Source organism: Bubalus bubalis, chromosome 9 (assembly GCF_019923935.1).
Source record: "Bubalus bubalis isolate 160015118507 breed Murrah chromosome 9, NDDB_SH_1, whole genome shotgun sequence".
Taxonomy (NCBI): Eukaryota; Metazoa; Chordata; class Mammalia; order Artiodactyla; family Bovidae; genus Bubalus; species Bubalus bubalis.
This window is the reverse complement of record NC_059165.1, coordinates 86,165,726-86,237,814: the sequence shown is the minus strand read 5'-3', so window position 1 is coordinate 86,237,814 and position 72,089 is coordinate 86,165,726. Positions and strand designations below refer to the sequence as shown.

Here is a 72,089-nt window from a genome sequence, read left to right as displayed (position 1 = left end):
AAATAAATACTGCAGTACTATATAATCCACAGTTGGTTGAATTTGAATTTACAGATGCAAAATCATGATAGTGAGGGCTGCCTATAAAGTTATAAGCAGAGGGTTAGCAACTGTAACGTCTACACTGTTCAAGGATCAACTGTACCCTGTGAAGAGAAGTCTGAAGCCTTAGCAATGTATGGTTCAAGGAATAAAAAACTCAACTGTTCATAATGTTATGTTTTGTTCTCTTTCAAGGATATTTCCCCCTCCTCCCTCTCTCAATTCTTACATCTATAAATAATTTCCACTACTAAATACAGAGGAAGATTACAAGTGTTCACACTCCAAGTGGTAACATTTTCCTTTTTAAAATCCTGTCTATAACTGCTATGTAGAAAATGAATTACTGGGTTTCCAGAGTAGATCCTAAGGGACCAGTAAACCAGGCAAGTAATTCTAAGAGCTGGGACAGAGACTGAGGGAGTGAAGTTAGAGACGATGGGTGCATTTGACTGATATTAAAAAACAGTGTTGATTATTTTCCTTCTCCAAAACCAGTAACAAAATCAGTAACAAAACCAGACATTAAACTATAAAACATGCAAATATACACTGTTGAGTGAAAAATGAAGTCTATAAATTGCCAATTATATATCATAAATTCATTTTTCTTATTAGCATGAAATATAAAGGAGCCAATATTATCTCATAAAAATTAAAGAAAATTTAAATATTTATATTAGAATAGTTAAGTATAAATTCAATAAGTATTTTAATATTAAATAACGCAAGTTACCATCATGTTTTAAATATCTATTCCTAAAATGTTTAAAAGAAAAATAACAGTCAAGATGATGATCCTTTTTGAGGAAAAGATATCCCATTATCTTTATTAATCTACTCATTCAACAAATATCTGTGGGTTGAACACCTACAATGTCTCTAGGAGGCACTGTTGACATGCTTAGGATTCAACAATGAAAAAAGAGATAAAGATCTCCACCTGCATGGGGCTTATATGCTGGCATGGAGAGAAAGGTATGAATAACATGATAAATTAGTAAACTATCTGATATAATAGAAATTAATAAGTGCATTGGGGAAAAGGAAAAAAGAAAAAAAGCAAACCAAAGTAAGAGATATCAAGAGTGAAAGAATTGTATGTATGAAATCCTCATACTCATCAACTATTTTCCCTTCACACCAGTATTTTTTTAAGATATTTTCAGCACAAAACAGATGCTAAGAATGCATTATCCATAGGTGACCTCTGACCCAAGACTTGTGACACAATAAACATTCCTTTAAATTGCAAAGTCCCTTGGAATTCCAATTGAATTACCTCCCAACTGAGTTCTTCATCTTATTGTATCAAGTGAAATGGTCATAAGAACAGTGAGTTCAAAAATTACTGAGTATCTATAACTTCTGTTTTTCTGTGAGTCTTTTTCACACAAACAGTTGAGTTAAAATTTCAGTATCATTGGAGAAGGAAATGGCAACCCACTCCAGTATTCTTGCCTAGGAAATCCCATGGACAGAGGAGTTTGGCGGGCTATAGTCCATGGGGTCGCAAACAGTCAGACACAACTTAGTTACTGAACAACAACAAAGTTATCTATTTATACATTTATACTTATATAAATTTCTAAGGCCTATGTGTATATATATGTCCACAATCCCCCCTTTTTTTTCATTTTACAATTTAAAAACTCTGAGGGCAAACATGTTTTCTTATAATCCATTTAGTTACTAAACCTGAGACGACCTGAATTTATTTGCTGGTGAAATAAAGACTGTTTTTTGCCCACCCCCACCCCCCAAAAATTTAGTATCATTTATTTCTCTGCTCAAAAAGTAAGGGAAATCATAAGACACTATCCAGTGCAAGGTTAAAGGGAAAAGATGAACCTTGCATTGGATAATACCTTATGATTATGACTTATAATGACATGAGTATAAGTTTTCTGATTTATGATTATGACTTATGATACATTAGTCAATTCTGGCAAATTTAGAATATCAGTAGATAGCCTCTAAGTCCATCCATGTTGTTGGAAATGGCAAGATTCAGTTCTTTTTTATGGCTTAGTAATATGACACTTCATGGGAAACAGATGGGGAAACAGTGGAAACAGTGTCAGACTTTATTTTTGGGGGCTCCAAAATCACTGCAGATGGTGACTGCAGCCATGAAATTAAAAGACACTTACTCCTTGGAAGAAAAGTTATGACCAACCTAGATAGCATATTGAAAAGCAGAGATATTACTTTGCCAACAAAGGTCCGTCTAGTCAAGGCTATGGTTTTTCCAGTAGTCATGTATGGATGTGAGAGTTGGACTGTGAAGAAAGCTGAGCACTGAAGAATTGATGCTTTTGAACTATGATGTTGGAGAGGGCTCTTGAGAGTCCCTTGGACTGCAAGGAGATCCAACCAGTCCATTCTAAAGGAGATCAGTCCTGGGTGTTCTTTGGAAGGAACAATGCTAAAGCTGAAATTCCTGTACTTTGGCCACCTCATGCAAAGAGTTGACTCATTGGAAAAGACTCTGATGCTGGGAGGGATTGGGGGCAGGAGGAGAAGGGGACGACAGAGGATGAGATGGCTGGATGGCACCACTGACTTGATGGACATGAGTCTGAGTGAACTCCAGGAGCTGGTGACGGACAGGGAGGCCTGGCGTGCTGCGATTCATGGGGTTGCAAAGAGTCGGACACGACTGAGCGACTGAACTAAATATGGCATTGCATATATAAACACCATATTTTATCAATTCATCCACTGATGGATGCTTAGGTTGCTTCCATATCTTAGCAACTGCAAATAATGTTGCTATGAACATTGAGGTGCCTCTATCTTAAATGCTTTCTTTGGATAACTATCCAGGAGTAAAACAACTGGCTCATATGGATCATATTTTTAATATTTTGAGGAAACCCCATACTGTTTTCCATACTAGTTTCACCAATTTACATTTGAATCATCAGTGCAACCCTTTCTCAACATTCTCATAAACCCTTGTCTTTTTGATAATAGCCATTCTAACAAGTATGAGAGGGTATTTCCTTGTGGCTTTGACTGGCATTTCCTCAATATTTAATGATGCCTTTTGGCTTTTTGTATGTCTTCTTTGGAAAAATGTCTATTTGGGTATGATACTCAGGTTTTAAATCAATTTTTTTTATGTTGAGTTTTAAGAGTTCTTTGTATATTTTGGATAATAGCCTCTTAACAAATATATCATTTGGAAGTATCTTCTTGCATTGACTTTTCAAGTCTAAGTTATAAAAACTAAGTAAGCTTAATAAAATTAAATGTTTCTAATTATTTAATAATAGAAACATTTGGGAGAAGAAAAAAATCATGATTTTATTAGATAAGACACAAATAATTTTAAGCTAGAGGTGTGTGTGTGTGTGTGTATGTGTGTGTGTGTGTGTGTGTGTGTGTGTTAGTCTCTCAGTTGTGTCAGTCTCTTCATGACTTCATGGTCTATAACCTTCCAGGTTCCTCCGTCCAGGGAATTCTCCTGACAAGAATGCTGGAGTGGATTTCCATTCCCTTCCTCAGGGGATCTTCCTGATTCAGAGATCAAACTCGGGTCTCCCACACTGCAGGCAGATTCTTTACCACCTGAGTCACCGAGAGGCTTGGCATCTCCTCAGATAAACAGCTGAAAGTGTCACCTCTTCCCCCTTTATGTCCATACCTCCAACTCTATCCACTCCAGATCTTTATATATTTTTGGCTTTAACTTTGCCTTCTTTTCCACTTAGAGATAATAATCAAATAGGACAGTTATGAGGATGAACAGGTGATCAAAGTAGAAGACAATGGAGTGTAACAGGGCAGAAAGTTCTGTGCAGCTACGAAACTTAGGGTCTACCTTTTGGAGTGAGGATCAAATTGTATCATTCTTGAGAACTTAGTCACATGAATACATGTTCACCACACTATGTCACTTTTAACTTCACAGTAAATGCATGTGAGATTAACTTGTCAACTCAAGTTAAAAATACGTATTTTGTTTTTGTTTTTTTTTGCCAAAATCATGAGTTTTAATTATCTTTATATTTATTTCAAGAATTTCTTAAAAAAAAAAATGATACACTCTTGGCCAAACAGCAAAGGCCTTCATTGTCTTGTGCATGAAGTACAGAAGGTTTAAGTCTACTATATCCTCTACATCCTGTGTCCAGATTAGCAAGGAATTCCATACGTACAATATTAGTTCTTTGGAATTGTACAGGGCAGGAAACTGAGGATAGAAACAAGAATTGAATTTGACTGAGTAAAGACAGTAAGATATGTGGTGCTCTCCTTTTGTATCTCCCGAAACTAGAGATGTCTGTTAAGAGAAAGGCACAATCTTGGCTCAGATACAGGTCCTGGGCAGTTTTGGAAGTGAAGTGAGTCACTCAACCATGCCCAACTCTTTGTGACCCCGTGGACTTTACAGTCCATGGAATTCTCCAGGCCAGAATACTGGAATGGGTAGCCTTTCCTTTCTCCAGGGGATCTTCCCAACCCAGGGATTGAATCCAGGTCTCTTGCATTGCAGGCAGATTCTTAACCAGCTGAGCCACAAGGGAAGCCCAAGAATACTGGAGTGAGTAGCCTATCCCTTCTCCAGCAGATTTTCCTGACCCAGGAATCAAACCAGGGGTCTCCTGCATTGCAGGTGTATTTTTTACCAACTGAGCTATTAGGGAAGCCCTTCCCAGCATCAGGATCTTCTCCAGTGAGTTGTCTCTTTGTATCAGGTGGCCAAAGTATTGGAGCTTCAGCTTCAGCATCAGTCCTTCCAGTGAATATTCAGAGTCGATTTCCTTTAGGATTGACCAGTTGGATCTCCTTACAGTCCAAGGGACTCTCAAGAGTCTTCTCCAACATCACCACAGCTCAGAAGCATCAATTTTTTGGCATTCAGTCTTCTTTGTGGTCCAACTCTCACATCTGCACTTGACTACTAGAAAAACCATAGGTAGCTTTGGGTACCACTGCAAATGGAATCAGTTGCACCTCTCTCACTGTTTCCATGGCAACTTGTACCTTTATAGAGTTGTTCTGTTGTGCCTCATGGCTAGTTCTTCTTGACCCTTCTACTAAAGCGTACTCAGCTTGAGCTCAAAGGAGTCAAAATTGAGAGGGAGGTACACACATGTGTAGCCTCCCCACATTACCATCATGGTACTTATCAGAATTGTACTTTTTTCTTAAATCAAGGAAGAATGTACATCCCCACATCATAATTGCCAAAAGTTGTAGTTTACCTTGTGGTTCCCTTTTGGTGGTGTCTATTTTATGAGTTTGCTATGTAAATTTCATGTATCTTAAATTCCATATATCCATCATTATAATACCACATATATGCTGGTTCAGTGGGTAAAGAATCTGCCTGCAATGGAGGAGACATGGGTTCGATCCCTGGATTGGGAAGATCCCCTGGAGGAGGGCATGGAAACCCTCTCCAATATTCTTGCCTGAAAAATCCCATGGACAGAAGAGCCTGGTGGGCTACAGTCTATGGAGACGCACAAAGTTGGACACAAATGAATGATTAAGGACACACATGATACCATACAGAGTATTTTCACAGCTCTGAAAATCCTCTGGTGCCAGAATGAAGACTATTTCTGGGATATCTGCACCCACCCAGTACCACAGCTTTCTCCAGGCAGCTCTTTACAGTTTTAGGAGAGATTAAATGTGTTTTCTGATGGAAAGAAGGAGGTAGTACAATATGTATGTGCCCATCAATATATTTGCTCTATAGGGGCATTTAATGAAAACTATTTTATTTTGTTCACTTCTATGCTCTATGCTTGCACACTGATCTTGGGCCATTCTGGGGTTCTTTGGGGAGCTTGGCTTTCACCTCTATTTTGGTTTCCTTATTGTCTGTCTTTATCACTAGCAGACTTCCACGTATGTACTTTCAGATTTGCAGAAAATTGTTACTAAATCCCCATGATCAGCTATAATTTTCTTCACTTTCAAAACTTCATTCATTGTTGTGTTTCTTTATTATCTCAGGAAGGAGAGAGAAAGGCATCTGAGCATGGGTGAGCACCAAGGAACTCCCTTTTAAATCATAACTTCCTTCTGCTGATCTCAGGCTAGCCTGTGAGCCTCACGTTTCCACAGTTCCTTTTCTGTTGACCCACCCACGGCCAGTGTTTTCACACGCAGTGGTTTCTTGATGGTAGCAGAGACGGGGTCAGATTCTTGGTTTCACACTTGGCCCTGAAACTATCTGATGCACTGCTTCAGGAGAGTTGCTTCCAGCAAGTGCCTGAGCCAGGACACAATCAAGATTATTACCATTGTCTACCTTGCAGAGAGACCTGAGAGTGACTTCATGCATTTTCAGTGCTGAAGCATGTCTAAAATGGTCTTCAGATTTTAAAAGAACCTTCTCTGTTGTAAAACCCATAAGCAGACACAGGAAAATGCCAGCAGGCAGAGGTAACTGAGCACATTCCAATGTTCCATCAACACATCTTGAAAATTCTTCATCCTCACTGGTGAGTGATTCCTGAACAACATCCAGAATGCTAGGCTTAGGGGCCAGCAAGGAAGAAAAACAGCAATATAACTTTCTAAATCCTGCCCCTTGGTAGAACTTATCTTCAGTGTTGATTTCATTATGATTTCTTTTTTCTACCTCTCTGACTAAATGAGAACTTGATGAATCATTGCATAATTAAATAATCATGAAACAGCGGGATGTATACCCTGGGCATTCTCAATGGGTGGGATGTGTTTTCACTTCATTTGCTTCAGAGAGGAAAGGTGACTCGAAAGGGAAATTTTTTCTTCTCCATACATTTTTTTTTTTTAAACACATGCTACAGACAGAGAGAGAAATAAAGGGTTTACTCCACGAACATCAACATATACCTTAATTTTTTTAAGTGTTTAGAAACAATTAACAAAAAAAGTCCAACCTTTAAACACCCCTTTATGTCTTTACAGGATTTGGAATAACTAAATGAATCATTTCCTTCCACGTCTGGTCTCTGTCAGAGAAACCAAAAGACTATTATGGGAGGGCTTGGTTATTGTCTTTGTTATTAGTCTCAGAAAATTAGTCAAAAAGCCAAAATACACTGATTTCTTTAATTCCCTTGAGGATATGGGACACATGTCCTCAAAGACATACACACAGACACACACACACACATGATCTAAAACTTTTTGTATTTTTTCAGTAGTTAATAATTTTAGATAAAAAGCCCAGAATCCTATTATTCTTCATAAAATAGTTTTTAAGCACTGGAAAATGTACAGACAGGGTGCTCAAACCATTCTTGTCCCTTTTCTTTTCATGTGTCTCTCACTTCCACGACCAATGCCTTGTGTGGGGTTCAGGTATTAAGAACCATGAAGGTAAACCCTGAGATGTGTCTGTGATTGGAGTCTCTGCCCTCTATATATGTTACCATCCACACTAATATGACCTTACCCATAATGTCTGTCCTTATAAGCCTTCCGAGTTTAGCTTACTTCAATGTTCAGAGAGGCTTACTATGGTCATCTGCAAACTTAAATAATACACGAGACCATATCTGACGTGAATTCTGAAAAGGCCCTGCTCTTTTCATGCTACTTCATCTGGAGATGTGCCTGCTTGGTTTTAAAAATTATCTTTGTGGCAGTTATTTATAACAAATGTCTTCCCTTTCTCCACTTTGAGTTTTAAGAGCTATTATGGGTAGAAATTTGTTGATTTCTGAAGACAAATTACCAGCACTGCCTCCTCACACTGCCCACATCTCCCTTCTATTAAACAAGTTTATAAAACTGTGTGTTTCCCTGATAGCTTACTTTTACCAAAACCATTTAAATTCTTTACTGATTAATAAGCAGGACCAGAAATTAGCAACATGAGGACAGAAATTACAAAATCATCTGGTTCCAAAATTTTCCCTACAAAATAGAATAAAAGCATATTTTTTTTTATTAAAGGGAGACTTACGAATGGTATTAAGGTGTAAGATTAGCAGGATGAATGAGTCTGATGTACCCTGACTCTATGGATCAAAAAGGCCTGAATTTGTTGTCATATTTTTGCTTTAAAAAATTCCTGATATACATGTAGTCCAACAGGGGAGCAAGTTGCCAAGATAGCTCTTTTCTTTAGAAGAACAGAAACTCCTTTTTACCTTCGGTGGTTTAGAAGTGGTTCTTCTTTCTTGGATAAAAGACCACAGAGACTTTATCCTATATGTAAACCTGGTCTGCAAATTTCTGCTAATTGTTGTAAAAACTAGAAAAGTTATTTTTGCAGGCATTCTGCTAAAATCACTCCAAAATAATCGTATCATTGCTTCATGAATTGGCCCCCCAATATGGAGGACAAGGAGAGACTATCCAGATTGGTAGGTGGCCGTTCTAATAAGCAACTTAGGAAGCTTGCTTGTGCAACCGCTAACCCACCAGGATCTTTAAAGTTTCTATAAAGATCTTACCTGGTTTACCCTGGAGGGTCTCCCCATCTTACTCTCTCATGGTTACCTCCTAGTGACAGGGCCCCCTACAGGAACAGCGGGTGCAAGATTTCCTAGGTTCAGCTCTCTGATCCACTCAACTGGTGGTCACATCCTCCTCAATGGCCTCCTCCAATGCACTTGCTATTTGTGCTAAGCTGACTTGTTAGCAACCTGTATTTCCAAGATTTCTATCAGAGCACATCTCGTTCTGACAAGTGTGAATGGTTTCTGTGATCTGCCTGATTGTACATCCGTGGTCCTTGGCAGAAAGGCAGCTTTGTCCATCATACACATGTCCCATATGAAATTATTTCAGACATGTTTACTGTCTACACATTCAATGAATATAGTTTATTTTAGTAACAGAGGTCCAGAAAGGGAGCAAGGAAGGAGGGTTTTGATCTGGTCCAGCACCTGTATGTGAAAGCTAGGATGACACCTCACCTCCCTAAATTTGTTTCCTCCACAGTAAAATACAAGTATTGACTCAATACCTTCTCTTTCTTAGTTTAAATACCATGGAAGTTTTTCATCACAAAGGGTAAAATGTGTCCTCCTTGGTACATATGACTGAGTGCTAAAATATAATCCCTTTAAGCCCCACTACTGATGTCATACGAATTCTTAAGCGTTATTACCAGAGTATCTGTTCTACCTCATGGTGGCTGGAACTCCCTCTTCCCAAGATGTCTAGTTACTTCTGGATTTCTTTTCCAGTAAGGCCTGTGGTCCAACAGTGTATCTTTTGGAAGGAGAGAAATTACATTAAGTATTTACCTTCACTTCAGAAACCATTGCCTATGAATATTTTGGGCTATCAAATTTGGCCTATAATTTGAAGACTTTCCTTTTCATTCTTTCAAGCAATCTATTTTAAGTTTAAAAAATTACATCAACTGATCAGATTTGTTAAAAAAAAAAAAAAAACCCACACATCACACTGACTGACAATTTGAGACTATATTCCCAACATTAAGATCGCAAAACCAATACACTATTGTAAAGTAATTAGCCTCCAATTAAAATAAAATAAATTAAAAAAAAGAAAAAGAAAATGAATCCTATCTGACAATAAAATAAAAGTGAAACAAAAAATAAAAATAAAAAATAAATAAAATTTAAAAAAAAAGATGTCAGGTGAAAAAAAAAAAGTTCCAGAGTGGTAAATCCTATTAATTTTAAGTACTTGTTAAATAGTGGAAATATTTGTGTTTGTATCTAATTGTTTTCATCTAGATGACTGGCTTTAATTAAACAATTCTCAAATTTCAGGACAAGATGGAAGTTCACTTTATTTTTAAAGGATGAACATTTCCAAAAAAGGCAATCTTTACAGTAGTTCAGGTTAGAGACCCAGGAACGTTGCCATTCAACAAGAGGCAAAACTGTCAAGAGCAAAAAGCAAAGTGTTTCTACTCATACAAAACCTATGTCTTTAGCTGATTCAATTAACTTCTCAAACCCTCAGTTTTCACATCTGTCAAGTGGGGATATTATTAAATTCCATTCATACACAGTTATTGAGGGGATAAAATGTGAGCTGAGAACAATTAGACATGTGTTACACTCTGTAAAAATGCAAGGGCTACAGTTAAAGCATACAGTGAAGATCTGGGATGAGAATCAGTGACATAGTTTTGATCCTATTTAAGGCAAATCATCTACCCATCTGGGCCTCAGATTCATCATCTATAAAAGAGAGAGCTACATTCAACAATGTAATTTTTCTATCAACGATGGAATCCTATGACTGAACAACTGCAAGCTGGGTAAACTTATTTGATAAATGCGTGAGGCTGGGGGAAATGAGTGAAATGAGTCTCACACAGTCTGCCAAAGGCAGAACTTAATCCAGTGGGCCAAGCAACATGCTAAGCTCTGAATTAAAAACATATTTAAAAACTTGTTAAAAGGGGCTTTCTCTTCCATTGCTCTTTCATCAATAAAACTTCATAATAAAGCAAACAAAACTCTTTGAGGAATAAGAAACACAAAGTACATCAATCTGTGATGAGTTTACAAAACCAATCTCTAGTGTTTCATTACCCAGTACAGCTGTTTTCTAGCTTTTTTATCCCAGCACATTTTTTCAACATGATACGTATGTCTCCACTGTCCTGTGTCTCCATGACACAAGACAATAAACATAATTTGGCACAATAATTTAAACAGTCCATGCAAAACCCACTACTTGAAAGTAACCTCTATTTTTATAGCAAATTACAGGAAATATGGGGATGTTTATATGTGTGTGTGTGTATATATATATATGCACACACATATTATTTACTCATGAATTTATATAAATTCATATTCATCTGTTTAATTTGCTTTAAGAAACTCTTAAGGGAAAACAGCACAAACATTTACTCAGAGACACATTTTAGCATCTATGATTAGGATGGTATTTTTATGACTAACAGATTAACAAAATACTAAGTAATATCCAAGGTCAAGGTGCTTTCACAGGGCGAAAGAAAACTATCAGGGATTCTGATTTCTGGGCAAACCCCTTAACGCCCTGACAAATGAACTCCTGCTAACATTTAACATCCTTCCTGAATTGCATTTAGTGGATGAAAAGTTCTGTGCTAACCTCCCAGGAGGAAATAGAACATCTACTTCTATCTGAGAACTTAATGTCAGCAGCTAAGAAAGGTAAATTTGAGAGCATATCACTGAGCACTTGGTGACCCTAGTACCAGAGGACAATAGATATGGACAAGTCCCTAAACACAGGAGTCAGGAAGCAGAGGTGAGGGGCCACTCACAATTTGAATCTACTTCACGATTTAATCCCATGTTAGGTCATGACCGTGTGGTTCGATTCTGGGTCAGGAAGATCTGCTGGAGAAGAGATAGGCTACCCACTCCAGTCATCTTGGGCTTCCCTTGTGGCTCAGCTGGTAAAGAATCCACCTGCAATGTGGGAGACCTGGGTTCCATCCATGGGTTGCGAAGATCCCCTGGAGAAGGGAAAGGCTAGCCACTACAGTATCCTGGCCTGGATAATTCCGTGGACTGTATAGTCCACAGGGTCGCAAAAAGTTGGACACGACTGAACCACTTTCACTTATTCACTTTCATGCTTTAAGCGTCACCACTTAAGGAGATTTCAGATACATATTTTAAATTGTCAACTAAAGATCATTTGCATACATATATTTAGGAATCTTTCCACGCTGAGAGACTTTAACTTTTGTGTATTCATCTTGATGCAGAATACAAAGAAAATTTTCTTTGCTAGTGAAAAGCCAAAAATTCTCTTTTGCAATAATACTTCCAATTGAAAGACATTTTCAGAGAATAATATAACAGTCCCTCAGGTTAGTATTTGTCAAACAAAGGTATTTGGAAGCCTATTAAGTCTGAAAGATGTTTCCCCTTGAGCATGGAGAGCTCAAGTTTGATTTGACAAAGACGTAACTAGGAAGTCCTGCAAAGAACACAACTGTTGATGCTGAAGGTGACCTTGTCATTTCAATTCAGTCTGAATTAGATTCAGGAAAAAACAGAAACAACCCTTGCAGGTAGACCTTCAAGAAATGTTCAGCATAAAATTGTGCAGAAGACTTAGAACGCCTTCTATTACTACTTCTACTACAGTAATGGGGTATCAGAGAGTTAGGCTAAGAGGCAAAGTTTCTTTGGAGACAATTTGACAGCCTTACTGGGACATAAGCTTCAAGCTCCCTGGCACTTACTCTGTGTTTCCCAGTATGTGGCTACTGCCATCAGAACCACTGGAGACAACTTAATAAAAAAATAAAAAAACAAAGGCCTGGCCCAGTCACAGACTTACTAAATCACAATTTGTTGGTCAGGGGTCTGAAAATATGATTTATATTAAGCTCCCCAGGTCATTCTGATGTACAAAGAGATTAAGAGCTACCACTCAGTTTTAAAAGATACTTAGGAAGGATCACCTATTCCTGCATAATCCCATTTCTTCCTCCCCATTATAGCTAAGATATAGGATATATTGAAAATGGCAACAAGGTTAGATACAACTCAGGACTATGCAATGATCCAGGGCTATCTGTGGTGAAAAAAAAATGTCTCCATAGCTTCTTCATTCGTTTTCTCATTCTTGAAATTCTCAAAACTCTTCATTGTCAGAAGTTTGGGAAAATGTTTAGAAAGTCTAATATCAGCTTGACAATGATGCTTGGTAATAAAGTTAATATATAGTCATACACTCTTATATTCAGCTAAGGCCTCTGTGGCCCAATTCAATATACAACATCTCAAAACACTTAAGACAGCAGAAAGCTGTTTAAAGTATATGAAACCTGGAGATCCAACCAGTTCATTCTAAAGGAGATCAGCCCTGGGTGTTCTTTGGAAGGAATGATGCTAAAGCTGAAACTCCAGTACTTTGGCCACCTCATGCGAAGAGTTGACTCACTGGAAAAGACTCTGATGCTGGGAGGGATTGGGGGCAGGAGGAGAAGGGGATGACAGAGGATGAGATGGATGGATGGCATCACTGACTCGATGGACATGAGTCTGAGTGAACTCCGGGAGTTGGTGATGGACAGGGAGGCCTGGCGTGCTGTGATTCATGGGGTTGCAAAGAGTCGGACACGACTGAGTGACTGAACTGAACTGAAGATACTTAAAAAGAACAAACATTCACCTTTTAACTAGAATAAATCAGGTAACCTATATTTCTGATAAATTGTATTCACTAGAGAAGTATATAAACAAAATATATTTTGTAAAAACCATAAAACTAAAAAACTAACTATAAAAACAAATTTATTAAATAGCCTCAACTAGAATGTAAGCTCTAGAAGCAGAAAATTTTGCTTTAGTCTTTGCTGTATATACAGTTCTTTGACTAGGTTCTGGCACTCAAATTGGCTATTTAGTATTTAATATGGTTGAAAAGAAAATGGTAACTATTGATATTTTCACAAATATCCATCTATGTCTCTTTTCCCATAAGCAACAAATATCCATTTATTTATGTATCCCTCACTGTTTCACTCCCTAGAACTTACTAGAATTTAAAGAACATGTCTATACATATATTTTTAAATTTACCATCTACCCTCTGAAAATGTAATTGTAGGTAACTTTTGTACGTAATTATGTAATTTGTATGTAATTGTATGTAATTTTTGCTAATTATATACAAAGCTGTACCAGACTGTCTGTGTGTGTGCTTGCTTTTCCAAGTGAAGAAGGCTGAGCGCCGAAGAATTGATGCTTTTGAACTGTGGTGTTGGAGAAGACTCTTGAGAGTCCCTTGGACTGCAAGGAGATCCAACCAGTCCATTCTGAAGGAGATCAGCTCTGGGATTTCTTTGAAAGGAATGATGCTAAAGCTGAAACTCCAGTACTTTGGCCACCTCATGAGAAGAGTTGACTCACTGGAAAAGACTCTGATGCTGGGAGGGATTGGGGGCAGGAGGAGAAGGGGACGACAGAGGATGAGATGGCTGGATGGCATCACTGATTCGATGGACGTGAGTCTGAGTGAACTCCGGGAGTTGGTGACGGACAGGGAGGCCTGGTGGGCTGCGATTCATGGGGTCGCAAAGAGTCAGACACGACTGAGCAACTGATCTGATCTGATCTGATCTGTGCACAGTAGTAACTCCCTATTTTCACTTACATTTTTATGGTGATTTTTCATGCTGTGATAATTTGCATTCTTTTTTGGTAAACACCTGGCAATTTCCTATTTGCCCATATTCCTAATATGAAAGAAAGAGCTGTCAGTTTAAACAACTGCTAACAAGTCTCTACATTAAAAAGCATTAAGTTCTTTTCAAGTATATGTTGCAGAATTTTCCCAAGTTGATGTTTGCTTTTTAATACTATAGAGTTTTGTCCAACATAAGATTTCACTTATTTTGTGGTCACATTTTTTGGTATTTTACAATTTTTATCAATGCTGAGATAAGCTTAATCAAACATGCCTATCTGCTCATTAGGTATAGGGGATCATTAGAGTTCACTTTGGTGAAGTGGTCTTTAGTTTGGAAAACATGACCTGACTTACAGTATCAAACTTGAATAAATGAATAAAGTTATGCTGTAACTTCTAAATTATGAGAAATTTGTGAAGAGTTGGCCTTGTGTTGAGTTGATAATTAATGAAAGAAGCACAAGTGATAAGCATGCATATTTGGAATACTTTTTACAATGTGGTCCTTAAATAATCGTATCATCATTCTCTCTTCCTTAAGATTGAATGAGGTAAGCTTCGAAAATAATCATTCATCCTCTGGCCTTAGTGGGCGTCTTTTCGAACTTCCCTTGTTGATGGATATTCTCAGCCTCTGATTCTGACACAATGGATGACCTTTCCAGGTAAGCCCACACTACTTTGTCTTTTAACTTCCAAGTATGGTCCTTGAGAGACCACAAACAGTGTAATTAGAGGTTATAGCTATAACCTTACATTTCCCTGAACTTAGCAGCTACCCTTGTCTGTCCTTGTTTTAGGAATAGCATTAAAATTGGCTATCATGAGAATGCAACTGAATACAGTTCAATTTTCTTTTTAAAGTACAAAAGAATTATCTCTGTGTTGCTCTGAAAATGACCTAGAAAAAGGACCAATTCAGGATCGTGAAAATTCAGTTAGGTTTTAATATTAATATTTAGGTGAAATAATGCATGTAAGTGAATAATTTGTTATAAAATTTGAACTGCCTCAGAATATTCTGAATTTCATATAAAGTTGGTTTTTAATAATCTGAGCTCAAAGAAATCACTAGAAATCACTGGGAAGAAATGCACCACTGTATCATGACTTTGCCCGAAGTTTTTACCTGGTTAAATTTACTATGTTTCCTAGCATTCCCTAAATTGATGCGGTGTCTAACTCAATCTTTTTAAAAAGGAGCATTTCTGAATGGCTAAACTTAAAGTAGCAGGAATTATGGGTAAGTCTCATTTTTGAATTCTTAGATGAATTAGAAATTCCCTCATGAATAGACAAAAGCCTTAAGGTACAGTAATTTCAAAATTGTACCCTCAGAATCCTTCTGCCATGTAGAACATACACATTCATACAAATCAATGTTGAAAAGTTAAATCTGCAGAGAGGAGGATGGCTAGAGACGGAACACAAACAGAAGAAAGAAAAATGAGCTCTGCTGGCCCTGTTTTAGTCAGATGTTTGACTATTTACAATAAAGGGAAGTAAAAAGGTTAGAAAGCACCACCAAATACCAACAATTAGGTCTGCAAAACTCTGAGCAGAGCCACAGAGCTTTCCTGAAGTCACTTCGTGTCCCCTCCCCACGACTGCCTCATCCAGGCCTCACTGCTTCCACAGGGCAGAGGGAAGCACAGAATCCAAATATTCCAATTACGCATTTATACCGAACACAGACAAGTAGTGTAAAATCCTCTCAGGAGTTTGTATCAAATACTTTACATTTCTTACTGCTAAAGAGAGTAGGCACACCAATTACAAATGATTTTCTGATTTATAAATTTGCATTTTGCTAAAACAGTAATGAGCCCTCATTTTTCATACCTCCGATCAGCTTTTCTGTATGTGAGGCCACCAGCTCTTTGAGCTTTGGTTACCAAATAAACAACATCCCTTCAAAGCTCTGAGGGAAAATCATCAGCCTTGATCTGGCCTCGTTAGGAAGACATGAAAGCCCGCTGAACGCATCACTGGCGAGGAGATAAGTTTGCATTTCGGTATCTCATCCAGAAAGGAAATTGGATGAGTTCATTTCTAAGGTTGCATGTACTGAAAACTTCTTTAATTTCTAATTAAGCATTCACTATTTCTCAGTGTATTTCACCATGTAGGTTTATAATAATCCCATTAAAAAATGCATGCCTTTCCACAAACAAGAAAAGAACAGAGAGCCAGGGGGAAAATAGAAACCTGTTATTAAAACAGACTCTGAACGGAATGTTGAAAATGCTGGATCTCCTTCCACTTGAGCAATTACCCTTTTCTTCAAATGGTATCTAGATTATATGATCCATTTTTATAAAATGAAAGCTGGGATACCATCATAATTTAAGCCCCACAAGAGCAGGGACTTCGCTTTTCTGTAAATGAAGACTTATATGGAAGATAAATAATAAACATGAAGAGATAAGCGGCTCTGGACAAAGCCCTGTTAAGGGCCTTATTCCCACATCATACCCCAAGGGGGCGCCATACAGCTTCCAATTCAGGTGTTCGCTAACTAGGCTCTAAGCGCGCTTGCCCCGAGGCATAGATGTTTTCAGTCCTCTGTGCAGCCAAGCATTTCAGTATGTTGCCTCTCCTGGACTGATTTTATTGGTTTACCCTGAAGTACTTTAGAAATGTTAGTTTTTATTTGCACTGTGATAGAAAGATTGAAAACCACTTAGCACATAACAAACTAGCCAGTTAAACTTGAGCAACAGGTGTGACCTGTTGCTGCTGACAGAACCTCAGTATGGATCTTAAAGTACATGTGATTGTAGGACCAGCCACCTGAACTTGCCAGCCAGCCTGCCCCACAAGGCCGAATAAACTGAAGTGCTCAATTCAATTGCTTACTTTTCCCAGGGAGGTAAAAAAACAAAACAACAAAAAAACCCTTAATTTTCACAGAACATCATTTGGCTTATTGGAGTACTTCTGGTTCTTTTTGATAAGAAAGGTAGCTACTTTTCTATTTTGTGACTGGAAGGCATGCAACTAGTTCATTAAGGGGGGTGGCGGTGGAAACACCATAATTTGGGTAGAAGTAATAGAAACTGGAGACAAGGTCTTTGATACACACCACTTGAGCTGGGTATCTTTCATCAGAAGACCTGCCCTGTCAGATCAGACTTTCAGAAGTTTCAGATTAGACTATTCAGAGTTGAGACTGTGCTAAGTACTTTACAAACATTATATGAAGTTCTCATAAGTAATATATATATATATTAGACACTGAAAAAATTGGAGTTCACAGGACTAAGTGACAAAATTTGATTTATTCTAGGTGACCTCTAAGTCCTAACATATAAGACACCTGGTTGGTTGATCCATTCCAATTGCTTACTGTGGGCCTCCAACTAAAAGCGCATACACATACCCTTCCGCATCAGCATTCTAAGCTCTGTGAAAGTACAGTAAATGTAGATGCAAGGTCCCCAGAGGACTTTGCTGTGTAGACTGATAACCAACGTGAAGAGCTGCCTGTTTACCAACTAGGGCAGACTAATTCTTAAGTCCATCTTCAAGCATTCATGCATGTTCAGATGCTCGATCATGATCAATTCTGCATGATCCCATGGACTGTAGCCCGCCAAGCTCCTCTGTCCATGGGATTTCCCAGGCTAAGAATACTGGAGTGAGTTGTTATTTCCTCTCCCAGAGGATCTTCCGACCCAGAGATCAAACCCACATCTCTTGAGTCTCCTGCATTGCAGGTGGATTCTTTACCAAGAATGGCAGCTTAATATTAATAATCAGAATCAGACCTAGTTATAACAGCTAACCGTTTTGGAAGCAGGCAAAATTCTCCCACTTCCTTTTTCAATATTATCATCAGATGACTCCATACAAGAAAGATGTATTGGGTGAAGAGAGTTTCCTAGAATTTCAAAATTAAAAACAAACTGAGTGACAGGAGTTATTTTTCCCCCACTCTGGCGGCATATTAGATTCACTTTGGGACAATTTTTAAAAATAATGATTCTAGGATTTTAATCAGAGATCAGTTAAATCAGAATTTCCAATGACAGGCCTGAATATCAGTATCATTTTAAACTCCCTGATGATTTTAATGCAGAGCTATGATTTAAGAACCCGTCCTTAAGGCTTTAGAGTGAAGTTCAACCTGTCATCTGACTATTAGGCAATGCTCCTCTAACTTTAGCCTGCATAGAACCACCTGGGAATTCTGGTAAATCACAGACTATGTTCTGGTAGTACCAGCATGAGACTTGAGAGCCTCTATTTCCCATACGTATGATGGTGATGATTTGAGGGGCTCACTGAGTAGCGAAGTCTTAGAGCACTTGGTTCTCAAACTTGGCTGCACATGTACCAGGCCTACCTGTCCCATTTCATTTACTTATATCGCCTACCTCATCCCATGGGCAATCAGGTTTGAGCACTCTGGGTTACGAAATGCCTACTGCACGCTGACTCCAGGTCACCTGGCACAACCAGCAACACCCCAGCAGAGCTGTCTTTAATCAATACATAAATGGTGTATTTTGAGCTGTCCTTCCCCATGGCTGGTATTTAGGAATATTCAAAGCCACAAAGTTAAGTGGGAGAGCCCATTAAAACAGGATTCATTCATTCTAACTCCCAGCTGCAGATTCTTAACCTGTCAGTGTAAGGATAATAGGAATAACCTGACAAGGTTATGAGTATTAGTTAAGTCACAGCATCTATCCAAGTACCTGGCTTTTACTGGGCTTCCCTGGTAGCTCAGTTGGTAAAGAATCCACCCGCTAATTGCAGAAGACCTGGGTTCGATCCCTGGGTTGGGATCGACCCCCCTGGAGAAGGGAAAGGCTACCCACTCCAGTATGCTGGCCTGGAGAATTCCATGACTGTATAGTCCATGGGGTCCCAAAGAGTTGGACATGACTGAATGACTGTTACTTCACTTTTCAAGCTGCTATTCTTACCCATTTTGTACCTATGCCCTTCACAGGTGTTGGGCATGCCCAGTGCAAAGTTGGGCAGCTCTTTTTAGACAACTAGACTAAGCTCCTTCAAGGGACAGTGAAGCTTGGAGTAAAATGCCCTAACTTGTTAAAGGCCAGAAAATATTATAAATATTAAACCAAACCGTAATATATATCATGACATATTACAATGCAATTATATCTTTTGGACTTCCCTGGTGGCTCAGTGGTAAAGAGACAATGCAGGAGACACGGGTTTGATCCCTGGTCCAGGAAGATCCCCTGGAGGAGGGCATGGCAACCCATTCCAGTATTCTTGCCTGGGAAATCCCATGGACAGAGGGGCCTGGTAGGCTACAGTCCATGGGGTTGCAAAAAGTCGGACATGACTCAGTGACTGAGCAACAACAATTTTATCTATTAAACCAAACCAACCAACCCAAAGCCAAAGAAACAAATCGTACCAGAAAGAATGAAAATAAAAAGGCTGGAGGCTCTGGACTTAAATCCCATCTGGGGAGAATTAGTCTTCCAGCATTCCCTAGTTGTGTTCAGGACTTCATCTTTGTACTAACCACCCTGTGTGGCCTGTTTATTCTCTCACTAGACTGCATTCCTTCAGAACAACAGCTCTCTCTTCTCGGGACATTCCCTCACGGGGAGGCTTTCACAGGACAGGTATTCAATAAAGCAGTACCGAAAGAACAAATAAAATAAACCCGTATGTACTCACTCCAGAAAACTCTTGGTAGCCACGGTTCGCTTGCATTCTATTTCTTATGTGTTAAAATACTTCAAAACCTATTTGGCTGGTCAATCAGTGACAGAAAAGGTTTCACCAGATGCTGTTAATATAAATAAACCCTATGCACTGGAACATTTTTCCACATTCCAAGTAGCCAAAAACTCAATTGTACAGAGTTTTGTGTACAATTTACATTTTAACAGTGATTGTATGATTAATTTTTCCAGAACTATTTTGCAAGTTAAGGTGGATTCAAATCATTTAACATCATCTCAAGAATCACTTATAAATTTAGTAGCTCTTCCAATAGAGTAGAATTTTTCAAGGGGTCAAGAGTAGATGCTTAACCTATTTTTGAGAGGTTTCAACCATTCAAGCTGATCTTAATACTCTTCAGCAAAATTTGTGAATTCACAGAATCTACTCCAACATCTAAAATAAAAATCTATGAAGTGTTTCACAAAACTGAGCAACAAGCTCTCATTCGTTCTTTTAAAAGAAAATTCTCAACCAATGCATTCAATCTAAAGTCTCTAAGCTGGTCCAGACATCCTATAAAGATGGTATTTTTTTTTTTATGAATGCCCTTATGCCTTATTACAATCACTGGATTTCTCTTTTATGTTTGTCAAAGAAAAAGAAAACGAGGTTAACATTTATTGGTCATGCCTTTATAATTGTGTTTGCATTTTCTAAGATGTGTCCTTTAAAATTATAAAGGGCATCCTTCACTGAACCAATACAATGATTCATCTTCTCTCCTAAGAATCCATTTAACACTTGAGGGCAATCAACCATACTGTGTTTCTGTGGCTTGTACTTGTAAAACTTGTAAAACTTCTGAGGCTCCTTCAGCAACCTGATCAGCCTTATTTTACATGAAGGTTTCCAGGAAAGTATAACACTAACATCTAGATGAAAGGGTAGATGTTTTTGGTTATCTCATCCAACTCCATTTCCTATACAGGAGAACCTAGAGTTGTCTCAGAAAGGCTTGTGGAAAGCTGCCACAGAGAGCGAAGACAAGGACCAGAGCCCCATCCCACCATCCTCTCCATTAAATCCATCACACCTGTCTGCTGGGAGGTACACCCTCCTTGGAGCGCTTGTACTCCTCCAGGTCTGGCTGGCTGTGCCACATCTTCAAGGCACCCAGACCGCTTCTCAGCCTGGTTTGTGCAGCCAGTAACCTCGACTAATGAGGCTTAACAGCTCTTTTTGGACAAAGAGCAGGCTTGCTTACTGTCTGCTATAAAAGTTCAGTGTAAACCCACTGAGTGCATGGAATTCATCTGGCACCTCCTGCATCACCTTGGGAGACTGAAGCACAAAGAGAACCAAAGCAAGTATGCTACTGATCACACTGCTCTGTCTCTGAGCCAGGAATGCCATGTTTTCTGGAGCATCTGTGAAATAGGAGCACTCTTATTTACTAGATTTTAAGAAGTGTACAATCAAATCCCAAGCCTGACACTAATTTTAGCTTAAAAATTCAAGTTTACAGTTATTATAGCAAATTATTTAATTAGATTTATTCAGAACATCTGAGATTGGTCAACATAGAAAGAAAATAAGGGTTTGACAGTATATGTGCATTCCCATTCCTCTAAAAAGTTTTATGCTAATTTTGGCTCTAATCATGTCACCAAAGACTTTTTTCTTAAAGCTAACTAAAATATTCAGGTATTTACGAGGCATATTTCGTTTTAGCTAAGTACAGTCATTTTGTAAGTAAAATATGCAGAAAGTAGTATGTCAAAGTAATATTCACCACAGATATATTAAGCTTCTATTTATCTCTGAAAAATCTGAATACAAAGGTTGAGTGAGTTGACAAAATTTCTAAGAAAATTACTTTTTTGAATGCACAGCTAAATCAATTTGGTTAATATTTAAAGGAAGATTAAAGAGCAAGATGGTTGGCTATAATGGAACTCTTTCTCCTCTTTCTCAATGAACTCTCTAAAGAAGTAAATATTTTAAAATATTTAGTCTTCAACAAAAGCTATTTATAGCAAAGAGCATAGATAAAGTTGTCTATATATATTAAAACAACATCAATAACTTGGGAATAAAGAATTCCCATTTGGCACCCATGCTTCCTGCATCACCATGACTTGCTCAGAGAGGCTTCCCTAGCATGACACCTGGCTCTCAGACTACAAGAGGGAATAGTTACGTAGTAGTCACGTAGTAACTTACGTAGTAAGTAGTAGTTACAGCACTTGAAGTAGTTTCTAAATTCCAGGCTAAAATCTGCATTTTAAAGTCTCAGCCTTCTCACTTCCAACCAAATTGGATGACCTTGGGCAAGTTACTTACTCAGTTAGTTCTTCAGTTACATCATCGGGTTGTTAATGAGGAATGAGTTAACATACTGATGATGTAGATACCTGGGTGTAGTTCCGTCCAATCTCTTTATCATACACACAAGACACTTGCCCCAAGTGTTAAAGCTTTTAAGAATGAAGCTGGGTCTGCCATTTCAAAGCTTTCCATTATACAACATACTATTATGTAAATACCCAAATACATGTGTTTATGCTTTTATGCTTTAAATGTGTTCTCCAGTATTTAAAGGAAATCCTCCATTCTCTTTCCTGCCAACATGTCCAACCTTTTTTAATATGGAAAGAAAGATATATGATAGACACACACAGAGAACATTACATCTAAACCATGCTGTCTATCTGCAGGAATGAATTGTTGAAATCCAATATGGACCTCATAGGACAAAGAATATTTAAGTTTTGCCAAATTCCCCAAAAGCAAAAAAGCACATACTGTATATGAACGGTGTAACCAAAAAGATGCTAACATTTGAGGAACAGCTAACAGTTTACACCTGCCTTCTTTGTATGTTTCTGTATCCTTTCCAAGGTCTTAATTTCTTGGAAAAATCCCCACATTTCCAACACTTACAAAGCATTCCACATTTTTAGTTGGGGCTGCCAAACAGGCTATTTTGTGAAAGCACAATATGCATTTTCCAGAAGCCCAATTCAAAGCTGCATGTATCCAAAATACATTAACAATGAGTATTTGTGTATTAACCATAGGTTCTGAGACACATCACTTTTCATTTCTTCCATTTACTGTCTCAAGTGGGAGGAACAATTTAACAAGAAAACAGCTGTGAAAACAATGAACAAATCTGAAGCCAAGGGACTTTTACAGCTGAGTAGTGAAATATACTGTGCAACTAACAATTATATCAAGAAATGAAGCCTCATATATGACAGGTATGCTCTAAGAAATATGCACTATTTTCTGCAATGAAAAATACAAAAAGCTAACCGTACAATGGAAAATGCTATATAATTAACACAACGGACATACACTTTCCCTCCCACCCACTATTCTGGAAACAAACTAATAGAAGCTAATGGGAATGTAGAGATTTATATTTATTCTCTTGAAATTCCCACTTAGATCCTTCCTCTTTTTCCTTCATATAAACATGATTGCAAATCAAACAAATGCAAGAACAACAAAAAAACAAGTATATTAGTTTTCTACTGCTGGATAACAAAATATGCCTAATTTAGCAGCTTAAAACAAGAGAAGCTTATTAACTCACAGTTCTGTAGGAGTCCTGGCACAGCATGGGAGCCATCTCTGAGACTCAGAGTCTCACTAGGCAGAAATCAAGATGTAGGGGTCTTGCCTGCATTCTTACTTGGGGTCTGAGGAAAAACTTGCTTGCAAATTCACTCAGGTTGTTTACTAAACTGGGTTCCTTGTGTTTGTACAACAGAGGTCCCCGCTTCCTTGCTGGTCTCCCCAGTCCTTGGCTTTGTAATCAGCAATAGGGAATCTCCCTCCACTGGAATCCCTCTCACACGCTGAATCGCTTTTGCCAGGAACAGTCCAACCCCTTTTACAAGCTCACCTGATTCAATCAAGAACACAAACGCAGTCTCCCTACCTTAAGGTGAACTGATTTGAAACCTTAATTACTTGAGCAAGCTCTTTATAGCTGAACAGAGATTAATTAGTATTCACTTGTCAGGGAGAAGGTGTATATACAACCAGAGTGGGAACCTTGAGGTTCGGTTCAAAATTCTGTTTCCTACAACATGCAAATCAGGACAATAATAATCTCTTCAGTAGGAATTAACAGGTTATTTTACTTGAACATCATTTGGGACTTTAATAAAAGTCAATTTTTGTTAAGATGTCTGCTATTTAGGCTTAAAAGATAAAGAAAAGCAATAAGAATTCTAAAAGCCAATTGCAAATATTTTATAAATCCATTTCCATCATATCAAAGTAATTGATATAGCTCATCATGATATCTTATGGTGATTTTTCAGTTATTTTTAATCAGGAGTTGTTTAGTTGCTGAGTCGTGCCTGACTCTGTGACCCATGGACCAAGGCTCCTCTGTCCATGGGGTTTCCCAACAAGAAAGACTGGAATGAGTTGCCATTTCCTACTCTGGGGGAATCTTCCTGACCCAGGGATGGAACTTGCATCTCTTGCATTGGCAGATGGATTCTTTACCACTGAGCCACCTTAAACAGTGAAAATAATGCTCCATGGAGGATTAAGTGACATTAAGGATTTCAGATGAATTTGTAGTTATTTGATGATGAATATAATGAAAACATATTTCATTATAATATGAATGAAAATTCATATTATTTTAATAATATGAAAATATGATTTTCATATTATCAGCCATTTTCCTGAATTAATTAAAAACCATCAGGAAAGAAGTAAGGCCAGATTGAAGAAAAGGAAGGGAAAGGTCTCAGCACTAGAAGCAACCCTTGAGCTCTGAGCATTGTAAACGGTATACAGCTTCACAAACTCTAAAACATAGCCTACTGTTCTCCCCCTTTCCTTCTGATAATCTTTAGAATTATCAACTACTGTAAGGAAGTCCAGGTTGTAGAATTTTACAGCAGAAATGGACCTGCAAGATCATGATCTTTAAACTTTCACCCAGATCTAGAGTCATAGCTACCAAAATAACAACTTTTAAAGAGAAAATATTCTTCCTAATTAGAGAAACATGGTCATTAAATGGATATTACAGGGTATTTGGTTTCCTGGTTAAAACAAGTTGTCACTTTTATTTTCAATTTTACAAACATTTTATGTTTTAAAGTTTCTCCATATATTTCAATAAATGATGTGTCTTGATCCTGCTTCTACCCTCCTTGCAATTCAATATACTGGACTCTTCTTTAGTTTATGTGCTCAAGGTCTTTATTTACATCAGTTAAAAGAATTCTGTTACCCTACAAAATTGCAGACACTTCCAATTCCAAGACTAATGTATTAAAATTAATTCAGGTTTCCTACAATAATAAGGCCTTGTCACCTTGCTTGCATGATCAGCAAAGAAGGCAGAATTCAAAATTATATTACTCTAAATACAGCATTACTTTAATGCTGTATTTACATTCCTGAACCTCTGACATAATTCAATTCACATTTACTGAGAAGTTATGCTATATCTGATTTTGTACCAAACTCTAAGCTTCTATGGGCATCTTGGTATCTTTAGCACATAGAACAATATTTAGATGTACTCAAAATAAGCTTTCAGAATAAGTATAGAATAAATGCATAGGTCCTGCTTTCCAGGAGCTTAGAATCTAGTGGGAAAGATGGGTTTTAGCCCAGTGAAATCCATTTCAGACTTCTCACCTACTGGCCTGGAAGATGCCACTTTATTATTATCTGTGTTATTTTAAACCTCAGTTTGTGGTAATTTAACACAGCCATAGGAGACTGACTCAAGGTCACAGAATTGTTTTCAGCTGTGAAAAGGTTTCAGTGGGGGGGGTGTTCCAAGGGAAAGAAGAGCCAGGGATCCATGGAGGAAAACAGGTGATGTTAGTTAAATCCTTGCTACTTATAAAGTATGGTGCCTTTTGAGCAGTGCTGATGGAAACTGGCTTTCTTGGAAATGTAAAATGTCAGGCACAGAAGTTAGACCTATTGAACCAGATTCAGCATTTTAACAAGATCCCCAGGTGACTTGTATTCATATTAGTTTGAGGAGCACTAGGTTAAATTTACTAAAAACTAGTTTAAAACATGTAGAAATCTTTGATTCTTCTTTTTTGACACACAAGTTTGCTGAGAAAAACAATTAAACATAACCATAAGAAGAATGCTATATTGCTTTTGTTACATTGTTTAAAAAAAAAAATACTACTGCTTTTAAATAATTAAGAAGGCCCTTCAATAAAATCCAGTTACTCCCACGGACAAAGAATTTTCCTTTTTAGAAAATATCCATGAGTTGAAAGATTACAAATACAAAAATTTTATACCCCTAAATAAATATTCAAATCCCTGGAATAATAATCAAAGAGCCATGTTGTGGGGGACAAAATGATTTCATTCACATAATACATTTTCTTTAATTACTTTAATACAAAAGACAGAAATGTTTCATGTTCACATAACATTAAAAAAATGTTTTAAAACCCTATAATAAGTATTAAATGAAAATTAATTTATTGAATGGCAGTAATCACTACAAAATTAATACTACCGAATTATTACTGAGACCTTTTACATTAACAGTAATTGGATGTTATGTGGAGAAAATATCAAACAAGAAGATGGATGTTTTAAAACTACATTTTATCCAGTCTTTTATCTTTTTGCTAAATCTAGTGCATATTAGAAGATGTATTCAAGATGGTTATAAAGCTATTCAGCTAAAGTAATACTTCAAAGATCTTAAAAGAGCCCTCTACAAATGATATGACATTGCTATCAGTCCATCTGTTTACAAAATCAAAAATACAAGTAATAACCCAATGAGTCCTTCTAGGTAAAAGATTCAATTTAAAAAAGAGAACATTAACAGAGAATTAGTGATGGTGAGCAGAAGAAAATCAACATAATTAAGAAAGGTATATAATTATCCAACATGACTTCGTCTGGTTAAACCAACGCAACTTAATAAATAACTTGACTGCATTGTGAGTGAAAGGGGTAACAAGATCCAGAGTCCTGTTTTCAAATTCTCATATAATAATCCTACTTCAATCAACCTGTAAAGCAAAAGCACTGAATCCATATTAACATCATAACATACATCTTACAATGATACGAAAGTCAAACCGTTGCTGGGAGATCTCTGTCTTTGTGACAGTACAGGAAAACTTCACAAGAGTGTGCACTTTTGAAAGTATGATCAGTGTATACGGTATAGACAAAACAGGCACCTCCATTATAATTTTTTTTAATAAATAAAAGCACGTTAACATAAAAAGAAGTTAAGCAGCACCTGAAGCCTTTGACATGTGTAACTAAATGCTGGTACCCAAACGGTCTAACTGGTTAAGTTTTACTAAGAGGCGCAAAAAAGGAGCCAATTTTTGACTTAACATTTTAATTCTATGAGAGACAAGAGCTTGTCTGGGCTTACAGTCCTGTCATCAGACAGTGAGTAGCATACCAGTCTTTCACATGTCTTATACTTTGGAAAGCAGACCCGACTCTGGGGCACTCGCCTTAATTAGATTCTGAATTTCCTTGAATTTTGGATGGTCTTTATCAGCCACCAGCTGTAGCAGAACAGCCTCACTTGTAGTCACAATGATCCCGGTTCGAGCAAGACGCTTAAGGAAAAAAAAAGATAAACACAAATCAAGAAATAAGCATGAGAATGAACACTATATTAAAACAGCAAAAAGCACAGTGAGACATGCTAGTGTCCTCTATAAAAACCATGGTGCTCAGCCATACCATCAAATTCAGTGACGAGGAGAGAGTTCAAACTAGCCATACCAGAAACCCATGAGGATGATTCTCAATATTATTAATATTAGTCCCAATTACTAACATTATAAGAAAAAGAAAAAAGGTAGCCAATATAATGACTTAGATGTGCCAGAGACAGAAGGGATCAAGGCTGAGGACTGTAAAACAACGATTCTTAAATTCTTTTTCCCTCTCTCCAAATATCTGACATTAAACTGTATACCCTTTGTTAAACTGTATACTCTTTGTTAAACTGTATACCTACTTATATACCATAAGTAAAACATGGGTGGCAGAAAAGCCTCATGTGAGGTTAAGGAACATTCCCCCGAATGATAACAGAACCACCACCCTTGCCACTATCATAAGCTTTTCAGAATCACAAACAAGAGTATAAAATTTAAGATTGCACAGAGTTTCACTGACAGGTCAAAGAATATCCTTGCTACATCGTCCCAGTGGAATCATAATAAAGAGCTAAGGACAGACATCTCTAGGAGGGGACAAGGAGAGAGTACGCAGGAGGGATGAAGAGGGAAAAGGGAAGGAAGGCAAAGCAGAGAAAGCACAGAAAAAGTGTGAGCGGGGACAGGAAGAGAATTCCAGGGTAGAGACCCATTTCCTGGATATATTTCTCAGAAACCCCAGGGGGAAAAGGAGACCAGCTGTTTGTCATCCCATGAAACACCCAGTGTTAAGAGCCGTAGAAGATGAGGTGTTTAGACACAACTCCTAAGCAAGTTAGAAAAAAACATGTGAATCAGTGTCGTATCATAACGGGCATCACTTGAATAAATAGGACATCTCAATGGAGCCAAAGTAAAGCCTTCAGATGGCTGTAGATCCTTAGCCCCAACCCTTCCACTGGCAGCCTCTTCCTTTTTATCCCCAAGGACCAAGAAGGGGGTATAAGCCATAGCCTACTTATCAGATAGCAAGTTCGGGCCTCAACCACCAGAAAAGAGGAGTGTAAGGAGCAGCTGATCACAAGTCTTGAGAAATGAAAAAACAGCAGAGTCACAGAGGAAAGAGGAAGAAATAAGCAAGGCTGCCAGTGTCCTTTACGTTGGGACAAATACCAGACGATGAGTTGTCTCTGAGTTTTTTAAAGACTTCTGGAGACTAATTTCCTCCTCCTTGCTTTTCAGTAAACTCCTGACTGTCAAGTCAAAACCCTTAGAAATCTCAAAGGACTGTGTGGTTGCTTCAGACAGGAGGGTGGGCAATAAATATAAGACGAGCTGTGTCTCAGGGCCCTGAACGTCGAGTCACCTAAACCCAGCTCTCTCCCTGGCTGGCCTGCCTTCCTTACTGTTCCGTTGAATCAATGGCCTTTCAATGAGTCAGCCTGAATCTGAATCATACTTTCAATGTCTGTGGAACTGCCTTCTATATTCCAAAGTGCTAATGAAGGTCAATTTTCTCAGTAATCTTTTTAGTTCTTTCATGAGGCAGGAAGATCAGAAAAGTGTTCCCAGGTCTGAGAAAGAAATGCAATGACCCAGCTAAGACACAGCTCTTCATAGTGCTCTGCTGACCCGAACTGGGTCCACTCTAAGCCAACAGCTCTCAGGAATGCTAAGAGGCCAAGGCAGGGGCAAGCTGGAACGCAAGAGGAACACACACAAAAACATTTTAGTAAACAGAAACCTACATACAATTACTTAACTTCAACAATAAAGTATGGCCAATATTGAGCATATTCAAAAGTAATCAAGCCACAGGACTTCCCTGGAGGTCCAGTGGTTAAGACTATGCCTCCACTGCAGGGGGCACAAGTTTCACTGCCTCGAGGTGTGGTCAAACAAAACAAAAAACAAACAACAACCAAAAATAGTAATCAAGCCGAGAACCTGTGTTAGGGGAAGGCGTGGCTCATGCCTTTGCTAAGAATGCTAAGGTCAGGCTAACACATCTTCCCATGGTGCCTGTCCAGCACCAACTGGAAACGGTGCCCAAGCAGAAAGAGAACAGGGCACTTGATCCAGACACAGGCAGGTTGCCACTCACCACCTTGAGCTGTGAGGACACCTAAGACACTGGTCCCAAACTCACTTCATCTCCTGGCTTAAAAAGGTGAAGGTGAAGGTGAAGTCGCTCAGTCCTGTCTGACTCTTTGCGACCTTTGGACTGTAGCCTACCAGGCTTCTCTGTCCATGGGATTCTCCAGGCAAGAATACTGGAGTGGGTTACCATTTCCTTCTCCAGGGGATCTTCCAGACCCAGGGATTGAACCCCGGTTTCCCGCATTGGAGGCAGACGCTTTAACCTCTGAGCCACCAGGGAAGCATAAAGGGACAATTAAAACTCCAGCTGTTTAATGCAAATGGGTACTTGGCTTAATTGACTTCCAGAGTTCTTCCCTTAGACTTACAAAGTCAGTCCAACTAGGCCAAAGGAAAAGAAAGGTTACTCTGACCCATAAACCTAAAAATACATGACAGCCTCCTAGAGGGCAGAGGAGAAAAAAAAAAAAGACTAAACCCATTAAATTCCCAAGCAACACTTAACAACTTCCCAGAAGTACAAGGACATCAAGTTCAAGACAGGGTTTTATTCTGTCTTCTCCCACATTTACCCTGCAACTATGAATTGAAAGAAAAATGCCTGACAGATGGGAGGTACTCAAAGCATTGTGAGGAGTAGAACACACACCACAGATCCCGGCAGAGACGTTTTAGTAATGGTAACGATAAATCTTATTAGTTTAACGATCTGAACAGGCAGGGTGGGGAGTCTCAGGAATGATCTTGAGTAGTTGTATTTCTCAAGGGAAAGAGAAGAAGGGGAGCTGACCAGATTGCTGTTTCACTTTCATAGTCACAGAAGAAAAGAGGAGACTGAACATTTCTCCCAAGGACTGAGGGACTAACTAAAACACCTCCATAGAAACTTCAGACCGAGAGGAAAAGTCTGAAATGTGGAACATCTTCCCCCATCACCTCTCGACGTGCGTCTCTCCCCTCCAACCTCAGCCCTGTGACCCCAAGCAATGCTGGCTGTTCCGTGCAAGCTCAGTCACCGCAGTCATGCTGCGATCCTGTGGACTGTAGCCCACCAGGCTTCTCTGTCCATGGGATTCTCCCAGCAAGAATATTGGAGTGGGTTGCCATGCCCTCTTCGAGGGGATCTTTCTGACCTAGGAATTGAACCTGCACCTCCTGTGTCTTCTGCATTGCAGGCAGAAATCCACCCCAGCCCGTATTTTTTCCTTCCCTCCTCAGAACTTCTTAAGACTAGTCCCTTTCAAGTCTTGGAAGCTGATATATGCTTATATATTTCTGACTGGAAGGAGCTCATGAAGACAAGAATAAGAGCTATAATAAAAATAAAAGCAACAGCTAACACTTGAGTGTTAACTGTGTCAGACACTGCTGCTGCTAAGTCGCTTCAGTCGTGTCCGACTCTGTGCAACCCCATAGACAGCAGCCCACCAGGCTTCCCCATCCCTGGGATTCTCCAGGCAAGAACACTGGAGTGGGTTGCCATTCCTTCTCCAATGCATGAAAGTGAAAAGTAAAAGTGAAGTCGCTCAGTCGTGTCCGACTCTAGCGACCCCATGGACTGCAGCCTACTAGGCTTCTCCGTCCATGGGATTTTCCAGGCAAGAGTACTGGAATGGGGTGCCATTGACACTAAGTACTACCAATACATTATTTCATTTAATCCTCACAAAAATCCTCCCACGTAATGACTATTACTATTTCTATTTCACTGCTGACAAAAAAAATTAATCAGTTGATCTAAAAAAGGAATGGAAAATTTTACTCCAGTCAAGATGCTGATCATAACCTGGGAACAGACCCTCAGAAAACTCTGAGAACAGTTCTGCCCATCAGAAGTCAAAGCACAGTTATGTAAGTTTTTTGAGACAGAGGGCTGTACATGAAATGATAAATTATTGACAGTTTATAGAATCCAGATCCAAGCGCCACGGTGGTGGGTCACATGACACTTGAGACAATCAAGAAGGAGTATTATCTTTCAAGGAGCTGTCTACTCTTTACAGTTGAACAGGTATTTCTTTTGATGGGGAGATGTGCTTGATGCATAATATGCATACGCAGTAGGGGGGAAGAGGAAACCAAAGGGCAAAGAACACTTTTTCAAGTTTAAATTTTTCTATTTTGCCATAAAAATATGAATTTTATTTCATATCACTAATGAGAAATCTAAGACAAAGATATTAGGTGATTTGTCCAAGGACACAAATTTACAAAATGCCAGAACCTGCATTCAAACCTGTATTATCCCTCTATTGTTTGGACTCCTGATCAGTGAGATTACAGGCTACCTCTGAAAGAATGAGGCTCAGGTATTAAAGGCCAACTGTTTTATTCTGAGTCTTGGTAAAAGACAGAACTGCCAGCAATAACAACTTTCTGTAATAAATGGCATAATAAAGACAAGTCTGAAAAATGTAAATGAATGCAGGACAAAAGTTCTTGAAATCTCTTTACAAGAAAGAAAAATTTCTGGTTTTATATGTTCTTAAGTTCTTTGCTTCCTTGGGAACACTTCAAGTTCTGGACCTCAGCATTACCATAAAGGTTATTCACGGATGGATCAGATTACTAAGAAAATTTGAAAAGTGTTAGTTGATTAACTCTGACTGTAGGGAGAGCTTAAAGTTCTCTGCTGAGAGGGGAAGAAGCAATACTTAGTATCAAACTAACCAGAGAACCTGATAGTCCAACTGGACTTGAAAATCATTGAATAAAATTAATAAAACCTCCCTCTTCAGGAATAAAAGAAGGGATGGCCAACCAGGGCCTTGAAAGCACTGCTGCTGCCAGCTACCCTGCCGGCTTCCACATCAGCCCTCCCCACTGACTTGACCCTTCATCTTTCTTTCTTATTCTTCTTTGCCGAACTCACCACCCTAGGGAACATTTTAGACTACGAGAGATGACTGAGCAATCTACAGAGAAAGTGGCTCATAGGTCAGCTTATGCATGAAACACTGGAGTCTCAAGAAAAAGAAAAAAAAAAATCTACATTTCCCATTCTCAATAAAAGTAATTAGTTAAAAACTCAGCAATTCAAATCCAGATTGACATTACTTTAAAATTATGATAGAATTAGAATTAAACAAAACAGACAGAAATCCACAATGTGAAGATTTCAAAGGATTAATTGTGGGAGTTTGCTTTTCAATAGTCTTGGAATAGGAATTGCTTACGTAAGTCTACTGTTATGCAACGCTGATGAAAATCACTGACACGCCATGCAGAGCCATTAAACACTGTGTGTGCGTGGTACCCACAGTCAGTGACATGCCTATTTCCAGAAATTCAAGTCTGACGAAATCTACACAAGGCTGAACCAGGCTGAGGCCCACTAGGCACTAGGTTTTGGATAGATCTTGATCAAGTTAAGCCTAGATGAGCTGCTTTTACTTTGCAAATCTTTAAATAGTTCAGAGTAAGCGTACTAGAATACCTCTTAGTTCCTGTGCAAAACTACAGTAAAGTTAAGACAGAAGAGGTAAAGGAGTGTTTAGCATCCCTAGAAATAAAGACAGAGCAGATGTAAAACAGGATATGATGGTGAGATCTTAGAGGCTGGTTGTGCATAGTAGAGACCTTGGAAATCGGCGAGTCTGATTATTGTCAGACCAAGCTCAAATTTAAGAGGTAAATTTTCATTGCTGTTACATATTTAATATTCTCCAGATTTATCTGGAAGCCTTGGTAAGTAAGTTATTTTAAAACAGGACAATTACCTCAAGGGCAAACATCCTGTCCATCATGCTTCTCGATGATGTGGCATCAGCGACAATATGAACCTCGATACCTCGGCCAACGAGCTCCAGAGCTGTCTGCTGGATGCACACATGAGTCTAGATGGAAAGTAAAAACCCATATGTAACACTGTGGTACACGACAAGCATTTTACAAATGTGCAGCAATGCAGTAGAGCCGAAAGAGCACTACAGGACTAACGACCTTGTCCTACATTGAGTTGTGCCTTTAGCCCACTAGTGATCTAGAGCACAAACAGCATCTCTGGCTTTGGTCTCCTCTTTGTAAAGTGAGGAACTGAATTACATCAGCGGTCTTTGTCCTGGGGACCTTGAACATATTCTTACAGCTCTGTGAGCATTTTTTTTTTCCTGATATTTTCATCCGTGTCTCACCTGGATGACCTTCATTCAGCTGACTACTACCGCTCGGTTTTGATGCCACTCACAGTCAGGTTTATTTCTGTTTTCACACCAAATGCCTGACACAAAGAATGCGTCTGCAGTACTGTCGACTGAGATAATGGTGGGAAAACTGAGTTGTTACAAGGCACCCAGTAGTAACGGTAGGCCAAATTAAAAATAACGTGTAGCTTAGGCAAAAAATACCCAGTATACATCACCAGCAAATGCATTATACAGATTCCAGCTTTCCAAGTACAAACTTGTATCATTCATTGGCAGGGAATAAAGAGTAAAAACAGGCTCCAACAATAAGTGGATTATATAAGCAATGAAAGCAGATTTTAATAATGTGACAAAGCTGACTTTATCTTCACATGACAAGAGAGCCATGGAAAATTATAGACTAACAACTCATTAAAGTTAGCACTGGAGGACTGCTTAAAGATTATTTTGATTACACGTAAGAGCTAATAATGATGAACAAATAAGAAAAAGTATAAAAGTCAGCAACAAGATTTGGCATGACATATTTATACAAATAGGCTTCTTTTATTTTGTCAGTATTGAAGTCAAAATACAGAAATATTTAATATACATATAAAACTGAGGCTACATCTTTCTACTATTAAAACCCACTACTATGAAACCTACTATCAAAACATCATGGGTGTCTTAAATTATTTGGATTTCATTGTTTTTATGGTTTTCATAATTTTATAATTTCAGTTCAAGAGATTCTTATAAGCTATGAATAAATACTTATATTCTGCTTCTACATGTCAAAAAAGCCCCCAAAATCATTTTAATCAGTATTAAGAATCCATGAATATATTTTTTCCTTAAAAAAAAAAAATGTACATGATTCAAATGTGGACAATGAGGTACATGACTTCTAAGGTTTTCTAGAACAAAAACATGACCAAAATGAACTCCTATAACTCCTACATAAGTAAACATATTATCTTTGATGAAAGTGTGTTCTGAGTAGTGGTTCAAAGTAAAGGCCCAAAGGTCAATCAACCTACATTCAAATGCAACTCGATCCTTTAACTAACTGTATGACCTTGAGCAAGACACACAACATCTGTGTTTAAGTTTCCCCATCTCTATAATATGAGGAGACCAAAGGTACTTAGATCAGAGGATTGTTCTGAGAGTTTAACAAATTAAAGGATAAAACAGTGTTTGGACCAGAACAAATGGTGGGAGTTATTGTCTATCAGTTGTTGCTGTTTAGTCACTAAGTCATGTCTGACTCTTTTTGGACCCCACGGACTGTAGCCCGCAAGGCTCCTCTGTCCATGGGATTCTCCAGGCAAATATACTGGAGTGAGCTGCCATTTCCTTCTCCAGGGGATTCCCGACCTAGGGATCAAACTCATGTCTCCTGCATTGGCAGGCGGGTTCTTTACCACTAAGCCAACAGGGAAGCTCTTTTTACCTATATAGTATTCTGTATACATGGAGAAGAAAATGGCAACCCACTCCAGTATTCTTGCCTGGAGAATCCCATTGGGGAAGGAGCCTGGTGGGCTACAGTCCATGGGGTTGCAAAGAGTCAGACAGGACTAAGCGACTAACACACACACACACACACACACACACATTCTATATACAAAATTACATTCTGGAAATAACAAGTTTTCTACAAATGAACTGTGTCCAAAACAGAACAAGTGGTACTTACTTCTACTCCAAACAACACAACACTCCTGACTCCAGGAATCTCTGCTAATGCTGCTTCCACTTCTGGTAATACCATTGAAAATTTGGTCTTTGGAAGTACCAGCTTTACACCTGTTAAATCAATTTCTTGAACAGTGCTTCCAAGACCTTTAGGGTACTGTTCTGTTACAATAACTGGAATTCCTAAAATCCGGGCCCCTTGTAACTGGGGGGAAATAAAAAGCACAAAGATAAGTACCAATATACATACATTTGTGTATGAATGTATATCATGCTTCAGCCAATTAGAAAAAATAAACAAGGAAGCATACCAATCTCTGTCCCACACTAATAATATCTCCAAAATACTTGATGGCTGGTCTGAACCTTTCTTGCATATCGCAGCAGAAAAACACAGTGCTTGAAGGCGTAAGATTTCCCAGGGTAGTGAGCTGAGGAAAAAAGAAAGAATGATTTAGCATTTGTTATACAGTGACATTTATTTTCAGCTGGAGGTCAGTAAAGAGAGAAAAACATTCCTACTGTTTGACCCATTAAGTCAATTTTAACAACTATTGTTTAGAAGAAATGAATGATAGGAAAAAAAATTATCCCCAAAGATGTCCACTGAATTGCTTTTAATAGTGAAAATTTGAAATATACCAAGAATTGACAATACAAAAAATTATTTCACAAAACATGTTTAGCCTATTAAAATAGTATATGCATATGTTTTCAAAAAAAGCACACCTCTAAGAAGAAATGCTTATAATCTAATGTTAATTTTAAAAAGAGCACAGTTCAATAGTATTTCAAAACTCTAAACATATGAATAAAAAGTAGAAGTAAATATATGAAAATATTGACAAGTGGTTACATAGTTAGGGATGCTGATAATATTTTTTCTTAGTACCTTTCTTCTGTTTTTCAAATGCTGTTTTAAAACATTTGCTAAATGTTATTTAAAAGTATGTATTACTTTTATAATAAAAAATAGTAAAATAAACAAATTTGATGACAAGATTGCTTACAAGTACAAAAAATAAAATTTAAAATAATCTGTAGCAGAGACTATGGAACAAAAAATGAAAAAAAAAAGAAACAAACAAACCTAGAATTACTGCTATTATCAAGACAGAAATATTAAGTCAGTGTTCTCAAGAATACCTTCTTAAGAGTTCAAAAAAAAAAAGCAATGAAATGATGCCAACCACATCCCCACTGTCAAACAGAAAGACATAAACCTGACATCTGAATTCTTACACATGTTTATCACAATCAAGAAAATCAGTGAATCAAAGTGAAAACTGGGTATTAGGTTACCAAGCTTTACATTAATTGCTGTAGTTGGTCTACTACAATAACTTGGGCCCAACACGGATCTCCCAAAAAGTGAAAAATCACTGTTAAATACAAGAATTTAATCTAACTGAGTTCTAAAAAACCCACTGTGCTTTTCTTTCCACCTTCTCAAATTAGACAAGCTCTGGAAAAGACGCAGTTTGATCCTGAATGAGGCTATGCCACTACTCTTGGTACCCTTTAAGGCTCCCCTCTAATGAACCTAAACCACCAACAGATAATAATTATTTCTAATTTTCTAGAGAAACCTGAGTCCTGATTACAAAGGTGGTAGCTTCACCACCAGCCTGACCCTAGACTCTGCCTTAGTACCTCGGCACATGTATCACACTTAAGAAACAATTACTCCAAGAATTAAATGAATCATTAAGAGGAATCTTTGATCCTTAGCAGTATGACTGCTCTAGTCAGTACGTACTTTATTTATCTGCATCCTGGCCTGAAGGACTCTGGCACCTTAATCTCCCTCTGGTATTAACTCTACAGATGTGTACTGATTAACCACACGCAGTCCAACACCACGTCCACGTGAGAATGGGAGTACCATCTGTAATTCTAAACTACGTAGAAGGTTTTCCTCCTCTGTCAATAAGGAATGTTCAAAATAAATATTCAAGCATTTTGAATTATATATGCTCATCTTTGGCTGCTTCTTTACTTAAATTTTTAATGCAAGTACCATGCTTCCTTTCAGTCATTATCAAAAGCAATGAATCTGATGACTATATAAGTACTTAGGGTACTGGGTTGAAAACCAACCACTATTTATGATCATGTATCTTAAATTCTCAGGAAATATTAAATCTTGGCTCAAAATCCATATATATATATATTATTTTAGAAATTTGAACCAGGGGTCCCCAGTGAAAAATGATGTGTTGAAGGAACATGATGAAAAGTGGTTTCGCTGCAATTGCCCTGTTTAAAACAATTGTGATGCAACTCAGCAATCCTGCCATTCTACAACATATGAAGACCAGCAAGCAGGCAAAATGAAACTCTACGAAGTTGCCAGGGTATGCTGGATAGCCATGCACGAACACACCGACAGCCTACGCTTACTTGGATCTCCAGCTCTCGGATCTTACCTCAGACCGGAAGGACCAACTCTGTATATATTCCTAACAAGTTTGGTTGCCTGGATTATAAATTAACATAAGGTAAGAAACAGCAAATGTGAAAGTTTGCTGAAGACAGGCAAACGGATAGCAGCAAGGAATAACAGCCGAGGAAGAAGAGATTCAAAATACAGTAAATGCAGATCGAAACTCAACCAGTTCTCAGTCTAGACTCCAATGAAGGAGTAACAAGCTGTATGTTAAGTTATAAATTGGGACAAAATCATTGTCTTAGACTCATTAAGAAAATCAGTTACATAATATTTCAGGACTACCATATAAAATGGTCAAACTACTGAATATTGGGATGTTAAAGGAATAAAACCATACCTACTCAGAAATCCTAGATTATTCAGAGTTGTGGTCTCCCAGGGTTCCTGTTACCTGGTGCTTCCCAACACCTCATTACAGCTGTGAGGTATCTGTTCTGGGCAGGGGACCTCATCAGACATATGTCATATTAGAGAAGGTCAGCAAACGCAGCCCTGAAATCCTTTCCAGCAGAGGAATCCATCATCTCTAAACTTTCAGTTAAAGAAAGAAGCCACAGAGACAAGGGGGTGAGGGCAGAGATGACTGGTTATAATTTCGTGAAACAAAAGTGCCTAGATATTCTCCTCTCCAGGAGTGGGCACCCCTTGAATGTAGCCTGCACCGAGCAATTTGCTTCCTCACAACAGACAATCGAGTGAGAGGGTAATTATGAATACGGCCTCAGCCAGGCCATCAAGACTGAGGCAATCAGTGAAGTCAGGGTGATGGTATTCAGCCTGGATATGTGATGAGAATGACCTTTATGATCTTCCTCTCACAATCCCACAGCCCTGGTCTAAGCACTGAGAAAACAGCAGATAAACCCAAACTGAGATCATTCTACCAAAATGTCTAATCAGCATTCCTCAGAATTGTCAAGCTCATTAAAAACAACGAAGCTTTGAGGAACTGTCATAACCCAGAGGAGCCTAAGGAGATGTGGCAACTAAACGTAACTAGTATCCTGGATTGGATCCTGGAGCAGAAAGAGGACATTAGGGAAAAGCTTGTGAAATCTGACTAAAGTGTGGCATTCAGCTATAGTAATTTACTAACAACATTGGTTCTTTAGTTGTGACAAATATGCCGCAGTAATGGAAGATGCTGGCAAGAGGGGGAACTATGTCACATATACAGGAACTCTCTGTGTTATCTTTGCAACTCTCCTTGTAAATCAACACTATCCTAAAATTTAGGTAAAAAAATTAAATGGTCTCCCTATGTCATAACAGTATCGGGAAAAGCCACTACTTTATGAATAATCTCTATACCATACAAGGGAGAAAAAGGAGGAGCTGAGGCTACCAAAAAAAAAAAAAACAACTACTGAAAATCTCGAACTACATCCAATCAACCTCTTATCCACCCCAACTCCACATGAATTTCAATAACTGTTAAATTACCCACTGACTCTATAATCCAGGGACTTCATAATTTGACTCAGAAACTCTTCATACACCAAAACCTTGTAGATAACTAAAAGTGCTGCTCATCATCAGACGTGTTGCAACTCCAAGAATGCAAATTAAAAGTGGACTTGACCAAATGCTGTCATAGGTAAAGGCGTAGCAATTAGAGATCAACACATATTCAAGAAGTCCGAAGAAATCACATATAAAAATGTTTATATACACACACCTTCATATATTTATATATCTATCTATATACATCACCATACACATATACATAAAAAATATGCATTTTAATGTATTGAATACATATTTCAACACAAAAAGTTGATCACAATCAATGGCTTTCTCAAGCAACAGTTTAAGACAAATTTCAAGTATAAAATTTTTGCCCACTTTCTTAACTGTCATAGCTAGAATCTGACCTTAGATTTCATAGTCAAAAGACTCTTCATACCCAAATTCCATGACTACCATGATCATAACAGTATTCACCCTGCTTCACATCCACATGTGATCTGACCATTTTCTAACAACAGCTGCTACATCTGCAAGGAATCTGCTCCTCCCTTGCTTGGTCCCCCTGGTTTCTTGGGACAGGCACAAACACGATGGCTGGTCTTGTTCAGTGATACGTGGTGAGCCACTTCTGATCTCTCCATAAACGTAGCAATGGTGAGAGTTGTGTGTTGAACTGTGTGCTCCGAAACTCAGATGCTGAATTCCTAACCTCCAGTACTGCACCCCAGTATTGCCTTATTTGGAAACTGAAAACACAGTCAGTCAAGACGAGGTCATACTGGAGCAGCATGTGCGTGCGTGCTCAGTTGTGTCCCAACTCTTGGTGACCCCATGGACGGCAGCCCATCAGGCTCCTCTGTCCATGGCATTTCCCAGCCAAGAATACTGGAGTGGGTTGCCATTTCCTCCTCTAGGGGATCTTCCCAACTCAGGTGAATGCCTCATCCAACATGAGAGGCATCCTCATTAAAAAGGGAAATCTGAGCACAGAGAAGGCCATGTGAACATGAAGGCAGAGATCAGTGTGGTATGTCTACAAGTCAAGCCATGCCAAAGACGGCCAACCTACCACCAAAAGCCAGGGGAGGCATGAAACGTCTTCTCCTTCACAGTCCTCACAAGGACCCAAATCTGACCTAAAGCCTTTAGAACTGTGAGAACATAAATTTTGGTTATATAAGCTACTCAGTACTCAGGTACTTTGTTACAGCAGCACCCGAGCAAGTGACTACAGTGAGTAAACTGTGTATCTTTAGAAATGACTGAAGTCTGAACTTGTGAATGCAGTGTTTTGAAAATTTTAGTAGTCTATTACAGCAACAATATAGGCATGATGTGCTTGGGAGAGGGGTCCAGAAGGGAATATGAGGTATCATTATTTCACTGAGAAGTGTTTCCAAGGAAATCTGACTATCACAGGTACAGGAAGGCTTTGTTTCAATACTGACTCAAAACAGAGGCCTGTGACACGACTCTCCCTGGCAATACAGGTCAGCCCATGGGCATCAGAATCTGAGTTCAAATGGCAACTTCACTAATTTCAATTGCAAATCATTAACATTTCTAAACAGCAGCTTCTTAATCTGGCTTCGCTGGTGGCTCTGAAAGTAACTACCTGCAATGTGGGAGATCCAAATTCAATCCCTGGGTCGGGAAGATCCCCTGGAGAAGGGCATGGCAACCCACTCCAGTGTTCTTGCCTGGAGAATCCCATGGACAGAGGAGCCTGGTGGGCTACAGTCCATGAGGTCACAAACAGTCAGACACAACTAAACACCTTCACTTCAATCAGTAACAAAGTACTAAAAATAGTTGCTACCTCATAGGGCTATATAGAAGGCAATGGCACCCCACTCCAGTGTTCTTGCCTGGAGAATCCCAGGGACGGAGGACCCTGGTGCACTGCAGTCCATGGGGTCGCATAGTCGGACACGACTGAAGCGACTTAGCAGCAGCATAGGGCTATTTCAAAGACTATCAGTTTCATGTAAATCGATCAATAAAAGTATTAGGTTACTGTGCATCCCTCTTATAGGAAACATACTCTGTGCTTTCAAGTTTAGCACATGTTAAAAACAGTTCTTCAATAATGACGTTATTAAAATACCACTTACTACTATGATCCTTTAAGAAACCAAGAAATATAGAGAGAGAAACACTGATAACGTCTAACTTGTTAGCACAGTCTACAGAATTAAGAAATGGTTCATAAAGTAGATTTCCAAATGTTACCAAAAGACTTACAATTATTGGTACATGATCTGTTTCTGAAAAATAGGTTTGGGGCTTTTTAATTTAGACTGCAAGAGAATATTTATTTCACTCTTATTTTGCAACCTACTCACCTATTGTGAACACTAATGTGACTGGCATTAAGATTACAACTCAAGCTTATCAGTTAAAGTTTGAGCTTTCCAACTGCCCGCGGGAGGCCAGCCAACTCCACCCATTTCAGTGCTGAGGACAGAGGGGTTCTTTACATCATACCTCATGTTGGGGTGACGGTGAAGCTGACCAGATCCCAGGAACACAGTGACATCTGAATCTACACTGAATTCCCCCTGGCAAATTAAACGTAGAAAAAAAATCCCGAACACAGATCATAGCTTCCACTGGCACACAGTTTATTTATAGGTAGCCTCTCATGTATCCACAAAGAGCAAAATGTGTACAACTTGGGCAGTAATTTGAAATGTTAAATTTTTTACAAGGCAAGTGGGTGGGCGAGAGACAATCCCTTAGGATTCAGCTGTTATCTCCAGAGCCCCTGACACTGTCAGCCTCCTGAGAAAAGCCCTGCCTACTTCTCTAACTCAAGAGTTCTGAGCATTAGCTTATCTACCTGCTCCTCCTACACACTCCATGGTTAAGGTTCTGAAATCAAAAATCACCGCCTTCCAACTAGCAAGCCCAAGGGAGACCCAAGTCCTTTCCCTTTTATCAAACCATGCCTTCTCTTCCTTCCCACCCTGAACTCTGGAGGCACCTTCTAGCTATAAGATATCCACACCTCTGTTTAAAATAATCTTCATACTAATACACTTCCAAGAAGGTAAAACCTGGAGCAGAATCCTTTCCCAATTAAACACCTCAGAGAAGGTCAAAATAACCTTCCCAGGAAAGCCCTTATCTTCTGCCCACACAAAGCTGCCAGAGCCGTCCCTCCTACATACTCAAGTAAAATACTCTTAATTGGTGTCATCCTTAACCATGTCCATTTCTTCCTCTCTTCTACTTGGGTTCTGCCTTCCCTGGTGACAAGCTGGAAAAACACACTGGTAGTGGTATGATATCAAATTTACATGAGCTTCCAGGGTTGAACTCTCCATTAGTTAAAACTTGGGAAATACCTTGTGAAAAATTAACACTTGTTAAGTCATAAAAATGACCTAAATTCCCACTGTATAAGCCTCTCATTTATATTTCTTCCCCTTTGTCTCAAAATGCCTCAGACTTCAAGCATTTTGAGAAAGCTGAAGACACATAAAAAGTGCTTGAAACATGAGCTGTCTTCAGCTACCTGAGCTGTCAGCAGATACTCGGTCACTGTTACAGAATATTTCAGAAAGGAAGACACTAAAAAGTTATCAGATCTTAAAGATGAATCTCCATAGAACAACAAACCAACCACCAGCGCAGGCAGTGTGTTTTGCAGGGTCATTAGCAACAGTCAGTACAAGCCTAAAAGCAAACTTAGACCCCTGTGGAAACTGAGAATACATTCTAGAATATACAGGATGTTAGCCAGAGCTGCAGAGGCTATAAGGCCTTCTCCGAAATCACAAATGGCATTATTTAAGCCATGGATGACATGTGGCCAAACACGCTCTTCCTCCCTGCCTCTGGTAGAAGGAGCCTGTTGTCCCTGAGCATGGTCTCCCTGACAGCCACCTTGAGTCTTTCTGACTGACAGGCATCTGTTCCACAGAAGGAATAAATAGCATCAAAACAACTGATATTACAAGCCCAAGTTTGTGACTTGTTTCCCGTTCTGCTTGATATATTCATTAAGCATGAAAAGAGAACATGAATGCTGTGGCCAGCTGTAGGACCTTCACATGCTTTATTTACCATGGGACCTTGGGCAATTTCCTACATCTTCTGCTCTTTGGCAAAATGAAGGAGTAGGATTTTAGGTAAGGAGAATGAATTCGGTCTTACCCCTGTTTACATTCATTGTGCCAGGCACTTACAGCTGCCACTCAAATGCAGAATGAACTCTTAAATTCTTGTCCAGCTATGAAATGTCCATGTCTTCAGGATTATACAGTTGTGCTCCAAAAAATATAGTAAAATGGTCATGAAAAGAAATATCTTCCCTTTTCCTTCTGGGAGTATCCATACATATATACATACATGTGTGTGAGCATGTATACACACACACATATATCTCTTTCTTCATATGGAAGGTATAAACAGGTATCAGAATAAGCATACGGATATACATGGTATGAGTGTGCAACCCTCTACATCCCATTATCTATTTTTAAGCTTGGTGAGGCACCTGGCTGAAGAGGTCAAGCTACTGTGATTACTAAAATGAAATAATATAAAAATATTTTAAATACTTTAAAATATCTAAAGTATCATGTAACAGATGCTTAGGTATTCTTGGACTATTTGGTGAAAAATAATTACATTTTCAAAAGGATGGGGCAGAGTAGTGCTACTATAATTATTATTTTAAACATCACCACAAAAACTTAAACTATTATTTTATTTCCAATACCAAGCAAAATATTTCAAAAGCCACATGTGTCCTGAATTACATAATGCCTTTTGAGAATGTACAAGACATCTCAGGTAGATACATACATATTATTAATTTCTTTAGTTAAAAAGAGTTGTCAGACCCAGACTTTGAATTTTTCAAAAAAAAAAAAAAAATCCTATTACTGGGGGAGGGGGAGGCCTTAAAGACTTGGGGAGGGCACCAGTCTTGCATAACATCTCTTAGGTAACAGCCCCCCTTCCCTCCCAACCACTACAGGAAACATCACAAAGAAGTCGGCCTCCTCAGTAAAGCTCCAGATCTGTTCAGCTAGTATTTGGATTCTCGCCTTTATTAATGGGTTTGTCAAAGGTGCATCCAACTTCTTCGGTATTTTTGGCAGCATTAATCTAAACAGGCTGACAAGGAAGACTGCAGAAGGTGTCCGCCATGAAAACTCCTGAAGACAAAAGAAATGGGGAGTAGCAAACCCCTATCAACCACAACTCCCAAGAGCAGGGCAAATTCTAGGGTATCAGACACCAAGTACCTGCCTCTATTTTGGCTCATCAAGGGCTGACCGTGTAATCTCACAGCCTTTGTCCTCTGATTAAAGTACCTGCTTTGGAAGTTTCTGGACTGGGTGCTAGAGTGATAGCAAACAAGATCAGTTCCTCAGACAACTACAACTGAAAAAAAAACTAAAGGGCAGTCCTCAGAAAATGACACCTGAATATCAAAGTGACTTCTAAACCTGAATCCCACATTTCAGTTTGGTTTTCCAAAGAAATGGCTTACCTGTCTCTCAACCAAAAAATTGTCGATGGTGTAGTACCTAAAATACACCTTTTATTCTTGCTTTGCAACAGTGTAAATCCTCGAGTGAATCCTCTGAGCAGAGCACAAAAAGAACCCAGGAGGCAGATCTGTGCAGCATAAGAACACGGCTTTTTAAAAATATTTTTAAAAAGCTATAAAATAATCCTCAGGTATACCAACTTTTCCAGCCAGCACTATCAGGAAAGAATGGTCTGGCTAAAGTTGGGTATTTAAGAAGGTACTGCAGCCTGATTCGAATGACTTTTTCAAGGCAGTCAAATGTATACGTGTAATCAACAGATTCAGTTGACAGTTACTAGGAAGAGGCTAAACACGGTTATTTCACTTAGGGAAGGCTGAAGATCAAAGCTGGGAAACAGGAGGGGTGAAAGGATAGGACTCCAGAAGTTTGTGTTTCCGCAAGTGGTAAACACAACTCCGGGAACAAACCCCAAGGCCGACACTCCGCACAACCTCTTTTCCCCGGTTCTGCATCACCCCAAAGAAAAACACAGCTACTCTGCACAGCTCTTAGGTTACGCAGGCGGCTGGGACTTGCTCCCGGCACACAAAGCGGATGCGGGAGGCTGAGGACCACACACGTGGGGGCGTTCGCGCGCGCCGCCTCCAGCTGGGAGGCCCACGCCCCATCCTTGGCTGAGGACAGCCGGTGACCGTCACCTTCGGACAGGCGCCGGGGCTGGGCCATTCACGAGGCTTGCGACACCGGCGCGGCCCTTCCCAGTCTGCGAGGCGCGCGGGGCCGGCCGCCGCGGGGCACCTGAGGAGCGCGGCGGGGACGGGGACGCACGGGGACCCGGAGCGGCGGGGCGTGCGGCCCTCCCGCGGGACCCACCTGGATCTGCAGCGGCACGAGGCGCACCTTGCAGCGCTCGCTCACCGCGAAGCCCTTGGGCAGGTCCACGTACTGGCCCCACTCCTCCGCGAAGAGCTGCACCACGAATTTGCGGTGCATGTCGATCTGGTCGCCGTACAGGCTGAGGAACTTCTGGATGAGGAGCTCGTAGCCCGCGCCGTGCGGCACGGCCGCGGGCCGCGCAAAGACCGAGAAGCAGAAAAGCACGGGGACCGTGCCCGACGGCGCCCCCGCGCCCGCGCCGCCGCCGCCGGGGAGCGCCGGGACCGCCGGCTCCGCCGCCGCCATGTTCCCCGAGCGTCTGCGAGCTCCGAGGCCGCGAGGCGCAGACACTGCCGGCCGCCGCGGCCCCGCCTCCCCGCGCCGCCCGCCGCCCGCTCGGGAAGGCGAGGGGGCGGGTCCTGGCGGCCGTGGCTCCCGCGCCCTCCTCCTCGCCCGGGCGGAGGGCGGACCCCGCGGAGGGCCGGGCTGTGGGACCTGGGCGCCTGGCCAAGCGCCTGCGCCCGCCGCCGGGACCGCCCCCTCCAACCTCGGGCGGGCCGGGGACCCCGCACACCCTCGACCTTCCTGGGCTGCCCAGGGCTCCAATCCTCAGAGGAGATCGGTGCCCCCGCCTTCCAGCCCGCTCCGCCCACCGTCGAGCGGCGTTTGGGGCTGTGCTTAGGCATTCGGGGCTGTCCGGCGAGATCTGCTGGGGTGCGTTACCTGTCGGCCTTGTCGAAAGGCAGGCAGTCCTTGAAGACGGGGGTAGTAATATTAAAACTGGTAGGGCAGCTGGTAGATGCCCTAAGAAGAGCGGTGGAAGTCAACGCTTCCTTAGGAGTGCCATCCAAGACGTAGAATTTCATGTTTTTTTAACCCCATGAAACATAGTCTCTCCAGTCGTGGATTTGAGATCTTACCCTCTCTATATCTCAATTCAATTTCTGGGAGAACTTGGATTGAGCACAGGCAAATATAAAGGGGTTTAAGAGTGAAAATCAGGGTTTTGTTTTTTTTTTTAATTCAAGCTGAGGATTTTGTTTTTAAGCAAGTAAAAACAATCATCTTCAAATAACTTTTTTACTTGTAAACACTTTAAGGCGCTATAATTAGCTGGAATTAGGAGAAGGCAATGGCAGCCCACTCCAGTACCCTTGCCTGGAAAATCCCATGGACGGAAGAGCCTGGTAGGCTGCAGTCCATGGGGTCGCGAAGAGTCGGACGCGACTGAGCGACTTCACTTTCACTTTTCACTTTCATGCATTGGAGAAGGAAATGGCAACCCACTCCAGTGTTCTTGCCTGGAGAATCCCAGGGACGAGGGAGCCTGGTGGGCTGCCGTCTCAGGGGTCGCACAGAGTCGGACACGACTGAAGCGACTTAGCAGCAGCAGCAGGAAAGTATACGCTACGAACCAAGTTTCCTTAAAGGTCAGGTCCTCGGAAGAGAGGCTTATTAATCTAAATAAAATAAAATTTTAGATGTCAGGGGTTTCCTCCTCTTAGAAGGAAATAAGGAAGGTGCGGGGTTTCTTAGTTGGCACTGTTGACATTTGGAATGGATTCTACCTTTCCATGGGGGCTATCTTGTGTGTGTGTATGCACACACAAGATTTTAGCAGCATCTCTGACCTCTACCCACTAGATGCCAGTATCACCCTGCACTTCCCTCTCACACTTAATTTGAGCTTGACAATCAAAAAAAAAAAAAAAAAATGTTTCCAGACATTGTTCAATATACCCCCAGGAGACAAATTTGCCCCTAGTTCAGAGCCACTACTTTAAAGTAATGCCAATACCATCCTTTGGCCTTTACTGCTCACTTGTATACAAGCTACTGAAAATAGTCTGTTTTCTGGCACCTCATCAAACTTTGCGATTCCATTTACAACTGTTGTCTGGATCCATCAGACCCCAAATGACATCTTTGCAGATACTACTTCACTGCAAGGTCTTCTGTGTGCAGATGTGCAAATCTATGCTAATAGAATGCTAGTTTGTCTAGACTGATTACCAAAAGGTACCTATTCCAGCTATTAGTCTAGGGGGACTAATTGTAAAAGAGTTCCTTCTCCTTACTAATGCCTCTGAAACAGAGCAGGTTAGAGAAGTTGGTGTGAACCTCAGACCCCCTCAACAAGCACCTCTGCATCTGCACAATGTTTTCTGGTGGTCTTCAGTCAGCATACTTACTCCACTCTCAGATTTTTTAAGTAGGTTTCCAAAGAAACCAATTTCCGTATCCATTGTACTACCTGAGATTGGCCTTTGGCCATTTTATTTAATATTGCAGTCTCTGTGGGAATAACACACAAAGCATTAATAAAGCAGGTATTTGAGGAACACATCCACATTTACTGAGTACCAACTGTGTCATCCCTATGCTAGAAAAGGGCCATAAGTATAGATTTCATTGATAATTTACTTTTCTCAGGAATTTAAGTATTAGAGTACTAAATTTGATAAATGTCATTGGAAAGAGTCAATGAATAAGAATCCATCAGCAGATATTCTAGTGACAAGTAGAAAATAACTATCCTAACTGGCAAAATCATCACAGATAAAATGCCCAAAATGGTCTCATATAGGACTCTTAGGAGGTTTACTAGTTAAATTTAAGCACTTACTTTCAGAATTTAAATTCTAAGCAATTCAAGAAGTTAGTTTATACAGTATTGATTAATATGTAATGCACTACAGAAACAAACTTCAAAATCTCCGTGGATTAATACAACAAAGGCTTATTTCTTACTCCCCCTAATGAACAGCAATATTTGACAAGTTGGTCACTCTTTCCATTTGAATCCTATGCTTCATTTCCTGGATACCATTCTCTCTTATTTCTCCTTCTACTTCATTTTCAAGCTCTTTCCCACCTTCTCCTCATTTCCCAGATCTCTAAATGTTTCAGTACACCAGGGCTTAGTTCTCACACTCATCTTTAAGATGTGTGACTTTAAATACCACCCATAGACCTTTGTTTTCCAGATTTATGTCACACAGGCCTCATTTCTGAATGCCAGATTCATATATACAAGTGCTTATTTGATATCGCCACTTGGATCTCTAATAGATTTCTCACATTTAATTTGGTTTGCACCTTCCCAAAATTTCTCCCTCTGTGTTAGCTTGTAAGCATGTGTCAACCTCATTTTACTAAGTACAATAACCATTAGCTTATCCTTTATTCCTCTTTCTCTCCCCCTCTAGTCTATCAACAAGATCTGATCATCAAAATCCAAACTTTCTCATCCATACAGTCCTACCACCCAAGGCCAAACCACCATCGTCCCTCATCTGACTAAAACACTATCATCTTAAACAGTGCCTATTGTTGATTTTTGTACCCCCAAAGGCCATTTACTACAAGGCTTTCAATTCCTGCAGTGAGAAGACAGAGAACATTGAGGATCACGACTAGGACTTAATATTAAGAGGAGCAGAGCTCCAAAGAACATTAAATTCTTAAACAGTACATATTTTCTATGCCAAGGTCAGGGACCTGGTTGGGAAATGGAACCATGACATAGGCAATAGGATTGATAAAACTAAAAATCCTAAGCCCTCAGACTCCTTGGGCTTCCCTGGTGGCGCAGATGGTAAAGAATCCACCTGCAGTGTGGGAGACCTGGGTTCGATCCCTGGGTTGGGAAGATCACCTGGAGGAGGGCATGCAACCCAGTCCAGGATTCTTGCCTGAAGAATTCCATGGACAGAGGCGCCTGGCAGGCTACAGTCCAAGGGGTTGCAAAGAGTCAGATGAGACTGAGTGATTAACACTAGCGTTTAACCTCAGATTCCTTAATGACCAGCATTCCCTCATGTTTTGAAGACAAGGCTTTTCCTTAGCAAGACATGAATTTTCTCAGGATTTTCCCTCCACCTTCCTTCCTGGTACCTAGGCCCATACATAGGCTTGCTGCTGCTGCTGCTGCTAAGTCACTTCAGTTGTGTCCGACTCTGTGCGACCCCATAGACAGCAGCCCACCAGGCTTCCCCATCCCTGGGATTCTCCAGGCAAGAACAGTGGAGTGGGGTGCCATTCCTTCTCCAATGCATGAAAGTGAAAAGTGAAAGTGAAGTCACTCAGTCGTGTCTGACTCTTAGCGACCCCATGGACTGCAGCCCACCAGGCTCCTCTGTCCATGGGATTTTCCAGGCAAGAGTACTGGAGTGGCGTGCCATTGCCTTCTCCAATACATAGGTTTATGCAACAACAAAACCAGGCCATTGTTGTACTGGGCCTTTTAAAGAAGGAAAGGGGTGATATCTCATACAAATTACAGAATCTAACAAGCATGCACCAGCAGGAACTGAGACCATGCATGGCCCTGCAATATGAGGGTGCACAGTCAGGGAGGTGAAGCATAAGCTTATCAATCAAGAAACTACCAGCATACAGGATTTAACACCCTTGTAAAGCTTTTGGGAGATAGACCAGCTGCTTCCAGGGCAGCTTCTACATGGACCATACATTTACATTTCTCAAACCAAAGCTATGGCAGCTGTCTTTCCCTCCAAAGTGACTGGACATCCTTCAGAACATCACACTTGTCCACTATATTGATAACATCATGCTAATTGGAGAAGATAAGGAAAAAGTAATTATTCGTGGCAGGCCTTGGTAAGACAAAAGAGCTCCAGAAGAGAGAGAGAATCTCAGAAGTTTCAAGGACCCACCACATGAGTAAAATTTTAGGGTTCAGTATCTAGGGCATTCCAAGACACCCAGTGAAAACAAATAATTACTTCTTGCACTTGCATTTCCCATCATGAAGAAGGAAGCAAACAACCTAGGAGACCTCTTTAGATCATGAAAGTGAAAGTGATAGTTGCTCAGTCTTGCCTGACTCTTTGCAACCCCATGGACTGTAGCCCACCAAGCTCCTCTGTCCACGGAATTCTCCAGGCAAGAATACTGGAGAGTGGGTTGCCATTCCCTTCTTCAGGGCACCTTCCTGACCTAGGGATTGAACCTGGGTCTTATGCATTGCAGGAAGATTCTTTACCATCTGAGCCACCAGGGAAGCCCCTTTAGATCATGGAGACAGCATCTTCCACAACTGAGCATAAGCCAAGACTCATTCTGTGTGCCATGAAATGTTGCCAACTTTGAGTGTGGCCAGAGCAATGGAAATGACTTTGCAGTAGATCCCAGCAGTGGTGCAAGCACCTCTGCCTCTCAGACCATACAACCTGACAAGTCCTATGGTAATGGAAACACTAAAGGTACAAAAGGATGCTGTTAGATTTATGGCAAATCCTCCTGCAAGAACCACAATGCAGACCATCAGTCATCGGTTTTGGAACGAAGCCATGGCACCTGCAACAGAAATTTATACTCTGCTAGGACATAAAGTGACCATGCAGGTGGAAGAGCCCATCCTGAGCTGATTTCTGTCAGATCCACCAAAGCCTATGGTTAAGAAATGCAAGAGGAAATAGAAAGTTGGCATGATGCATATGGAATCAAGAATAAGCAAGGCTGGACAGAACAGTGAACTATAAGAGCAGCTAGTCTAGACACCTGCACCAGCCACCTCTGTCTCACCAGTGCCTGTCCCTCAGGTCCCATTGGAAATCCATTATCACTAGCTGCTGGGAGATAAAAAAGTTTGGATTGGCTTAATATCCTGGTGTAAGACAAGAATGAGGGGAAATCCTCCCAGTGGGCAAAACTCCCAGTGACCAGTGACCTGGTCATCTACTTTCCTTGGAAAGAGAAGTTGCATGAACAGAGCTTAGAAAATACACAGAATCATGGGCAATGGCAAATAGCTTGGCAAGCTGGTCAGGAATCTGGAGGAAGAAAGACTGGACAATCAGGAACAAAGAGATCTGGGATAGACACACGAATGTGTTCATATGGGAATGAGCACCAAGTGTGACAATTTTCATATCATATAGTAATGTTCCCTAAAAGGAGCTGCTAGAGGATAAATATTATCCTACTAGGTAGACAACCAGAATATATAAAAGACTCCTATTAATCAATAATAAAAAGATAGCCCAGTTAAGCTTCTCTGGTGGCTCAGATGGTAAAGAATCCTCCTGCAATGCGAAGACCCAGGTTCAATTCCTGAGCTGGGAAGATCCTCTAGAGAAGGGAATGGCAACCTACTCCAGTATTCTTGCCTAGTTCCTCATAGGCAGAGGAACCTGGCAAGCTACAGTTCACGGGGTCACAAAGAGTTGGACACGACTGAGTGGCTAACAAATACATAGCTGAATTAAAATGGGAGAAAAGACTGGAACAGAGATATCATAAGAAAAAGATAAATCAATGTCCAGCAAGTACATGAAAAAGTGCTTAATGTCACTAGTTGTCTGGAAAGTACACATGAAATCAACACCAACAAAAAATACTACTTCACCCCACTGAAAAAAGCTAAAATTGAAAGGCCATGACAATAATACAGAGCTAAAATTTGTATGCATTGCAGTGGGTGTGTAAATAGCACAACCACTTTGGAAAAATTGATAAGGAAGTTTTTTACTTAAATAAATATATACCTGGCCTTTAACCACAAATCTTGATTCTATTTATGCAAGGGACATGACAACATATTTCCACAAAAGGGATCACATATCAGTATTCACAGCAGCTCCATTCACAGTTTCCCAAAGCTGGAAATAACCCAAATCAATAAGATTTGATAAGCAGGTAGTGATATATTTATACAATGGAATACTACACAGAAATAGAAAAGAATTAATATCTGATATCTTAATAACATGGTTGAATCTGAAAAAAAAAACAAAAACATGAAGCCAGACACCAAAAATATGCATTGTATAATTCCATTCAAATCATGTTTGAAAAGAGATAAAGTTGATCTCTGGTGATAGAAATCAGAACAGCCATTGTCTATGAGAGGACTGGAATGACTGGAGCGGGGCGGAGGGGGGTAACAGTATTTTCTAGGGTAATGGAAATACTCTGTATTTTATTTGTGTACTTAGGATCTATGCATTTTACTGTACATGAATTTTTACCTTAAAATAATTCAAAATAAAAAGTATAATTCAATGTCTTATATTAGTTCTCTAATTTTAATTTCTGTCATTCATTCTGCTCCTGCCCCATTGACCCCTTGTCGTTTCTCATCTTTTGTACTTGCTGTTCTTTCTGCCTGAAAACCATTTTTCTCTTAGAGAGCTATACTCTCTGAGCTTTGTATGTCTATATGAGTTTTTGTTCCCTCATTTAATTTAGATCTGTATTCAAATAGGGACCTCAAATCAAAGGAGTTCAGCCTTGCTATCTTGTATAAAATAGATTACTTACTGTGATCACAGTCTATACTCATTTCCTGCTTCATTTTCTTTTCTTTCTTAACCCTTTTCACCATTTGTATATATTGTGAGAACAGAGGCTTACCTCTGTTGTTCCCTGCTAAATCACAACCTGGTACATAGTAGGCTGTCTGCAAATATTTGCTGAAGGGTTGTTCCCCTGAATATATTTTCAAGCTCACCATACTGAGAAATCCAGGGTATATTCTGTCAAAAGGGATATATTTTAGGTGACTACTCTGTCTGCACTGTAAATGAATCCTGAGATAACTTATTGGATTACTGGATTTCTCAGCAGGCTCCAAACAAGATTATCTGACTTCATTTGTGTTTTTTGGAAAGTTTGTGATAAGGAAAGCAAAGGAATCAAGTATCAAAACAGCTTTTACCCTCTCCTCCTTGGGGAATTCTGACAATTTTCTGCAAGGGAAAGGGAAGAGTGTCAAGATGTCACTTGATACATAGATAGATTATGGTACAGTCAAATGATTTAAAGAGCTACAGGATAAATTTAAAACAGAGGAGACCTTAGAGATCATTTAATGGAGACATCTAGCAGAACCTTCATGCTAGAATTTATTATTTGATTACAACATCAAAGATCTTACAGTTAATTGCTAGTGTATCCAGCTATGTCACTAATAATGTGCTCACCCTCACATTAACATAAACTTGAATTGCTTGAATTTTTCATGAATTTGCTCAATCAATGAATAAGATTGAAGGGAGTTTGGGCTTCCTGTGGGGCAGAGACAGCTGTTTTACTGAGAACGAAATTTAGATAAACACACAAGCAGGTTAATAACGTTGGAATAAGAAAATGAGGGAATTGCCTAATCATATTTTCTTTTATATTATTTATAACTTTGTCTTAAATGTCTATTATCCTTATTTCTTGGTATTATTTAGATATAGATTAATATACTAAAAGCAGTCATAATTTTAACCTGGTCAGGTATTCCTACCTGTCTTATTTTCTTTTCAAAGAGCATATTTTCAGAGTAACATTTCTGTTTTAAAACAGTCATCTCACCATGATCATCTTTTGAAAATAGGAAGGTGTTTATAACTTATTATATTCTGTATTTTAGAATTTCCACATATCTCATCAAGAAGTTTCTGTCCGTTGCTGAGTTTGGTTCAGTTTTCAATAAACAGGTTCCTGGAGTAGAAATGAGAAAGCAAAATTATAAACTCTTTCCCAAACCCAGAACTCCTGTTGTGTCTAAAATTATCTTCAGTTCTTGAAACCATCAACCTAAGAGAGTTTAGCAACATCTCACTAGTCCCAATTAATTTTATCACAATTTACACTTAGGCTTTAATTTCCCTGAGTTCAGTTATGGCTGGTGTGGAGCCCTTAATCACATTTTTGCTTGTCACCACTTCTCTGCTGCAGATGGCCTTGTCATGCGTGGCAAATGCAATTTTGTGATTCACCATTCTTTGACAAAAGTTGGCACATTCATCCTGTGTTTTCCCTGGGGGATTAGTTCCCAGACACTCCCCATCCCAGATACCAAAATCTGTGAATGCTCATTTCAGTTCAGTTCAGTTCAGTCACTCAGTCATGTCTGACTCTTTGTGACCCCATGGACTGCAGCACGCCAGGCTTCCCTGTCCATCACCAACTCCTGGAGTTTACTCAAACTCATGTCCATTGAGTCGGTGATGCCATCTAATCATCTCATCCTCTATTGTCCCCTTCTCCTTCTGCCTTCAATCTTTCCCAGCTTCAGGGTCTTTTCAAATGAGTCAGCTCTTCACATTAGGTGGCCAAAGTATTGGATTTTCAGCTTCAACATCAGTCCTTCCAGTGAACATTCCGGACTGATTTCCTTTAGGATGGACTGGTTGGATCTCCTTGCAGTCCAAGGGAATCTCAAGAGTCTTCTCCAACACCACAGTTCAAAAGCATCAATTTTTCGGCGCTCAGCTTTCTTTATGGTTCAACTCTCACATCCATACATGACTACCGGAAAAACCACAGCCTTGACTAGACAAACCTTTGTTGGCAAAGTAACGTCTTTACTTTTTAATATGCTGTCTAGGTTGGTCATAACTTTTCTTCCAAGGAGCAAGTGTCTTTTAATTTCATGGCTGCAGTGAATGCTCAAGTCCCTTATATAAGATGCCCTTGTATAGAGAACTTTTCAGGTCAGCACAGCATTTACCATCTACATCTTCCCTCCTCACAAGCTGAAGGAAGCATCCTTGCTCCTCTCAAGGGCTCCTCCATCTCTTAGAGATTTCTGTTCCCAGTCATCTCCACGGCTGTCCTACATAAACACTTTCTCCCTCTCTACTGATTTCTCAGTGAGAGATTAGACATGAAGTGAGGTGATAATGAATTAACTCTTTTCCTTTTCTCCTATAAATATGAACCCCTTTCTCTGCTCTCCACAGAAAAACTTCTTGGGAAAGGTGACTCCAATTCTCTTTCCATTTACTCCTTAACTCACTCCACTATGGCTTTCTGCCTTCCTCAGTCCACTGCTTTTGTCAAGATCGCCAGTGATCTTATTGCCAAATCCTGTGACCATGTCTATTGCAAAAGACCTGCCTATGCCCTGAACTTACCAGACTTTTCAAATATATTCAACACATCTCTGGTCACTCTCTGCTTTTTGAAACCTTTTTAGGTTGTACCTGCCATTACTTTATATTCCCCTGGTTTTCCTTTTCACTGACTGTTCTCACCAGCCTTTATTTTAAAAATGTTGTTCTTTCATTATCCAACTTTTAAATGTCAGCACACAGCAGGCCTCAGTCCTGAATCCTCTTTTCTCTGCACAGTTTTCTCAAATGATTATGATCTATTCCCATCAGTTGCATACCATCTAGATGTTACAACAATCAAGTTGTTGTAGTCTCCAGTGCTGACTCCTTCCTTGACCTTCAGATTCATGTGTCAAACTGCCTGCTTGACCGCTCCACCAATGTCCCCAGGACTTCTCAAACATACCATGGTCAAAGCAGAACTTTTAATTTTTCATTCTATGAATTGTTTTTTCAACTGTTCCCCCATCCTAGAAAGTGGCACTATTTTAGAAAGTGAGACTGCCTCGAAATGATCAAGCTAGAGACCTGTGAGTCCATCTTGACATATCCCCCTTCAGTATCACAACATTCATTTTATGAGCAAAGTCCACTGCTCCTACCAACCAATGACTCTCAGGTTGCAGTCCTCTTAGGTGAAGCATAACAGTTCTAGTTGGATTACTGCCAAGTGGTTTCCCTGATTCGACTCTTGCCCCTAGCCCATGCTCCAAACAGAGTGAACTGCTGAAAACACAAATGAGAACGTCCTACTTCTCTGCTTGAAAACCCTCATTGAAAGTGTAAAAAAGTAGATTCCAACTTAAAGTGAGATGAAATACACTTTTCTACCGTAGTCTGGTAGGGCTCACAAAGCCTGACTTAGGCACTATCTCTCTGTGCTCACCTTACTTCTATCTTTATACCACATTGCTCCAGCAACATTGAATTCTCTAGAAATTTTCCTGCCTCAAAGCTTTGCACTTACTCTGCTTGCAACATTGTTTTCCAAGATTTTCCCTGCTGGGCTCCTTCTTCATCTTTTAATTCGATCTAGAGGAGATTCTATCAATGGAACCCCCATTTGTTCACCATATTACTGTCTTTGTTTTTTTCTTAGCACTTGCCATCCAGTATTTATCTTTTCCATAAATCTGTTGATGACGTGTACACACCACACAAAGGCAGATACTTTGTTCACCTCTTTCATCAAAGTATTCCCAGTAGCTCAGTACCAGTCATAAACAACTCAGTAAACACTTGAACAAACCAGTGAATAACTAAATTTAATAGGTTCATCATTCTCCTTAACATTCTTTTTTATTCTCTGGTTGAATAATTCAAAGTTATTTCCCATTCTCTCCCCAAAGATGTTGTAATACAGTTACATCATTCTGTGCTCTAAGGTCCCTGAACCTAAATTATTGACAATCTGAATTTATTTATATGTATTGTATCTATTAGAAACACTTTTACTTGCAGGAAATCAAATTCCTGGCAAAGGATTTACATTTGCATGTAACTACAAGTCCAGAGGAGGGTGGTGGCTGCAGTGATGTCTGGTTTAAGGTTGGCATCTAATTCTCTCGCCTTCCTCTTCTGGTCCCATGATAGGCACTGCAGTTCCAAGCATCACACAATCATATTCAGTGCCTGACAGCAAGGGCAGCACAAGGGAAAGAAAGTTTCTCCACTTCCTTGGCCATTATTGAAGGAAAAAAATCCTTTCCAGAAATCCTGCACAAACTTCTGCTGGCATGTCATTAGCCAGAAGCGGCTCACACAGCCACCTGTAGAAATATTAGTAGAAGCAGGTATTTTGGTACAAAGGAAGAAGGAGGGAATAGCTTCTGATGGACACTGAAGAATAAGGGCTATAAACTACCGCAAGGTTAGGCAAGTCTAGTCTTCCTTTTCTGACTTTGCTTAGTGAAGGCAGCAGATGGCAATTGCCCCAGTTTCCACTCCATTACTCTACTAGCAAACTTGCAATGTTTTCAACACATGAGCATTGTGACTGAAAAAGCCGGGGAAGCCTTGTACTTGCTCCACTCGCGTAACACATATTGCCTCTGTGAAGTGAAAGTCGCTCAGTCATATCCGACTCTTTGTGCACCCATGGACTATACAGTCCATGGACTTCTCCAGGCCAGAAAACTGGAGTGGGTAGCTATTCCCTTCTCCAGGGGATCTCCCCAACCTAGGGATCAAACCCAGGTTTCCCACATTGCAAGTGGCTTCTTTACCAACTGAGCCATCAGGGAAGCCTTAAATTATTGATTCCCTCATTTCCATTAAGTCTGGAGCTGAAATTAAGATGTCATCAAGGCCATGCTCTCTCTGGAGAGACTCTAGAGGAGAATTTTCTTCTTGCTTCTTCCAGCTTCTGGTGGGTATTGGCTTTCCTTGGCTTGTGGTCATATCATTCCAATCTCTACTTACATCTTCCCATCACCTTTTCCTATGTTTCTCTGTAGTCACATCTTCCTCCTTCTTGTATTTCCATGTGATACATGCATATACATGTGGTCACTTCTAGGGCCACCTGGATAATCTCCACATCTCAAGATCCTCAACTTAATCACACCTACAAAGTCACTTTCTGCCATATAAGAAGGCATTTACAGGTTCCAGAGATTAGGACCAGATATCTGTAGAAGCTAGGCTTCTTTGGTAGAGCAGATGGTAAAGAATCTACCTGCAATGCAGTAGACCTGGGTTCAATCCCTGGATCGAGAAGATCCCCTAGAAAAGGGAATGGCAACCCATTCCAGTGTTATTGCCTGGAGAACCCCATGGACAGAGGAACCTGGTGGACTACAATCCATGGAGTCACAAAGAATCGGACACAACTGAGTGAATAACACACACACATATCTGTGAAAGTCATGATTCAGACATGCACAGTACATTATACTTCATATAATTCACACAGCCATTGAGGGAAATACAGTTATTATTTCCATTTACTGATGAGGAAACGGAGATAGAGAGAATATACAATTTTTCCAAGAACAAATAGTCATTAAATGGCAGTATCTGGATTTGAACCCAAGTTCTATAATTCCTATAGAAGTACTTTTCCAGCTGAAGGTGCCAAGACAGAGATCAAATGAAAAGAGTTTTCTCCTTTAAAGTTTTCTCCTAGATTATGGAATTTCCCTCACTTTCTCATCTTTGGCAGGACTCCTTGTTCTAGTGTGTACTTTATCCTTTCATACATACACAATCAATTTAAGTGCAGGGCTTTTAGAGTAACGTAAGAAAAGTATGCTGTACAAACTGTATTCTGTTGAGGTATTTGCTGAATGAATGGACGTTTAACCAATCTATCAAAGGAACACCACTGTTAACAATAAGCGGTAAATAAGCCAGGTACTCCTTATCATTTTTAACACTGAAGACAGACCCTTCTAGAAAAGCTTTCTAGATTCTGTACTCTCAATATTTCAGCCAGTTAAACCTTCTTCAGCAATTCACAGATCCCAGGAAAAGGTTTTCTAGATTAAACATCCTATGGCATCAGATTTGTCACACGTCTGGCAGACAATCTTGGAACCTTTGGGCTATGGAGACCAGAAGGTTTTTGCCCCTTGAAATCTTTGACCCATCCATCTCTGCGTCTTGCTCAGGGCAGGCTGCTTAAGCCCATCTCTGTATGCATGTTCTAGGCGTCCTTCCAGAAAGCTATCTATACCCTTCTCAAAGTCTACATTCTTTACAGCACCTTTTTAGTGAAATCATTTTCTATTTATCTTCCCCATAAACCTAGTTTCACCAAAATAAATTTCATAGTTCTTCACATCACCACACTCTGAGGGTCAAGTCACTTGGCCCAAAGGCCACAACTTCCTTCCAGAAAATCTCATTCTCCCTTGGCCAGACTAGCGTGAGAGCTCACATGCACTTCAGTTTATAGCCTTATGCTGTCCTACCAGTTCTGAGACACCACAGGTATTGCTATTCTACAAAATACTGGAAAGATGTGTTCAAGGACTAATAATCACAGAATTAAAATATTTTTTTTAAACTATATGTTGATAGGTGCAATATGACAGTTGTTCATATATTTCTGGTCAGCATGTAAATTATTACAATCCTTTAAGAAAACAACTTGACATCATGTATCACAAATCTTAAACATATTAATGATCTCTTATCTAAGAATTCTATTGCATAAGTTGCTGTAGGTTGAGGTGCTGTAACTGATTCCAAACATGTAAATGGTTTAAACACAAAAGAAGTTAAGTTCTCACTTTTGTAAGTACTCAGGTAGCCTGGTTAGGGTGACTTTCCTAGACAAGCTGACTTAGAAATGAGGAGACTTCTTTCTAAATTCTAATGCATTCTAAAGCATTGCCATCCCCTATGCCACCACCATCTGCACCTGGCAAAGAGAAGAGGAGAGAGAGCACAGGGAAGCTACCTTCACTTAAAGCTTTAACCCAGAGGTGACAGACATAACTTCCCCTACCTTCCATTGGTGAAAGCTCATCATTCACCTAACTGAGAGAGAGCTTGGGAATGTAATCAAGCTATGTACTCAGATACAAGAGGAGCTAATCTTTTTTTGATTAATGAACAGCCTCTGCCACACCAATCTTTCAAAATAAATAAAACTGAATATTAAAAAAAACACAATTTTGTGGGGATATAGACCCAGAACACAGACCACGTAAGTGTCAAGGACAGATTGATATATCCAGATTTGAATGTTGGCTTCTGGTCCTCATGGACTTCCCTGGTGGCTTAGACAGTAAAGCGTCTGTCTACAATGAGGGAGACCTGGGCTCAATCCCTGGGTCAGGAAGATCCCCTGGAGAAGAAAATGGCAACCCACTCTGGTACTCTTGCCTGGAAAATCCCATGGACGGAGGATCTTGTTAGGCTACAGTCCATGGGGTCGCAAAGAGTTGGACACGACTGAGCAACTTCACTCACTTTTTCTGGTCCTCATAAGTTGGAGCGCTTAACCAGGTTACACGTTGTCTGATTTTTAGTTGAGGTAATCATCTCTCAAGGGAATTTGAAGATTAATTGGAATTTAATCTATTTAAAGCACTTACTAAAGGAATTGTTACACAGTTATCACTTAATGGGCTTCCCAGGCAACTCTAGTGGTAAAGAACCTGCTTGCCAATGCAGGAGATTCAAGAGACGCAGGCTTGATCCCTGGGTTGGGAAGATCCCCTGGAGGAGGTCATGGCAACCCACTTCAGTATTTTTGCCTGAAGAATCCAATGGACAGAGGAGCCTGGCAGGCTATGGTCCATAGCGTGGCACAGAGTCAGACATGACAGAAGTGACTTAGTACACATGTATGCAATTGCACTGAATCTCTCGTTGTTCATCTTCCCTGCAGGTAAACACAACAGAATCTAAACATGTTGCCAATTGTCAAAGATTTTCATATTGCTCATCCAGGCTTAAATATCTGCTAATTTAGATAATGACTACAGTCCATCAGTTAATAGTATTTACAACAAAAACATGTGGCCAGCACTTAGAAGGTCAGTCATTAGCTAATGTGAGTCATTTCCAGATGATAGATCATTTGTATTGTCTGTATGAATTTCACTTGAATAGTGTGGTGTCTCCCAGGGTTGACCTTAACAGTAGATACTGGTGGCTCCTTATATGTCAACTTACCGAAAGACTCTAAAAAAGCCTACTCATTCTTCAGAGCTGATGAGGTACAGACTGAAAGAACGCTCTCTAAGCTTGAGGGAGGCACAAGAGAGATGTAAGAAGGAGAAGAGTCAGAAAAGATCAGGAGAACAGAAATTGACCAAATTAAAGTCTACTTGAGTCAGAATAGGTGAGAGTTTATGCTGCAGTAACAGACAACCCCTAGAATAATGACTGAACCCAATAAATAATTTTTCCTTATGTACATTACATATTCAGTATGGGTTAGAGAAGGCTCTGACCAATGCAGTTATTTGGGGTGAAAGCTTCTGTGATTAGAGCCTTCTCCCCAAGTTGGTATACATCGTTTCTGACCACATTTGGTTGTCCCCAGCAAAGTTCATAGCCACCTATAACCGACAGACTTTCCATGATATGCCTGGAAATAAATTGGAGATCTTTGGCAAAAAGCATAGTGACTACCTAAAACTGTCACTCTGTTTATAAAAATGTTGGTTCAATGGTTCACTCTTTGCCCCACAGAGAGATTACATTTACCCCTACTCCAAGAAAGACAATCCAAAAATCCTACTCCTGGGACTTCCCTGGTGGTCCAGTGGTTAAGCCTCCAGGTTTCCAAAGTAGGGAGCATGAGTTTGATCCCGGGTTGGGGAACTAAATAAACTGAATACTGCGTGGTAGAACCAAAAAAAAAAAAAAAGAGAGAAAGAAAATCCCACTCAGTCATGGCATTAAGCTCAATATCTTGGATCTCTGCATTATAGTCATCAGTTTCTACTTCAAATTTGGATGTAGCTACTCTAGAAATGGAAACCTGTCAACAAGTTAAAGTCCAGCACACACATACACATACGCACACACATACCATACATTAGGGTGTGCATGGGCTAATGCTGGAAGCAATAGGAGACTAGTTAAGGAAGTTAAGATCTGCTGAAAAACACTAGTTTAGTGGTAATTCTTTTGTGACTTTTACCAATGAGCATGATCAGTCAGGCATTTTATTCATGCTAAACTAAGGCAATACCTGGAAAAGATAGACACAAGGGCCTTCCAATACTCAATACTTTGCCAAATTAATATGATGAAGTTAAAACTCCTATGTAGTCTGTATAAAGATAGGCACAAGGATATGACACAGTTTACTTTTATCCCAGGCATGTCTATAGCTTTCTGCTGCTGCTGTAAGTCGCTTCAGCCGTGTCCAACTCTGTGCGACCCCATAGACGGCAGCCCACCAGGCTCCCCCATCCCTGGGATTCTCCAGGCAAGAACACTGGAGTGGCTTGCCATTTCCTTCTCCAATAGCTTTCTAGATCTGCAAAATTAAATTCCCTTGTGGGGCTGACTAAATTTAAACTCCAGACTCCTTTAGCAAATGTATTTCTCATCTATTTCCACCTCATCTTCTTCCCCCTTCTCCTGCCTGTGTGGTCTATAAGCCCCTGAGCTCATTTGGACTGAAGTCTAGTGTCTGTGCTTCTGGCATCTAGTTTGTTTGGTCCCAACTGATTTTTCCCCTACTGGAGATAGATCTATAAAAAGAAAGGGAATATTTTTTTTACAAGGATGGGGAATTTTCACAGAGCAACTCTTTTCATTAACTGATGGCACAATTGGCTGAAAAATAAATTATAGATGAGAAAGTATGGGGATATCTTTTAATGTATATATTAAACTTCAAGAGCAGCGACACCAGGAAATAATGAAATAACCCTGAAAGAAGTACAGACTGCCAAACACCAAGGGGAATAAGCAACTGAAAAGAAAAACACACGGGGAACTTTTAAACAGAAGTCAGTGAAGGAGACTCGCTCCTGCTGTCAAAGCATGATCTTTGCACTAGCAGCATGGGGATCATCTGGGAATTTGTTAGAGATGCAGAATCTTGAGTCTTGAAACTTACAAAATCAGAGCCTGCGTCTTAAATACATCACCTGGCGATTCATGTCTGTTGGTGCTGGTGCTCATCTAAATGACAGTTATGAAACGTTCTTAAAATGAAACAATATAATTGTTCACATATTCTTACATTTAGAAGAACATCAAACACAGTGCCTGACAACTAGTTGGTTTTGGTGACTATCATGAAGATAAAACTAACTCTTTTGGACTATAAGTATTTCTTTTGCTGTGTAGAATATAATTGCTGAGATAAAGTTTATGTGGATGGCTAACAATGAACATAAAATCTGAAAAAACAATTTTACGTAGAGGAGTGTCTTACCATTTTCTTACATATTCCTGTAAACGTACACATGCATAAATCAGGTGTACAAATATGTAAAATGTATTATAAATTAAAAAGTATAACCTTTGTCACATAAGTATCTTTATATAATAAAGAGCACTTGGACACAGGGAAGCTAAGCATATCCAAGGTCACATATCGTATAAGTGGCAGAATATGGAACAGAATCTAGTTCCTGTGATCATAATCTTACATTATATCTAATAACTTTGAGGCTTAAATATTTTAATTAAGATTACTTACAGTAGTAGTCCATGATGAATTTCAAACAACAATCAAATTATAATTTGAATGGTATGGTTTCAAGGTCATGTTCTTCTGGAATTTTAAACTAACACATGAAAACTTCATCTTCAGTTTAGAAATATTTTTCCATTATTTATAAACGTATATTGTTAGTTTGTATGACTATGGGCTTACTCTTCTACTTTCTAAATAATTTGGTGTAAATTTAATTTAAACATTAAGGCTTTACCTCAGGGAAATTTTAATTTCACAAAATGTTATCAAAATTTTAAATCTGAAAGCTTTTCTTGTACTTGAGTTGCTTTAGTCTATTCAATTTTTGTAATGGAAACCATAAAATATAAAATGGTAAAACTAATTTATTTAGTATTTTCCAAGTGTTATCACTTATGCCATATTTTTGTGTACCAGTAAAATTCCTTTTCTTTAAAATGTTAATATACATTAGCTTCAAATTTTATTATGCATAATAGCTTATTATTTACATCCATTACATCTATGTGAGTTATGATTGCAATATAAAAATATCCATGCTCATGCAAGGTAAAATTCAAAGATAAGTTTAATACAGGGTTAACGAGTTTTGCTATTCTAGCCATATGCCTGTATGCTAACTCACTTCAGTTGTGTCCGACTCTATGAGACCCTATGGACTGCAACCTACTAGGCTCCTCTGTCCGTGGAATTCTCTAGGCAAGAATACTGGAGTGAGTTTCTGCGCCCTCCTCCAGGGGATCTTCCCGACCCAGGGATCAAACTTGTATCTATCTGCATTGGAAGGTGGGTTCTTTACCACCAGCACCATGTGGGAAGCCCTTTCTAGCCATATACTTAATGTTAAATATTTTCAATAAAAAGTGAGCACTCTGCATGTGTACATGTTCTCTCATAATCTGTGGCTTGAATTTTCATCTTCTTAGTGATAAATTTAGAGAAACATATGGTCTTAATTTGAACTGAATTAGAGATATTAGCAATCTTCATAGTTAGTGTTTTGGTTCTATTCAAATGTTTCACATCCTGAGTTCATAATCTCTCATTATCTAAAAATTTTATTGTTTTTGCTTTCACACTGAGATTTGCAATCAACTTGTATTGATTTTTGGTTGTAGCATGATGTCAAAACAAGTTTCATTATCTTCCCACATGGATATCCAATTTTCATAACATAATATTTTGAAATCAATATAATTTTCCCACCACTCTCTAGTGCTGCTTTTCTCATAAATCAGAAATTTACATGCATACAGGTATGTTTATGATTTCCCTATTTTCTTTTTTCTTTTATTTTTCTGTTTGTGATGCTATGATAATATCATAAGTAATTTAACTGTATGATAAACCTTTAATTAAAAATTGAATTTACTTAATAGAAAGATATTCAGATTTACCATTTTCTTTTGCATCAGCTTAAGTAAATTGTGTTTTTCTGAAGATCTAACACACATTTAACTAAAGTCCTAGAAAGGAAAAAGAGAGAGAGTGAAAGAATGGGACAAAAGGAATATTTAAAGAGATAACAACTAAGAATTTCCTAAAACTGATGAAGGGCTTCAATTGCTAGATTCAAGAAACTCAGATATTAATTAAGATAAATTTAAGCTGCTACTGCTGCTGCTGCTAAGTTGCTTCAGTTGTATCCGACTCTGTGTGACCCCATAGACGGCAGCCCACCAGGCTCCCCCATCCCTGGGATTCTCCAGGCAAGAACACTGGAGTGGGTTGCCATTTCCTTTTCCAATGCATGAAAGTGAAAAGTGAAAGTGAAGTCGCTCAGTTGTGTCCAACTCCTAGTGACCCCATGGACTGCAGCCTACCAAGTTCCTCCGTCCATGGGATTTTCCAAGCAAGAGTACTGGAGTGGGGTGCCATTGCCTTCTCCGAAATTTAAGCTAGTGGCAAATAAATAGGATGATGTTTAAAGAAGTAATAACAGTTGAGAAAGGAAAAGCAAAGAGACACACTATATAGAAAGAAAGTAGCAAGATGGTGAGTTTTAATTCAAATACTATTGATACTGGTTATAATTTCAAATACTAATTACATTAAATGTAAATTACTAACTGCTAGGGTTGGGATTTTTCAGAACATCTCAGATGTCTTAAAGCTATTCTATAGTCTCTGCAGGAGCTGATTCATTCTGTTTACCCTAATTTCTAGAATATAATTTTTGTGCCTTTATTTATACTACTGGGGGTGTATAAGGTTCCCCATCATTGGTGGGTTCTGGAGGATAACTTTTGTCCCATATTCTCCCAGTTTCTTCTATAGTGTTGCTCAGCTTCCCTACCATAACTTCAGGGCAGATCAAAGACCCCTGGGCCAAAATCCCAAAGAGATGCTGCATGTCTCTGCATTTGTGTCAAGACTTAATTCTTAGCACTTAATTCTCGTGTCTTCTCAGCCACTAATTGTTTTACTGTCTTGTTAGGATAGTGATCTTTGCAAATAAATGTTTTATAACAAATTTTATGCAAGTTTTCTAGCTGGTTTCAGTGAGAAGAGTGGTCTTAATTACCTAATTTGCTACTACCAGCAAAGATAATTCCCCTCTTGCTTTTCTCGTGCATAAGGACTATCATTTCATCTTTTTGTAATCTGGTTTAAATGGTTTATTTATTTCTTAAACTTATTAAAACTAAGAGTTTTAATAGAATAGCATAAGACTTCATTGAAAATCAGAATCTCTGAATTCAATCATTAATATTTTATTTAATATTTATAAGTCAAGCGTTTAACAGATTCATGGTACGCAATGCCTCATACCCAATCCTATCAATATTAAAACAGGCATAAGTTTTATGCAAACATGTTTAACATCAACTTCCTTTACCTTAGCTAACACTAGGAAAAACATAGGGAGCACAAATAAAATATTGGGGATATGGGGAAAGTGGACTCCAAATATTTATAGGTTAGAAGAAACAAGATAGGAATACTATGAAGCTAAAAGGAAGGATAGAAATTAAGGTAGATATGTGTAGAAGACAAATTCCACTATCTCTTGGTATTCCTAGGATCTGCTATGGCTCTTTGTAGCTGTTCTAGAATAGCTGGCAGTTTTCCTAGTATGCAAATAATGTTGAATTGGGGGCTCATGTGAATATTTCTCCCATCTCAGTTTCACAACTTTATGCTTGGCTATTCTTGATAATGAAAACAAAGCCAGATGGTATAGCCAGTTAACAGGCTGGATGAGACAGCTACCAGAACTTAAATAAATAGAAGTTAGTCTTAAATAACTCAAAGGCTTTCAGTAGCTTTTCTTAGTGTGAATGAGCAATGTGCAGTCAATTGGCAAGAGATGGACTCAGTTACTTTAGTACTTCAAGTTTTGCTTAATGCAGTTTTGTTCAGAAACTATGGATTAAGGAAGATTTCCTGATAAAGAAAAAACTTTGACTATTGAATAATGAGAATGAATTAGAAATGTCGAGAAGGGCACAGGGGATGGATAACTGATGCAGGGAGACATCTAAGAGATACATTTTAAGATATTATTATGTCACCGCCAAAGGAGCAATTTCTGACTCTAAAAAGACACAAGGTTCTGACTTGAGTAATTGTGTGGATGGATAATGGTGCCATTTACTGTTACCAGAAATGTAGTAGGTTGAAATCCTGTGATGCATCAATATTTAAGAACTAAGTTGAGAAAGAGGGGCAAAGCACTTTGAGATAACACAGAAAAGCCAGAGAAAGTAGTGTCTTAGAAGTGGAGAGATTTGAGAGTTTCAAGAAGAAATAAACACTCAAAGATGTCAAATAAAGTCTGTATATCTAAACAGAAAATATTACAAAGTCATTGGATTTAACAATATGTTGATCAGTAAGGACTTTTAGAGAGCAATTTTGGCATCAAAAATAAGATATCACTGAGTTAAGATGCAAAGGAAGTAAGTAACTGGAAATAAGGTCGGAGTAGACTTTCAAGACTTTCACTGACTCAGTCAAAGTGAGATGGGATGGCACCTGTAAAGAAACGCAAGATTGAGTGAGGGTTTCTTTTTCTTCCTCCAGAAGAATAAACTTAGAGACTGAGGAAGGCTCAGGAGACTGATAGGACACATACAGGAGGAAATGTTCATAACTGCTGGAGAAAATACCAAGTGAGAAAGGGGGTCTTAACAGAAAGTAAGAGAAAGTGGTTGGCTGTAAAGTAGGAGGACATGTTTAACAACTGAGGATAGGTGAAATTGCTTAAGGAAGATACAGATGTGAATATGTTTATAGAAGATGAGTTGTGTAGATGATGCATGACCCAGACCCTAAGCTGAGCAAGGTAACATTGATTAAGCTGCACTCTGAAAACTCAGTAGAAGTTGATTTTAATGTAAATGTTACAATTATGAGGAATGACAACTTATAATAGTCATCCACATAATAAAGTACCTAAATAAGATAAATTATACTGTGAACAAATCCAATAATTAGATTTTAATAAAAATCTTACACACAAGATTGAGGTTGAATGACAATTATGGGATATAAGGGAATTGCTCATGTTCCACAAAGGTTATATTCTCATCAGTTAGGCTACCCTGAGACTTAAAGTACATATGGTCCCTCAGGATAGGGTGAATATTTGAGACAGCAGAAGTCAAAGAAGAGGACATGACTAAAGATATGATACAACATAAGAGCTCAGAAAAGGGCTTTTGAAGCTCTCACTACAACTCGCTGCACCTAGGAATCTTCCATTCATATTAACTTTTGCAATTTAGTCAGAGATCACACATCCCTGTTTGCCTGGTCTACAAGTGTTATCCCAGCCTCCTTTTCTATTTAGCATTTGTCATATGGTGAGCTTAGATTTAGGCACACCTAGTTGAATGTGAAGGGCTTCCCAGGTGGCACCAGTAGTAAAGAACCTGCCTGCTAATGCAGGAGACATCAGAGATACGGATTAGATCCCTGGGTTGGGAAGATCTCCTGAAGGAGGGCATGGCAACCCACTCCTATATTTTTGCCTAGAGAATCCCATGGGTAGAGGAGCCTGGCAGGCTACAGTCCACGGGGTCACAAAGAGTAGGACACGACTGAAGCAACTTAGCAGAAGCAGTGGAATGTTAACACTAAGAAAGGTCACACTGGAGTTGAGTGAATAAGTCAAGTTAGGATAGCCAAGAATTTTAAATCAGATGGTGATGTCTATTGAAATTTGTCCTAAGCCACTCCCAATGTAATTTGCTTTAATCTAATTTGACCTCGTTATTCTTGGTAATATAAGTTTAGTTGTTCAGACTATGGGAAATTAGCTAAGACTGAACTATTGACCTGATGATAAAAACCTATCCCAGGAAAAATGTCTAAGAGGCTCATAAGGCCCTGGAAGCTTTCTCACAGTCTCCTAGCTCCTAGGCTAAAACCCAGTGCCCTAGAAAGAAGCATTTATTTGCAGCCACAAGTGATTAGGAAAGCATTGTATTAACATTTTTTTTTAAGGAGAGAAAGGGGCTTTCCAGGTGGCACTAGTGGTAGTAAAGAACCTGCCTGTCAATTCAGGAGACATAAGGGATGCGGGTTCGATTCCTGGGTGGGGAAGATCCCCTGCAGGCAGGCATGTCAACCCACTCCAGTATTCTTGCCTGGAGAATCCCATGGACAGAGGAGCCTAGTGGGCTATAGTCCACAGGGTTGCAAAAAGTCGGACACAACTGAAGTGACTTAGCACACACACACAAGAAGAGAAAAGCAGTGATAAAAAAGAAATCAAATTAATTTATCCGTCTTCTGTTAACTTATGTTGCCTTCCTTCTTTCCCTTCCCTATCTCTTCCCATCCTGAAAAACCAATACTTTGAACATTGTTTCTTGAATACAAAAATCAATGCAAAATATTCAACAGATAGGTTAGGGATATTACGCTTTAGCTCAATGATTCACCAACTTTCATCTTATGAACACCTGGAGGGTTGTTAAAACACACTGCTGGGCCTGCCTCCAGAGTTTGAGTCAGTAGGTTTGGAGAAGAACCAGGTAACTGCATTTCTAACAACTTCTCATGTGCTGCTGCCACAGCTCCAGAACCACTCCTGAGAACCACTGCCCAGCTCGACCTAGTTGCTCAAAATATCTGCTTCCTTGTGAATTACTTGAGAAACCCCCACTCATCCCCCAGCCACCCACCCAATGCCATCACCATTTAACTTCCTAGAGTCAGTGAAAATTCTGGTGTGCATTGAAATCCCAGATCACTTCTGATTAGTCATGTGCTTCAGGAGAGACTCTTTGTGACCCCCCCTCCCCCCCAGGAAGCTCCAAGAATTAAACTAGAACACGTTAAGTTAAATGGCTACCAAGGTGTCTGACCACATATCCCAGAGTCCATTAGTTACCAACACTATGCTGATAGGAGGGCTTCCCTGTTGGCTCAGATGATAAAGCATCTGCCTGCAATGCAGGAGACCCAAGTTCAATCCCTGGGTCACAAAGATCCCCTGGAGAAGGAAATGGTAACCCACTCCAGTACTCTTACCTGGAAAATTCCATGGACAGAAGAGCCTGGTAGGGTACAGTCCATGGGGTCGCAAAGAGTCGGACACTACTGAGCTTTCTCACTCACTATGCTGATAGGAGATCCAGAGCATCCATGAGAGCATCCTTGTGTGGTAAGTGTGTACAACTCAGACATCTCAGCAGGTCAGAAAGAACTCATGAGCAGTCATTGAAGCTTCAGTTATTTCACATCTTCATATAGATTCAGTTTTAATGATAACTGGTGATTTAAAGACCATTTATTAAATTGAACAATAAACCATGGTTCTAATGTAGTGCTTCTTTCTTAAATTTTCTTAGGTTCTAGACCTACTTTGAGAAACTGAGAAAAGCTGTGGCCCCCTTTTCCAGGTCAGTGCAACCAACTTATTGTGGAAACAGCGATCAACTGAAGGATCTATGTTTTCCAAATTCAGAACCTTTTGTATTTAAGGTAGCATATTCACTGGTTCTGGAAATTAGGACATAGACACCTTAGGGTGTATGTGGGGGAGACCTTATTCTGTCCACCACAACCTTAATTTTATTTACATCTTTCTAACATGCACTAGCTCTTGGTAGATTACCTTTACTTTCAAGATCAGTAAAATACAATGAATAATAACTCTGAATGTCAGTTAATATTTAAACTCACTTTTAACATTTGGTAGAAGTTAGAAGTTAACATTTTTCTTAAAATAAGTTAAATGTTAAGTGTTTTTTTTTGTTTTTTTTTTTAATGCTATGAGGAAGGGAAAGTGTTGGGGCAAAAATCCACTCATTTTTATAACCTATCAAATATTATGGACTGGAGTTCTCTTTCTCTCTCTTTTTCTTAAACTTATATTTTTATATTGTCACTAAGGGGCTTCCCTGGTGGCTCAGAGGCAAAGTACTCACCTGCCAATTCAGAAAACCTGGGTTTGGCCGGGAAGATCCCATGGAGTAGGAAACAGCAACCCACTCCAGTATTCTTGCCTGGGAAATCCCAAGGACAGAGGAGCCTGGCGAGCTATAGTCCATGGGGTCGCAAAGAGTCAGATATAACTTAGCAACTAAACAACAAACAAATGGTTGCTAAAGTAATGCTTGTGTTCTTGCTAGAGGATTGGATTTTTCAAAGCACAACGTAACTTTTATTCTACATAGTAACAGGAAAAGGATCCAGGCACCAGTATATAAAAGCCTTATAGTCTCCTGGTATAAGTACACAATCTACTTATACCTATGATTAATGTAAAGCTACGGTTCCGTAAAGGGAACAGTCTGAAGCTGGCAACATGGGCATGCTTGTCTGGGCCACACAGGCCAACCCCTGCTATTCTGGGCACTCAGGAACTAGGGTGCCAGCTACTAACACCAGCGAGCAGCAAAGAAGTACACCAATATCTTCATTCATGTAATTTACTTTGGCATTTGAAAGCATATTTAATCCATCTTTAAAGTACAATTTATATAAGGTAATATGTAGCAAAATGTGTTCTTGTAAGTGATTTTTTTCCATAATAATGGCCACTTCTAATTTTACTCTCCTTTTTTTCCTTCTGGTTATGGTTCACTACTATCAGACTCTGCTTGACTTGTGCGTGAACCTGACTTAGCTGCTTTCCTGGAAGTCCCTGATGTGATTCCTAGTAGACAGTGATCTCTTTAGGATACTTTCAATGATAGGTAAAAGGAACTCTGCTCAAACTAACAGAAATTTGTTGCCTCCTATAACTAACAATCCAGAAAAAGAACAAATTATAGAGTGGTCCAGTTAGGGCTTTTTCTCCATTTCTCTGCAGTTGTCAAACTCTCTTCTTCCATGTGAAAGTTGCTCAGTCACACTTTGTGACCCCATGGACTGTAGTCTTCCAGGCTCCCCTATCCACGGAATTCTCCAGGCCAGATTACTGGAGTGGGTAGCTGTTACTTTCTCCCGGGGATCTTTC

The 72,089-nt window shown here is 39.5% G+C and overlaps 1 protein-coding gene and 1 long non-coding RNA gene across 2 annotated transcripts; both read right to left on the bottom strand.

Moving 5' to 3' along the window:
• Window positions 1-26,190: 26,190 nt before the first annotated feature.
• On the bottom strand, window positions 26,191-46,068 carry ISOC1 (isochorismatase domain containing 1). Its single transcript, XM_025293041.2, has 5 exons — window positions 45,698-46,068; window positions 35,701-35,820; window positions 35,391-35,594; window positions 33,281-33,397; window positions 26,191-27,413 (listed from the first exon to the last, which is right to left on the bottom strand). The coding sequence occupies exons 1-5, from the start codon at window positions 46,004-46,006 to the stop codon at window positions 27,267-27,269; spliced, it is 897 nt and encodes a 298-aa protein (XP_025148826.1). The 5' UTR covers window positions 46,007-46,068; the 3' UTR covers window positions 26,191-27,266.
• A 6,164-nt stretch (window positions 46,069-52,232) lies between these two features.
• LOC112586948 lies at window positions 52,233-71,115 on the bottom strand. The gene is made up of 3 exons (XR_003111459.2): window positions 71,056-71,115; window positions 70,157-70,396; window positions 52,233-54,157 (listed from the first exon to the last, which is right to left on the bottom strand). It is a non-coding gene; the product is annotated as an uncharacterized LOC112586948 (long non-coding RNA).
• Window positions 71,116-72,089: the final 974 nt, after the last annotated feature.

Coding starts and splice junctions, on each gene's coding strand:
- ISOC1 (XM_025293041.2), bottom strand. CDS start 46,006: ATGGCGGCGGCGGAGCCGGCGGTCCCGGCGCTCCCCGGCGGCGGCGGC. Junction 33,398..35,390: donor TTGTGTTGTTTGGAGTAGAA/GTAAGTACCACT, acceptor CTTTCCATCTAG/ACTCATGTGTGCATCCAGCA. Junction 27,414..33,280: donor ACAGGATGTTTGCCCTTGAG/GTAATTGTCCTG, acceptor TTTTTCCTTAAG/CGTCTTGCTCGAACCGGGAT.